Source organism: Sitophilus oryzae, unplaced genomic scaffold, assembly GCF_002938485.1.
Source record: "Sitophilus oryzae breed Bouriz unplaced genomic scaffold, Soryzae_2.0 scaffold_1931_pilon_pilon, whole genome shotgun sequence".
Classification (NCBI taxonomy): Eukaryota; Metazoa; Arthropoda; class Insecta; order Coleoptera; family Curculionidae; genus Sitophilus; species Sitophilus oryzae.
This window is the reverse complement of record NW_022146648.1, coordinates 726513-794297: the sequence shown is the minus strand read 5'-3', so window position 1 is coordinate 794297 and position 67785 is coordinate 726513. Positions and strand designations below refer to the sequence as shown.

The 67785-nt window shown below is 33.4% G+C and overlaps 3 protein-coding genes and 1 long non-coding RNA gene across 5 annotated transcripts; 1 reads left to right on the top strand and 3 right to left on the bottom strand.

Annotated features, from left to right (window-relative positions):
• The first annotated feature begins 3227 nt into the window (after nucleotides 1–3227).
• Nucleotides 3228–6421, top strand: LOC115883514. Its single transcript, XR_004050392.1, has 4 exons — nucleotides 3228–3875; nucleotides 3932–4172; nucleotides 4236–4450; nucleotides 6284–6421. It is a non-coding gene; the product is annotated as an uncharacterized LOC115883514 (long non-coding RNA).
• A 5410-nt stretch (nucleotides 6422–11831) lies between these two features.
• Nucleotides 11832–12782, bottom strand: LOC115883525. The gene has a single exon (XM_030901895.1). It carries the CDS (start codon nucleotides 12780–12782, stop codon nucleotides 11832–11834), a length of 951 nt encoding a protein of 316 aa, XP_030757755.1.
• Nucleotides 12783–13315: 533 nt separating this feature from the next.
• On the bottom strand, nucleotides 13316–16621 carry LOC115883524. Its single transcript, XM_030901894.1, has 2 exons — nucleotides 16348–16621; nucleotides 13316–15546 (listed from the first exon to the last, which is right to left on the bottom strand). The coding sequence occupies exons 1-2, from the start codon at nucleotides 16619–16621 to the stop codon at nucleotides 13316–13318; spliced, it is 2505 nt and encodes an 834-aa protein (XP_030757754.1).
• Nucleotides 16622–26095: 9474 nt separating this feature from the next.
• LOC115883495 lies at nucleotides 26096–32373 on the bottom strand. Of its 2 annotated transcripts, none has more exons than XM_030901864.1 (8): nucleotides 31502–32373; nucleotides 27853–28076; nucleotides 27544–27776; nucleotides 27323–27470; nucleotides 27047–27264; nucleotides 26798–26957; nucleotides 26473–26593; nucleotides 26096–26416 (listed from the first exon to the last, which is right to left on the bottom strand). In XM_030901864.1, exons 2-8 carry the CDS (start codon nucleotides 28052–28054, stop codon nucleotides 26380–26382), a joined length of 1119 nt encoding a protein of 372 aa, XP_030757724.1. In that variant the 5' UTR covers nucleotides 28055–28076; nucleotides 31502–32373; the 3' UTR covers nucleotides 26096–26379. The 2 variants fall into 2 exon arrangements, with proteins under 2 accessions (XP_030757724.1, XP_030757722.1); XM_030901862.1 differs by having other exon boundaries at nucleotides 31655–32373.
• Nucleotides 32374–67785: the final 35412 nt, after the last annotated feature.

Below are 67785 nucleotides of genomic sequence, written 5' to 3'. Positions count from 1 at the left end.
GGGGTTACGTATTGCTAAATGGTGGATGAACATCAAAGAGATTGGGATCAGCATATACCACTATTCCTAATGGCATATAGAAGTGCAGTTCACAACACCACTGGACTTTCACCATCGAAGATTTTATTTGATCGAGAATTACGGTTGCCTTGTGACTTGGTGTTCGGATCACCAGACGACAGCACCACGAACGTAGAGGACTACGCGGATGAACTGAAGGAAAGGTTATTGGGAATTCATAAGGCCGTGAGAATGTAAGATTGCGCTAGCCAGTGACCGGATGAAAGCTCGTTACGACCTCAGAGCTAATTCTACGGGATTTCGACAGGACGATATGGTATGATTATATAACCCACAGCGCAAGAAAGGAAGGTCCCCAAAGTTAACTCCAGCATGGGAAGGTCCTTATACAGTCATCAAGAGGATAAATGATGTTGTGTACCGGATTCAACGCAGCCCTAGAAGTAAGATGAAAGTAGTGAATGAAACAACCTGAAGGTCAAATAGCACGATGGCTCGAAAAGCTCCAGCAGTATCACTTTACCATCCAACATCGTGCTGGAAAGATGCATGGTAACGCAGACGGTTTATCCAGAAGACCCTGTCAAATCGATTGTAAGCACTGCTGTAAAACGGAACAACGCGAAGGCACTGTCATGATAAGGAGTTTTTAAATTTGGAACCGATGAACAGTGGACGACGACACAATTGAGGAAAGATCAAATGGAAGATTCAGACATCGGAGCAATACTACGGCTCAAGGAAGGTACGGCGAGAGACCACCGTGGCAGGATATTGCGGACAGAAGGCTCGTTTTCAAAGCTCTCTGGGCTCAGTGGAATTTACTGGTTATTGAGAATGGTTTGTTAAAGCGCACGTGGGAGAGTGCGGATGGCAGGACATTAACAACTCAGTTACTGGTACCAAGGAAGAAAGTTACCCAGGTATTGGAAGAAATTCATGTTGGTAAAACTGGAGCCCATCTTTGGGTAAACAAGACCCTGAGCAAGCTGAGAGACGGTTTTTACTGGGTGGATTATTGTGAAGATGTTAGGAAATGGTGTCAACGTTGTAGGATTTGCGCAGCTAGACAAGGACCAAGTACTCGATCTGGAGGAAAAATGGAACAAGATAACGTTGGACTGTCGTTCGAAAGACTCGTTAGGAAGGAAAGATTATTGGGAATTCATAAGGCCGTGAGAAGTAAGATTACGCTAGCCAGTGGCCGGATGAAAGCTCGTTACGACTTCAGAGCTAATTCTACGGGATTTCAACAGGACGATGGGGTATGGTTGTATAACCCATAGCGCAAGAAAGGAAGGTCCACAAAGTTAACTCCAGCATAGAAAGGTCCTTATACAGTCAACAAGAGGATAAATGATGTAATGTACCGGATTCAACGCAGCCTTAGAAGTAAGATGAAAGTATTTCATCTGGATCGATTGAGGAGATACCAGACTGGAAATCTTGATCGGAACGATCAAATTTGAGAAGGGGGCAATGTCAAGGTGTATTAACTGGTTGCATAACTGCCATACTGCTAAAAAACTGAACGATAGCCTTGTAGGAAACCTGGCGCATTTCGCAGAAATAAAGAAAAATACAGAATTCTTTAGAAAATCTAGAAACAACCGCCAGGGGGTATATAAAGTGCCTACAATAAGAATACTTATATATTGTTTTTATTTTTATATTGTTATATTATATATTAATAGTTGAAGAGAACATGCACGAGTGCAGTCCCTGTCATTCAAGGTAGACTGTATGGTCGCATCTCGCGCCAAGTGTCGGCTGTTATATATACAGTCGTTGAATTGCGAAAGTCTAAGCTGAATAGTAGTTGCATTAACGTTGTTTGTAAAATAGGTATTATAGTGTGTGTATAAAGTGAGAAAGTAAATTCGTTAAGTATTTTATCAGTGAGTTTTAAATTTAAGTGCGAGCCCACGGAATCGTAACAGTAATAAATATATTAATGATATTAAATTGGGTTATAGAAGATCAATTTTTAGGTATGGGTTTTTCTCCACCATTCCCTTTTTAGTAAACAATAATAGAGTATGATTTTGCAAAAACACTAATTACGATGTAATAAACTTACGAATGTGTCTTGAAAATTTTGGAAATTATTATATTTCATACTGTTTGTTTCATGTTAAATTGTTAAAATTGTTTATACAATAGTTCGTTTATTGATTAGTTGTCAAAATTATTATATTTGGTATTAGTTAATGTATTTTATTTTTGATGGAATAATTAGATCGCTTGTTTTTATTCCTTAGTATATCTACAGAGTGTAATAATCATGAAGGACAGCAGCGAAGAATAATTAAGGGATTGATCGACTTACCTGTAAGGATGATCGATCCTAATTATTCGAGCTGCTGTCCGAAATGATTATTACACATCCCGCCCAGTAAGCCCTAAGCCCTGCGATCTAATTATTATGATTAAATAATGCAATGAGGCAGGTATTCGGGTACATAACACGGCCGGGCGGATATCGGTTGTTTATGAAGTTTTTTATCTTGGTATATTTTTTGTACTGGTCAGCGTAAATATTGCATACTACAGAGTGTAATAATCATTTCGGACAGCAGCTCGAATAATTAGGATCGATCATCCTTACAGGCAAGTCGATCAATCCCTTAATTATATTATAGTGATATATTTTCGTTCTTATATTTATTACTTGTTCTAGTATTAAAAATATTTGTGAGTGTAATATTATAATATAATATATATATATATACTATAATAATATTATATAGAGTATATATATATATATATATATATTATATATATAACTATATATATATTATATATATATATATATATATATATATATATATTTTTTTTTTTTTATCCTTTATTCCTTTAATAAACCGTAGGTGTTTTGATATGGGACAGATTGTAGGTTAAATATTTAAAAGCGTATTATATAAAATTGAGTGAATTTGAGTGAGCCTTTTCGAATCCAGGTTCTGGGACAACCATGATGGAACAAATTATCAAAAAATAACAATTTAAAACTTAAAATTTTATCGCAAGCTTTCACAAACGGAGTAAACAAAAAAATTAACCTCAAATTTATTATTCAACATGCACGTCAAATCAAATCGCAATGTTGCCAGTTATTCGCTGGCGCACGAGCACGGTTCTGCAATGTGATTGGGCGTATTTTTCATACGTCATCAATTGGCGCTTTAAAGTTATTCCCACTCAAAGCAATTTTGTGGGCCGATAAAAAAATTTTTCAATGTCATGGAACTATTTTATTTGACTGAAAATAGTCTTCTATTTCAGATTTTGCCCTTGAATTGGGTATTTAATTTTTTTGTGAAAGAGCCCATTACAATTCAAGTCATTACAGCCATATCGAAAACCCTTCGGGTCTTGCTAATTTTCTTGATATACTTCTTCTTTTGTCATTTTATTCAGTAACTAGAAACAACAAGGTGTGTCCTCTCTGAGAGTAAGGCCTGCAAAAGGCAAGTCGTGTTCAGAGTAGATCCAGTGATTTTAAGAAGTCTCAGTAAAGAACATGTTTGTTGTTGAACATGATACAAAAATACGTACGTGCGTGTAATCAAACACAGTAATGACAATATGCTTTATCACTGCAGTGAAATAATTCTTTCGTAATATAATGTGTAATTTTTGTTTCAGCTTTTACCAAGATTCATTCCGGTAATTTCATCGGAGATTATGTGCAATATGCCATTTGTGGTATTATGGCGACTTTGGTTCTCACAGTCCTTTTATGCCTCACTTAAATCTAGTTCAACAAAGGTTATAGTGGAAACAAAGCGTTTGGAATATTGGGCACTATATTCTACACTGTTGTGGCCCTGACTATTTTCTTTTCAAGTTCTGTAAGTATTAATATTCCAATTTTAAACGGAATCGTTTTTAACTGACGATTTTATAGGTTCCTCTCGCATCTATCCATCCTAAAACAAACTCTACCGTTCACCCAACGTTAAAAACAACATACAACAGATTACACAAGACAAGAATCGTGAATCAGTATGGATTGTTCCCAAAAATAGTCGGCACTGAAGGCAGGCCAGAGATTATTTTGGAAGGGTCAAACAGTTTGGAAGGGCCCTGGAAAGAGTACAATTTCCTTTATAAGCCAGGCAATGTCAATCATTCTTTGCCCTTTGGTGGTAATGTTATTCTTTGGTATATGTGTTACTTCTATACTAATTTACGATTTTTTTTAATTTCAGTTCCATATTCACCAAAACTGGATTGGCAGTTCTATTGGACAGCACAGAGTACTTATGACAAACAACCCTGGTTACTGTCTTTGACCCATAGGTTGCTGACTGGTAGGCCAGAAGCCCTTTCTTATTGATAAAAGTCATTCGGCCTTTGGAGATAAGCCTCCCAAGTACATTAGGGGCGTTTTGTATAAATATAAATTTACTACAATGAGTCAACAGTAAGTATTAGTTGTATATGTTACTGTAAATGTCCGAAATGCGGTAAAACCTAGGATAAACGCGCTAAACCTAGGATTTACCATTGAATAACACCCTCCAAATAACCACGCTAACCAACTTGAAATGCGGTAAAACCTAGGATTTACCGCATTTCGGACATTTACAGTAACATATATAAGTATTAGTTATATTGATAAAGCAAAGTTGTGAAATTATTTTATTTATACAGGGTGGCGCACCTCATTCGCCTCGGTTGATTATAGGAAAACGGAAAGATGTAAAAACAAAATATTTTATAGGTATATGTGGAAAGACAATGTGCATAATTTAAAATTATTTTGAAATATACAGGGTGTATCAGAACTAAGATCCATACCAAAGTTATATTTTTTCTTATGGAACACCCGGTACCTATTTTATTTCATTTTTGGATTCTTGGACATAAAATAAGACATTTGTTATAAGGGTTTAATATGTATAAAAGCTTTGGTTTTTGAGATATTTAAAGATATTTAAATATGCATGCTATAATAAAAAAGTTTGTCAACATCTTGTACAGGGTGTCCCACTAAGAATAGCTCTCGGCTGTATCTCGGAAAGTATTAGCCGTAGAGGCAGCGGAAAAAAATATTTATAACTAAAGCGGCTATGGGAAATTGCTCGAAATTATTTTCAATTTCTTTTTTCATTTTCATTTTCTTTCAAAAGTTTGTAGAGCGACCCCTAGGGGGCGCAACTGCAACAAAAATAAGAAAATGTAGTTTTTACATAATTTTGCCTAGATAAGGTGTACTATAAGTAACAGCTTCATAATCTTCAGTAAATTTTGAATATTTTTTGTTAGAGCCATTCCCCTATCTACCTAAATAAAGTGGTGGGGGAGGTTAGATCTGTTTTTATTTGAATATTAATAACTCTGGACTGGATGATCGGAATCCAACAAGCGATGGCTCGTTTAAAAGAGCGTTTCTTACTCTATATTGTACCATATAAACAATAATAATAAGCTTTTGAACGTAGACGCTAGGGGGCGTTGTCTTACAATTTAACAAACATTGCGCGTTTTTTCAAAAAAATTAAATGCAATAGTATATGTAATTTTAGCTGATAGTAAAGAGTAGTAAAAGCTTAAAAAGTCAGCGAAAACCGCATCTTGATATCTTCTTTCAAACCGAAGATATTAGCAAAATTATAATAAATACCAAAATAAGCCCTTAATTACCTTACTTTTACAACACGGTATCAGTAGCCCTCTTGATTATGCCCATTCTAACCTAAAAATAAGATAGAAATAGTTAGTTCATTTTAAAATCGACGATATACCAGAATATCATAATATCAGATGTATTATTATGTATATCAAATTATTAAGATATTAATAATAGTGAACAAGAAACGATGATTCAGTGATGTCATGGTAGGCTTTGGAAAAAAGTTGCTTTTGACGTAATAGTATAAACGTCAAATTGTTATTAGATCAACATTTTTATAGTCGTAGCAGCGTTTTTTATCTTTTGATTGCTTTTTCAAAATGCCAACAACTTCAACTACTTCAAATAATAAAGGCATTTTGAAAAAGCATTTAAAAGATAAAAAAAAACGCTGCTAAGACTATGAAAATGTTGATCTAATAACAATTTGACGTTTATTTGTAGTAGAGTGTTGACAAACTTTTTTAACTTTAAAAAACTTTAAACTTTTTCCTAAACATCTCCAAAAATAACACTTTCTTTTTCAAAAATCAACTTTGCTTTGTCGTTGATTGTCGTTGATCACTCAGTACATTTTTTTAGTAAGAAAAGAGATAAAATTTTAATTTTTTTTTCTACTAGTTCTGGTACAGCTTGGTGGGTGCGTGAACGAGTGGCTGGAATATTTTTCACCCTATTCTAAAGACTCGCCCGCCCTGGAAGATTTCTTGAAAGCCAGAAATCTATTGCCTACCAGCAAACCCTCCGAACTGAACCCTCTGTGGAAACAGGTGTTGGATAGCGTTAGATTCTTAGCCAATCAGGTCGAGGCGACGTTTTTGTTCTGGTCAGTGTTTACAGCCGGGTTGGCCATCATCGCAACCACGTCATCATCGAATTCTTAATTCGATGTAATTTAAAAAAAAATCATTGGTAAACTCGGGAAAGGCACTCGCCTCAGTTGACGGTGTATCAATTGATGTGGCGAGTATAAAGTGTTTCTGTTATCAATTTTTATTTTGTGAATGTGAATAGTCTGAGAGATTTTATTTATACATTTTTTTTTGTTAACACACCGTTCATAAAGCCCTTTATACACTCTCATATTAATTTTTAGAAATTACACTAAACGACAACTCTTAACATTGATATAACTTTTTGAGATAATTATGGGTTTTGGTTTGTTTGCATCAAATATTTAGAGAGTTAAGGAGCAACAGCAATTATTTATATATATATTTTATGTTATAGAGTATCATTTTTATTTTCTACATAATTTGCGTATAACTTTATGATCTTTTTAATCTTTTGAATGTTAGTTGTCTCCATTTATGCTTATCTAATAATTTCAAACGTTTAATTTTGACTACGGCAAAAGAAGATTTTTAAATTATTTATGTTAACAAATTTACTAGAATTTTTTGTGCACTTAAGACTTTTTTAAATAATAGTAAACTTCAATCTTCATATTTTTTATATATTATTTTATATCATTTAAGGGCATAATACGTAATATTGAAAAAAAGGACCTTTTGAATAGAATTGAGAATAGAAGTTCATTTCAACTACTATTTCTCTTAAAATTATTAAGTATTTTCTAGCGGCTGTTTAATTATTCTATTTTTTATTTCTTCCTTGTGAATCTACTAAATTTTGAAATATCAAACTTAGGGTACCATAGGGTATCATACTATAGGTTTGGTTTATATATTTATTAATTTTTTTAGGCATCAATATTTTTTATGATATTGATTTAAATATCACAAGGTTTATTACTTTTTTTTTTTAAATATTACTATACTAAAGTCTTTGTACAGGGTGGCTCGAATTCGACGCTCCTCATTGGGATTGCGGAAACTGTAAGAGATACAGGATCAGTTAAATGGAGGCAAAGTTGCGCAATTTGATGCTCAATAAAATGCCGTATTGCATTTTGAAAAATTTTGAATACTTCCGAATATATTCGAAAAAAAACGAAATTTTCAATTTTGTTTTCTATTGTTTCCTGGCTTTATTTGTTAAGATAACTTAAAATGAAAAAGACATTTTCATGGCCACTTTTTCTGCTTTATAACTCGTTATAAATTACTCGTTATAAAATATCGCTATATTGACGTTTCGGCTTCTGGCGACTATCATCAACTTAATTTTTTTAAATACGGACCTGATTTTTTTCTCAATTTAATTAAATCCTTTCATCACTCCTAAAACACTACACACAGGGTGGCGCACCTCATTCGCCTCGGTTGATTATACGAAAACGGAAAGATGCAGAAACAAAATATTTTATGGGTACATGTAGGAAGGCAATGTGCATAATTTAAAATTATTTTGAAATGTACAGGGTGTGTCAGAACTAAGATCCATACCAAAGTTATATTTTTTCTTATTTAACACCCTGTATTTTATTTTATTTTTGGATTCTTGGGCATAATATAAGTTATTTATTATAAGGCTTTAATATGTTTAAATGCTTTGATTTTTGAGTTATTTATAGATATTTAAATATGTATGCTATATTAAAAAAGTTTGTCAACACCCTGTAAATTACTGTTCGGAGTTAATTCTTTTGCTGACTTTGAAGCCAGTGAAATAAACTTTACTAAAAAAATGTATTGCTTTCTTAAATGTATACAGGGGTATCAAAAATTGCTGATCTATTTTAAATATTTATTTTACATAAAAACTTCGTTATTTTAATTACAAACATGTATTTTTTTGAAGAAGTCGAAGCAGATTTCAATGCTCTTTCAAACTATATTAGGGTTTCCTATACCTATCTGGCTCAGATTTTAACTAAAAAGCGATTTTTCAATAAAATGGCAAACAGGATGGCTGGTGTCGCCATGGCAATTTGCTAGTGACAGTTAGTAGCTATTATCAAAATCGTCATTAGTTTATGGACTTTATTTAACGGTTTACTTTTATTTAATTTACCTACAATAGTTTAATAAGTAAGTATTTATTATTTTATCAAGAAAAATAAAGAAGTACCGTGAAGTGGGGTGACTTTGTCCAATTCTTAATTTTAAATCGTGTTTATTTCAAAAATTGTTGTATTTTCTCAAATGCGCATGGTCTATGCTATAAGTGGTAATAAGGACAACGCAACAATAATACGCTTTTTTTTTATTAAACAAATATATACAGGGTCCGGCATTAGTGCGTCGGGCATCTGTAGCTCCTAGAATAAAAAACTTGAGAATTTTGTTTAAGTGCAAACCTAAAGTATGTACCAGGATGTATTTCAGGAAAATATTTTAACTTCTATAGGGTGGCTCAAAAAAGTGTGAGTGGACTTGGATGATTTTTTTTAAATAGAACACCCTGTATCTTATTGCATTTTTGGCTTCCTTTCAGATCACGTTACATAACCCTAAGATATGAATAAATATATTTCGATAGTTTCAGAGATATTAAAACATAAATCACAAATATATATTTTTCAGCCATTCTTAAAAAAATTATTAAAAATACAAGAACTTTTTGAAATCAAAACTACATAGGTATTTACATTAGATGGTCTGTTCTTACTTTGCTATAAATATGAAAATCTTAAATTATACAGGATGTTCAAAATTCTACGTCAAACTTACTAAAATATAAAATAATTTTTCTTCGTTTTTTTAAATGGAATACCCTGTATATTATTTTTTCAATAGACGGAGAATTAAAAATTGAACATTTTTTTGTATTTAGAGTATTTCAAAATTTTGAACGGTTTCGCAGATATTTGAGGTTTTATATTTCATATGGCATTTTCCACAGTAATTTTTTATCAGAGAGACCAATGATTTTTCTCTCATATTTTACCATTGAAAGCGCCATATGAAATAATAACTGCGTGTATTTGCGAAATCGTTAAGAATTTTGAAATACTCTAAATACAAAAAATGTTCATTTTTTTACTCCCCATCTAATAAAAAAATAATATACAGGGTGTTCCATTTAAAAAAAACAAAGAAAAAATATTTTATATTTTAGAAAGTTTGGCGTAGAATATTGAACATCCTGTATGATTTACGATTATCATATTTATAGCAAAGTGAGAACAGACCATCTAATGTAAATACCTAATATAGTTTTGATTTCAGGACATTTTTTGTATTCTTAATAATTTTTTTAAGAAAGACTGAAAAATATATATTTTTGATTTATTTTTTAATATCTCTGAAACTATCGAAATATATTTATTCATATCTTAGGGTTATGTAAAGTGATCTGAAAGGAAGCCAAAAATGCAATAATATACAGGGTGTTCCATTTAAAAAAAATCATCCAGGTCCACTCACACTTTTTTGAGCCACCCTATAGAAGTTAAAATATTTTCCTGAAATACATCCTGGTACATACTTTAGGTTTGCACTTAAACAAATTTCTCAAGTTTTTTATTCTAGGAGCTACAGATGCCCGACGCACTATTGCCGGACCCTGTATATAAAAAAAGTAAAAAAATGGATGGGCAAAGTTAGTTGCTTATATGGGGTGTCTTTGCCCTCTTCCTTATTCTTATTGATAGACCAAAGCCACCCCATTTAAAAGCATAATTACGTAAAATATGCGTCATCACCCTCAATATTATAACGAACTTCTGCATAATACTTACCTCAATATAGCGTGGTTAACTATTGCAGCCACGTAGAAGTTTGAAACGCACAAAATAGGCTTTAAAAACAGATTTGGCTTCACAGCACTGTAAATGCTACATCGCAACTGACGGCAACCGTTTAGCGACGTTCCGAGACGTGGGGCGCCTCCACCCATAATTTACCGATAACACATAACGCGTTCTTTTCAAGTAGTGGCTACGGCTACGTCTAACATATTTTCGGACGGAATTTGGAAAAGTCACCCCAAGAGGTAAAGTCACCCCATTTCACGGTAGCTCTTTGGTTTATATTACTTGTAGTTTGTTGTTATTTTCTTCACTTCCAATGACAGGTTTCTGCCTAGTAGGTTTTTCGTACACCACACTGTCAGCTCTGCGAAATAGGAAAAGTAGTTTTTCAAAGGAGGAAAATTCCTATTTGGATATTGGCCTATTTGGATATCTTTGAGCATAAACCCTTCAGGCCAACAAGCAATTGTCCTCACAAAATAAAATCACTAGTAACATATCCATTCCTTCCGCCAGCAGATACTGCTTCATTTTTCTTGATAAAATGATGAATACTTACTTATTAACTTTATATTGTAGGTAAATTAAATAAAAATAAGCTGTTATAAATTTAAATAAAGTCCATAAACTAATGTTGATTTTGAAAATAGCTACTAAGTGTCATTAGAAAATTGCCATGCCAACACCAGCCATCTTGATTACAATTTTATTGAAAAATCGCTTTTTATTTAAAATCTGAGCCAGATAGGTATCGGAAACCCAAATATAGTTTCAAAGACCATTTAAATCTGCTTCGACTTATTCAGAAAAATACATAGTGTTGTATTTAAAATAACGAAGTTTTTATGTAAAATAAATATTTAAAATAGACCAGCAATTTTTGATACCCCTGTATACATTTAAGGAAGCAATAATTTTTTTTAGTAAAGTTTATTTCACTGGCTTCAAAGTCAGCACAAGAATTAACTCTGAAAAGTAATGTACAGGGTGTTACGGGCGAGAATTAAGGGGCTCAGTTCATTAGGGTGAGTTAATGTATCAGGACTGTGGGCACTCACCTTTTTTCCCGTTCTGGACTCGTACCTGTTGATTTTTTGCTTGAACAAAACACTTGAGGATAGCGCGCGCTTGGAGGTGTACACTGTGTACTCGGCCGATCTTGTCACTCTCTCGTCACGCTGCGTATTCGACTACGGCTACGTACCCACTAAGGTTTTTCGGGTAAAGGATGGGAGGAAGGGATAGAATCCAACATACCGCCCACCAAAATGAAATATTTTCCATTTTCGTTTGAGAATAGTAAAGTAAAATAAAAAAAAAGTGAAAAATGCGTTATGTTTAAAAGAAACTAAGAGTGAAATTTATGAAGTTAAATTTAGAGGAAATTTAGAAAAATGCATTATTGGGGTTAATGCATGAGTGTAATTTAATTAAATATTAAGAGAGTTTACATTTGTTATAGAGTAGAGAAAAGTAATTAAATAAGAGATGTTAATTATGTTTATAATGAGATTATGTTTTTTTGCGATTATGTTTTTTTTGCGATTATGTTTTTTTTTTAGAGAGTAAATTTTAATTATGAGATTTGCAGTAAGGCAGTGGGCATATCTTTGTCACTGGTCTTTTAAGAATGCCTTTTGCTGTTTTTAAAGTAACCACGCGTGTAACACGATCATGGCCCGGGTGAATCTCTAAGACTCTTCCAATGCTCCATTTGAGCGGAATAAGATTATCATCTTTTATTAAAACAACCGAGTTTATTTCTATTGGAATAGTAGAGTCATTCCATTTAGCTCTTTGTAAAAGTGTTTGAAGGTATTCTTTAGACCATCGGCTCCAAAAGCTTTGGTGCAAGCGTGATATCAACTGCCAGCGAGAGAGATGATTTAATTTTATCCCGGAAAGATCATCTTCCGGAGGGGCGTTTAACGGCTCTAGGGTTAAAAAATGTCCTGGAGTAAGAACTGACAAATCATTAGGATCAGAGCTTTGTGGACACAATGGACGAGAATTAAGCACTGCTTCTATTTGAACCAGTAGCGTATAAAATTCCTCATACGTGAGCAATTGATCACCAATGACCCTTTTAATGTGAGTTTTTACAGACTTTATTCCTGCTTCCCACAGGCCACCAAAATGAGGCGCGCTTGGAGGATTGAAGTGCCAGGAAATTTGTTCTTGCTCAGCGGCGGATTTTAGCATATTAATCAGTTCTCTAGAAGCTCCGACAAAGTTCGTTCCACAATCGGAATAAATATGATTGCAGCGACCTCTACGAGAAATGAATCGACGCAGTGCACCCAGAAAAGTCTCGGAGGAAAAGTCGGAAACCAGTTCTAAGTGCAAAGCTTTCGTGGCCATGCACACAAATAAGCAAATATAGGCTTTACAGGACTTAGCACCTCGTGCACGATATCTTAATAAAGAGAATGGACCACCATAGTCGCATCCAACTTCAGAGAAAGGTTTTACTTGAGAAAGTCTTACAGCAGGAATATCTCCCATAATAGGAGGCTGAGGCATTACTGGATTAGCGCGAAAGCATTGAGGACATTTAAAGAGAACACTACGAATTGTTTTTCTAGCAGAAACAATCCAGTATTGTTGAGCGAGAATATAGTGAAGAGTTTGGGGACCGGGATGCAAATAGAGTTTATGAGTATATTCTATGAGTAGAGTAGTAAATTTATGATTATTGGGTAAGAGTGCGGGATGTTTTTGAGAGAAATTTAGAGAAGCATTGCGCAAGCGACCACCAACTCTAAGAATTCCATTGGTGTCGAGAAAGGGGGTCAATTTTCTTAAGTATTTAGGTAGAGATTTGCAATTATTTATTAAGAGAATTTCCCTAGCATAATATTGTGATTGAACACATTTAATAATACATTCTAGAGTTTCATTTATTTCAAATTTCGAGAGAGGAGAGGTTTTACGAGATTTAGAATGTCGAGTATTATAGAGAAAGCGTCTGCAAAACGTGACAATATTTATAATTTTAGAGAAAGAAGAGAACTTTTCAAAGAGAGTATCAAACAATGAGGGCTGTGAAGTACATGTCAATATAACTTTTCGTTGTTCTTCTTCAATTTCAGGGAAAGTAAAATTGATTGCGGCCAATAAGATTCCGGTTGGCTTAGCCATGGAGGTCCCGCCCACCATAAGGCATTGTCGAGTAACTCGCTAGGTTGAAGACCACGAGAACCTGGATCAGCGGGGTTGTCTTTGGAGACTACATGACGCCAACAAGAAGGAGGTAATTTCTCTTGAATTTGGGAAACTCGATTGCTTACAAAGGTGTTCCACTTATATGGTTCACTTTTAAGCCAATGCAAAACAACCATCGAGTCGGACCATGCAATCGTACTAACATTAGTAAGTTTATTAGAAAGAGAAGTTCTAACGAAATCAATTAACCTGGTCAGAAGTAAGGCTGCACAGAGTTCCAGTCTTGGAATTGAGATTTTTTTGAGTGGAGCTACTTTGCCTTTAGCGCAGACAAAATTTGTTTTTACAGAGTTATCTGGAAGAATTATCCTAAAATAAATTACTGCACAATAGCCTTTTTCACTAGCATCACAAAAACCATGTACTTCCAGGGATAAATATTTGAGAGTGAGAAAATATCGAGGAACTTTGAGAGAGAAAATACAAGGTAATTCTTGAACGAGTTGATGCCAAGATGTAGCAATGTTATTGGGAGCAGGATCATCCCAATTTATACCTAACTTCCACAAATCTTGTATAATCAGTTTTAGGTGAAGAGTGAGAGGAACTAACATGCCACAAGGATCGAATATGCTTGCGAGTTGTGAAAGAATATTGCGTTTGTTACAGATTTTGTTTGTCAAGGACAACGCTGGTGAATCAAAGAAAAATTCATCTGTAGAGGGATTCCAGTTTAGTCCTAGAACTTTAGAGGAAGAAAGAGAATTTATATTTAAAGAGAGAGAAGAATCCATTTTGCATTCATTTGGAGATAACTGAGAAAGAAAATCTGAGCTATTCGAAGTCCATTTTCTAAGTTCAAAACCGCTGTGTTCCAGTATAGAAATGAGATCGCGTTGAATTTTTATAGCAAGAGAAAGAGAATCGCAACCAGATATAATATCATCGACATACGTATCCATATCTAAAATCTTTGATGCTTCGGGATATTTTACTAAATTTTCTAAAGCAATTTGTTTTATAACTCGAATGGCTAAAAATGGGCTACAGCTTAAACCAAAAGTAACGCGAGTAAGTTTGTATTCTTGAATGGGCTCATTAGCGTTAAATCGCCATAAAATTTTGAGGTATTCAGTATGATTTTCATTAACAAGAATTTGACAAAACATTTGTTTAATATCGCTAGCAAATACAATCAAATGCGATCTAAATCGAAGTAAAATAGATAAAATATCTGACTGTAATTTTGGCCCAGTTAAGAGAGTGTCATTCAAAGATTTATTTGTGTAATCTCGGGCGGAAGCATCAAAAACAACTCTAAGTTTGGTCGTGAGACTATCTGGTCGGATTACGCAATGATGCGGCAGATAATAAGAATGAGCGTTGGGAGAAGGATTTTGCACGGCAATCATATATTGAGAATCTAAATATTCACGCATGTAATTAGAATATTGAGAATACAATTGGGGGTTTCGAAGCAATCGTTTTTCGAGCGAGAAAAATCTACGAAGGGCGACATCTCTAGAACCTTCAAAGATCGGTTCCAAAGTTTTAAATGGTAAAGATACTTTATAACGTCCAGAAAGAGTGCGTGAAAATGTTTTACAAAAGTGTTCTTCGGCAAGCTTTTCATCTGAAGAAAGCGTCGAGGATTGTGGAACGTCCTCTAACTCCCAGAATCTTTGAAGTGATTGATCCAAGGAAGCATAAGAGGTAAGAAAGTATGAGTTTACAGAGAGTGAAACACTAGATGTTTTAACTCTTCCTGTAATTATCCATCCAAATATAGTTTCTAAAGCGACGGGTTGATCTGGATCTGAGAGGAGTTTGTTTCCTGTTATCAAGAAACCATAAATATCTGCACCCAAAAGTATATCTACGGGTTTAGAGAGGTGAAAGTTGGGATCAGCTAAGGGCAATTGAGAAAACTTTGAGAACTGTTCAACGGGAAGAGAATTAATCGGTAAATTATCACTAATTTCGTTTAATATAATAAACTCCAAGGAGTAGATCGGATCAGACTTTCCAATAGGTTTAATGTTGCATCTAACACCGTGAGAACCTTTGGAAATATTTTTCCCGATGCCACACAATTGGATGGGGAGGAAAAATTTAGATAAACCTAATTTATTAAAACAAGATTTTGAAATAAAGTGACTTTCACTTCCACTGTCAATTACAGCGCGTATTACATGAAAATTACCCCACGCATCTTGAACATTGATTAATGCTGTAGAAAGAAGAGCTTTATTCTTATGTTTTGCAAATAAATTTGTAGATACAACTTCTGAGATAGAGCTGCTTGCTTGCAGAACTGGAAGAGTTTGCGATGAAGTGGATGGAGGAACGTTTACAGGAGTTGTTATTTGACCTTCGAAATGTAAAAGCGAATGATGTTTTTTGCCACAAGTTCGGCATGAGGAACGAGAATTACAACTCTTAGAAGAATGTCTAGTGCCGAGACAGTTTGAGCACCAACTTCGGGATTTAATTAAATCATATCTCTGTTTTGGAGTAAAAGCAATAAAATCTGGACAGTTATAAATAAAATGATCCTTGTTACAAACTTGACAAGTTAAATTTTGTTTCAACTGAGTGTTGACAACAAAGGAAGAGGTAGGTTTATTTTTATAACTTTTTTGTGAATACTTCGTTTTAGTTTTGTCATAATTACTATTTTTATTAAAATGAGAAAACGATTTAGTTAGAGAGATTGTATCTTTAGCTGAACATTGTTTTTCTAAAAATTCAATGAGTGTATCGTATGATTTGAGGTATAGCATATCTTGTGATAAAACAGAGCCACATTCCAGTTCAAAATTAGTTTGCAAAATTTCTGGAAGTCTATCATAAATCATATTAAATAGCACAAAACTCCAGCTCTCTGTGGGAAAACCCAAGTTATTTAAAATTGTAATATTACGAGTATAAATATCAATCATATTTCTTAGAGCTTCATGATTATTTTCGTTAGAGATGGGCTTAATATTTTCTAGAGCCTGCCAGTGAGCTTTTGCAATCAAACGTTTCTTATCGTACTTATTTTTTAAGGCTTGATATGCTATATTATAATTTTGATTGGCAAGTGGAGTACTAGATACCAAAGCTAAAGGAGGACCTCGTAAGAAACTCACTAGATAGTTGTATTTCGATATATCACTAAGAGACGAGTTACAGTGTATAAGAGAATCAAACATATCGATAAATGTTTGCCAATGTTTAAATTCACCATCAAAATGGGGTACCTCAATTTTAGGAAGTTTTACGAACATTGAGCAGTAGTGTTTTGTAATTGTGTAGTATCCAGCTCCGATTTCGTTTGCGGAAATAAATTTGTGAATAATGCTTCAATGTGAAAATAATAATCATTAAATTCAGTTTGAATTTTGACATGAGGATCAATATCGCCATTATCCTGTGCGGAAACTAATAAAATTATATTATTATGAATCTTATCAAAAGTTTTATAAATATCTTCTAAGTGTTTTGCTCTACATCTAAAGTTAGGGTGAAAATTTGGATCTTCAAGAGCTTGATCAGCGGATTTTTTAAGTTCTTTAATTTTAGTAAGTTCTACAGAGCGTTGAGCTATAAGAGTTTTTAATTTGCGAGCGTCTGCAGACATAGCGAAAATGAGTATAATAATTAATTAGAGCGTAAGAGAGAAATGGAATGCTATAAAGTGAGAAAATAAAATATTATAGAATATAATAATTAACTGAGAGAGAGAGAGAGAGAGAATGATATATTCTACAATAAAATATTATATGAGAAAATAATTATTATATTTTTACCTTATAAGGTGAGAAAATAAAATATTATAGAATATAATAATTAACTGAGAGAGAGAGAGAGAGAGAGAGAGAGAGAGAGAGAGAGAATGATATATTCTACAATAGAATATTATATGAGAAAATAATTATTATATTTTTACCTTATAAGGTGAGAAAATAAAATATTATAGAATATAATAATTAACTGAGAGAGAGAGAGAGAGAGAGAGAGAGAGAATGATATATTCTACAATAGAATATTATATGAGAAAATAATTATTATATTTTTACCTTATAAGGTGAGAAAATAAAATATTATAGAATATAATAATTAACTGAGAAAGAGAGAGAGAGAGTAATTAACTAAGAGAGTAAGAGAGAAATAGAATAATTCACTGAGAGAGTGTGTATGTGTGTGTGTGTGAGAGAGAGAAAATAATTATTATTTTTTAATTAAAATTAATTATATATTATAATAATAATTATTATTTATTAATTAAAAATTAAATTATTAAGAGAGAGAACAGAGTAGAGTTGAGACTAAATGCGTATCGATAAATTTGAGCGTGAAAAAGAAATATCCGGACCAGTATCGCGAAACAGCGCTAGATATCGCTTTTAACACCGGTACGGCAATTTAAAAATCGATCGGTCGGTGGCAAATTCCTGGCCAGTGGAACCAGTGACAAAAATGTACTACCTTTTACTGCGTTAAAGAGAAGATAAATATAGATTTTGTTCGAGAATTTATTTTATTGAATATATTTAAAATAATATATTACAAAAATATTAATGATATTTAGATAATTTTGAGAAATTAATTATGATAATCAATTTAATTGAGTATAAGTAAAATATGTATGTAGTTCAGAAAGGGATCTGCGGCGGAAGGACCAATGCTACGGGCGAGAATTAAGGGGCTCAGTTCATTAAGGTGAGTTAATGTATCAGGACTGTGGGCACTCACCTTTATTCCCGTTCTGGACTCGTACCTGTTGATTTTTTGCTTGAACAAAACACTTGAGGATAGCGCGCGCTTGGAGGTGTACACTGTGTACTCGGCCGATCTTGTCTCTCTCTCGTATTCGACTACGGCTACGTACCCACTAAGGTTTTTCGGGTAAAGGATGGGAGGAAGGGATAGAATCCAACACAGGGTGTTGACAAACATTTTTATTATAGCATGCATATTTAAATATCTTTAAATATCTCAAAAACTAAAGCTTTTAAACATATAATATAATAAATTCCTTGTTTTATGTCCAAGAATCCAAAAATGAAATAAAATACCGGGTGTGTGTTCCATAAGAAAAAATATAACACTTTGGTATGGATCTTAGTTCTGACACACTCTGTATATTTAAAAATAATTTTAAATTATGTACATTACCTCTCTACATATACCCATAAAATATTTTGTTTCTACATCTTTCCGTTTTCGTATAATCAACCGAGGCGAATGAGGTGCGTCACCCTGTATAGTCACATTGATATTTGCCGACGTTTCGTACAGAAAATTATGCAAAAAATAATAAAAAAAAATAAAAATGCAATACGGCATTTTATTGAGCATCTAATTGGGCAACTTTGCCTCCATTTAACCGATCCTGTATCTCTTACGGTTTCCGAAATCCCAATGATGAGCGTCGAATTCGAGCCACCCTGTACTGTTTTATATATTATCTATATCATATTAGTGCAGAATAATGTAACATTTAGTTCAACATTTCGTTTCAAATAGAATCGAGATAATAGTTCATTTGAGCCTACCATTTCTCTTAAAAATATAAAATATCTTCTAGGTGAGGTTTAAGTGTTCTATTTCTAATTTTTCACTTTGAATCCTTTAAATCAAAATTTAGAAAAAGATATATTTTTAAGTACATTCGGGTGTGTTTTCTGTAACTCAATAATATCTTTTTCAATTTGTTTCAAACTATTTGGCACACCCTGTATTTTCCAAGCATAAATGTTATATTTTTATCGTTACTTAAATGAACAAATAACAAATTTGCACGGATTAATCATTTAAATACCATCATCATTTATTGAGATTATTTGAAGAGTATGATCTGTCTGCACTAATAATGTTTTAAAAACTGTAGAAATGAGCATTAGCTATGATTTCTGTTTATAATACACTTAGAAATATTTAATATTTGTATTTTTAAATTTCGTACAATATAAAGTATGCGTTTTTTTTAATTTGTATCATGATAATGAATGTGGGTAAATACAAAAGTTTTAAGGTCAGCCGAATCTCATAATAAATGTCTATCGAATCTCATTTAAAAGTCTATATTGTTTTAGTTAAGTTCATAATAGATATTTTCTTATTAGTAATTACCTTTACATTATTATTTTTCATTTATATAAGACATACATATTAGATTACTTCTAAATAAAATAAGGAACATCAGATGATGATCTTTATAAAATATATATCTAGTTTTAGAGTTGGTGAGTAAAAATGTGTCTAGATCATAAGGTAAAACTGTTTTTTTTCTTAACTATGTATGTCGTACACGATAAAGGTCTAAATAAAAGGTAATCGCAGCCGTTTTTTAATGACAAATATATCCTATAATGAACTATAGCACGCAGCTTATAACTACCAGCTGGTATTACTTGTAATCTTATGGCAGGTTGCTTTGAAGTGAAATAGTTCATGTTATGCCTTTTAACTGTACAGGGTGGGTCAAATTGGACGCCCCCTTGTGAAACACCCTTTTCTAGATAGATAGACGAAAACTAATATCGGTGTCTGGAGTTTAACTTTTATCAAAAACATGATGGTGAAAACCGCACATCGATATCTCTCACCGTTTCGGAGTTACGGTGTGTTTTCCAAAAATTTCCATTTTACACAAATCGCTGTAACTTTTTTGCTATGGAGAATTCTGTATTTTTACGAATTTACGAAAACATTTCCAAAGCAACTTTTTACGTAGAATTTAATGGTTTAAGTTTTTTTTTAAATTAATAATTTAGGATTATCAACAGAAAATGTGATTTTTTATATGGGACACCCTGTATATTTTTAATTCATTAGAAATAATTTAAAATTACCTTTTCAAAAATATAGCATACTTGATGTTTTGTTTGATTCCTCTTCGAGATATAGAGTTTTTAAAAATTCACCCATTTTGAATAAGTAGGTTTTAAACGGCGCTGTGGGCAGAATTTAGAACTAAAATAATATTTGCAATGAGAGATGCTGAATTTTATTTTTTTTATGTCTTCTGTTATGGACAGACGGGACCGTTTTGAACATTTCTCAGTGGGGAATTCATTAACTCAGTGGGGGTGAATGATACCCTGGCAACCGCTAAGCACTTATAATTATTGTTTACATTATACGGGTAATTTAAAAATAAGAACCTTTATTCTTCCGCAAAGATAAAAATCCATAGGCGCTAAGCGCTAAGTCCGGTGGCCTCGACGGCCAACGGCTGGGATTTTGGTTACCTATTCAATTATTCTCGAAATTAGCTACAAAAATTTGCTGATAACTTCAGCGTTCTGAGACGATGCCTCGTCTTGCTGGAAAAATATGTTTGCGAGTTCCATTAGGGACAGATCATCAATAAGGGTCCAAAGCCTACTAGCTGTGCTACTAGTTAAAAGTAGCGAACTTTTAAAAATTCTGTATTTCGAAGGCGACTTTCAAAATATTAAGTATGCTATATTTTTGGAAAGATAATTCTAAGTTCTTTTGAGTTAAATAAAAACATACAGGGTGTCCCAAATAAAAAAAAAATATTTTTTTCTATTGATAACTATTAATTTCAAATTAACAATATAAATTATTAATTTACAAAAAAATATACTTAAACCATTAAATTCTCCTTAAAAAGGTGATTTGGAAATAATGTTTACATATAAATACAAAATGTTCCTTAAAAAAAGGCAAAAACAGCGATTTGTTAAAAATGCACATTTTTGAAAAATACTCCGAGAAGGTAACAGATATCGATGTGCGGTTTTTACGATCACGTTTTTGATAAAAATTGAGCTCCAGACACCGATTTTAGTTTTCGTCTGTGTCCTATAGAAAAAGGCGTTTCCCTTTAAAAGCGTCCAATTTGACCCACCCTGTACTATAATGCAAGAACCACCTGGGGAGGTTTCACTTGCAACATATTTCGTATGTATGGGGATAGGCGTGGGTAGTTGACGTCTGTATTTTGCAGTATAAAGGAGAGGCGACATCTGTAGGTTTGGTGGAAACTTATGGACAATAAATAAAAATGGTATGTTTTATGATTTCGAATAATATAGGATTTGGAAAATACTTCATATTTGGAGTAATGTTAATGATTTCTGTTTAACAAATAATTATAAATATTTAGAATTGTCTTCTGTTCTTCTTTACTCGTACCGCTACTGTTTTTATCTCTTATTTCCGAAAATTGATCAGGTGCTCAGAACAGATCAATATAAAAGTGTGTGACCTCTGTTTTCTTTTAGGTATTGAGTCAAATCTTCTAGTTTGGCTTCTTTTCCCGAAGTATGTGGATCAAAATGAGCTACATATAAGGCTATATAGCTAATATAGCCTTATATAGAGCTACTATAAGAACTATACAAATTCTTTTGGTATATAACGCTTATTTCTTTATAAGTGTGATTTTTCCCAGTTGTCTCTATAAGTCTACCTCGGCAAAACAACTGCAGACTCTGTCAACACCAGACTCTGTTCATTAAGCAGACTTTATTTCTAGTATGACATAAATCAGTTGTTGTTTTCTGTTATTTTAATTCCTTAGTAGACTGTTTTTCTGCCAGGGTTTTGATGTCGACCCTCGGAATTGTTTTTCATGCAGGGGCGGTCACAGAAGTAGGTTGACCGTTTGGGAAGTGACGACCCCACGTACCCGAGTTATTGCTAGTTATACAGACTGGAAGACCAGTTTGTACCATCGATCTTTTTTATATATACCACGATCTTGGGGGTGTCGATGTAATATTGTCACAAACGTTACAAAAATATCTGTGAGCTATACATGTAATTGTTATACCGACTTTTAGCCATTTTCCCTTCTCGTCTTGACTGTTATTGGCCATTTATATACCAGGTAACTGCTAATTAGTAACCTGTACCTAAAATATTTTGTTTTGGAGTCCCATTCTAATCTATTTTTTCGGTAGTCTCTTTCGAATTTGTTTCGGTACCGCACATTCTGCATTTGTATATTTACTTGTTATATGATTTATGTATACTATGTTTGTTTTTAAAGTAACTTAAGTTTTTACTGGTGATTTTCAGGCCATTCCTGATTGTAACTATATTCCATTTCTTTTGTATCTAGAGGAGTATTAACCCATAGTATGCTTTAATTAAAAAAAATACATATTTTTGCTATTCATACTAATTTTAAGTGTTAACCTTTAGTTATACAGACCTGAAGACCTGCGACTATACAATTGATGTAATTCTTAATCTAGGTTCATTGTGCTAGTATGACGTAAATCAATTGTTGTTTTCTGTCAGTTTAATTCATAAGGATACTGATTTTCTGCCAGTGTTTTGATATCGATTCTCAGAATAGTACATCCTGCAGAGGCGGTTACAGAACCAGATTGACCGTTTGCGCATTGGCGATCCGACGTACTAGAGTTATTGCTAGCTGTACAAACTGGAAGGGCAGCTGGTACAATGTGGATGGGTGTAATTCTGGGTCTATCTCTTTTATATATACCACCATACATAATCCACCATCTTTATGGTATCAATGGGTATCAAGAGTAAACTTACTGGTCGGATACTGTCGATAGATGTCGATAGTTTCCAACAATAATAACAAACTATTTTCAATATTATGTTACGCATGATACAAAAATGTAATATTGTCACAAACATTATTATAAATGTAAAAAAAAATATTTGCGGGCTATATAATTGTTATACTGATTTTCTGCCAGTGTTTTGATATCGATTCTCAGAATTGTACATCCTGCAGATCCGGCGGTAACAGAACCAGATTGACCGTTTGCGCATTGACGATCCGACATACCAGAATTATTGCTAGCTGTACAAACTGGAAGGCCAGCTGGTACAATGTGGATGGGTCTAATTCTGGGTCTATCTCTTTTATATATACCAGCATCCATAATCCACCATCTTTATGGTATCAATGGGTATCAAGAGTAAACGTTACTGGTCGTATACTGTCGATAGTTTCCAACGATAATAAACAATTTTCAATATTATGTTATGTATGATACAAAAATGTAATATTGTCACAAACATTATTATAAATGTAAAAAAAAATATTTTATGTGCGGGCTATATAATTGTTATACTGATTTTTCCTACCTTTCCTCTTCCTCTTGACTGTCATTGGTCATTTTTGTACCAGGTAATTGCTAATTAGTAATCTGTACATAAAGCATTTTGCTCATTCTATGTATTTTTGTAGGTAGTCTTTTCTTTTTCTAATTCGTTTAGGTACAGCACATTCTGCATTTGCTCAAATACTGATAGTTAATACTATATTCAACAGTCGTTGATGGTTTTTCGTTGATGTTGGTGCTTCAACTATGGTTGATGGCATCGTTTTGTTCCAGTTTTAGCCATCGTCGGCATTTCTTTTATTGTTAAAAAATGGTATCATTTTTGGCTCTTCATTTTCCAAGAACTATTTTAGACTTACTTTAAACTTTTGTTTCGCCATTTTTTAAGTTTTTAGGAATATATATTTTTAATTATCTTGCATTCAACGAAAAGTTCTCGCTAAGTGAGTTGTATTTTGATTTAACTCATGAGCAAAGTCAAGACATCGGATTGTCCACAGGTCACCTTTCTGGCAAAAGCGTACATTTAAAGCGGTTTTATATCAAGCAATAATATATTTAGCAATCCAAGTATGGGAATTTCTACAATTTGGCAACAACTTATAAAACGTACCAATGCAGTTATTGTTTTCAACAAACAACCTCACGTTGATTGCACTCAACCCCGTCACGGGTGATTGTCTTGCTCTAATCTATAAGCTCAGTAGTTTTATTTAGGATTAGGTTGATTGGTTCGTACTTGAAAACGGCCAGTGATACAACATTGCGTAAGATGTCAGAATTGAAGATGTAGCACTCCAAGAAGATATTTTATTTCATAACTCATCATTGTCTACAAGTCAAAGAATTGTCTTCAAACAAGCACTGGTATAAACCTTGTGAGTGTAAAGGAAATAAATAGAATGTGTCATATATACAGGGTGAGTCTTAAATAAGTGCAAATATTCTCAGGGCTGGTAGATCTCGATAAAAGAAACATATTTTCTCTTTACCATTTTTCAGATAAGTCCAAAATAACCGAGTTATTTAAGTTTGAAAAATTTTTTTTTTTGAAAACATTTTGAGAGCCACTGGATTTTTTCTATAATTGCATCCCTTTTAGTGCCGTAACCATAGAGTAAAGTCGTAACTATGGTAATATCAGAGATTAAAGCCCCGTTCTCAGAACAGCGACTGTCGCCAGCGACACATCAAAAGAACCAATGAGATTTGTACAAAATTCAAACAGCTGTCAATTTTAAATTTAGTACAGCTCCGCTTGAAGTGTCAATCAGTGTGGCTGGCAACACGACGTCGTTCTGAGAACGGGGCTTAAGAAATTATACCGGGGGAAAATTTGCGGTTTGCAGTTCTAAAAAGTTTTCGAAAAATATATAGGGAAATTTAAAAGAAAATGCACGATTTTCAACATCTTTTTTTTTGCGAAAAAAACCTCATAGACATGTTCCTGGGGTCGAAATATACCACCCGTGAAAATATTTGCACTTATTTAAGGCTCACCCTGTATAATATTCTGATGTATTGGGAATTCTATTGGGAAGATATTTTGAAGGATATATATTATTTAAAATAAAAATTATTAAGATATTGCTTCTACCAATATTAAGAAGTGGTTGCATAAGTTCTAATACTACCTTGGATGCTATAGATTTACAGATTGGCAGCTTCTTTGTACCATAAATTTTAATTGAGTAGTGTAGCCTTGTATAGCACAAAGCTTGAAAAGTTTTATGTCGCGCCGTATTTGTGGCATTTCCCTCCTCCTCTTGACTGTTATTGGTAATTTTTGTACCCAGTAACTGCTAATCACTAACCCGTGCATAAAGTATTCTGCTTTGAAGTGCCCCATACAGCCACGGTACGTACTATGTACGTACCTGGTACGTAATGTTGGGACGAACGTCAGGTCCCTGGTACGGACAGGTACGTACTATGTACGTACTAGGGACGTACATTTTCCAACGCTTTGTACGTCCCCGGTACGTCCCTGGGATGCGGTAAAGTACGTACTATGTACGTCGCATGTACGTACATTCCAGGTACGTACATTTTATGTTTTGTTCCGGACCAAAACTGGATGTAAAATGATCGAAAATACGTACTATGGACGTACATTTTTCAACGCTTTGTACGTCCCCGGTTCGTCCCTGGGATGTGGTAAAGTACGTACTATGTACGTCGCATGTACGTACATTCCAGGTACATACATTTTATGTTTTGTTCCGGATCAAAACTGGATGTAAAATGATTGAAAGTACGTACAATGTACGTACTATGGACGTACATTTTTCAACGACGTATACCTAGTAATTTAATTGTTGTTAAAGCGTGTGATTAACAAAAATAAGTACAAATCCAATCAATAAAGTACAATCCCACATAGCAAAATAATATACCTAGCAGGTGCTTAGAATACACTTTTTTGGTATAAGAATATTGGAAATATGTTCTGAGCATGTGCTAAGAATTACACTTATATATTCTGGGGATGTGCTCAGCATAACCTTTTGGCCGCAAAAAGCATGTGCTATGCACTTGGCTTAAGAATGTTCTAGGAATATTTTAATATATAATATGTGCATATGAATATGCTGAGAATATCCTTGTTTTTATACGTATAGCATATTCTGTGAACATACTTTAAAAAATTAGGGAGGTAAATTTTGTTCAGCACAGGTAGACAGTTATGTCACATCATGACATCTTTCTCTAAAATATCCAAATAGATGTGTAAAGAAACTGTCTACCTGTGCTGAACGAAATATACTACATTTTTCTAGGTATCCAATGGAAATTTTAAATAATAGGAAATCATATACTTACAAAAACATTTATTTGAAAAATTAACAAGAATTTAAATATTATAACGTTTAGTTGCTCCTCCGTTAACGTCCGAGTTGCTCCTCCTGATTCTCAGCCAATCTAAAAAAGTATACCTATATCGTCTCGTAAAAGGAAAATAAAAATAATACACTTACCTTTCCCTTCTTTTATTTTTGTTTGAAATCCTTTCCTTGGCTTTAACAAGCCATCTTTTTATTTCTAATATTACTTCGTCCTCGCACGCATTTGCTGTTCGTTTATTGCATCTCACTGCATCTAAAAAGTTAGAATAAACATGCGTTTTTGAAACCGTCGTTGCTTTCAAATAATTAAACTAAAGGAATATGTCAACAATTTTTTGTGGGCAAAGTTCTTAAATTTAGAACTATAATGTGAAAAGCTATAAGAGTTGGGCACTTTAGACATTTACATACGTATTACATTACATACACATTATTACATATTTATCATTATACTCACCAATTACAACTTTAGACAGGGTGAGGTTAACAAACTTTCTTTTGCCCTTTCCGCCCTCCCAACTGTACAGTTGAGCAAATTCATTTGTCATTATCCGGTACATTATTTTTCTGGTAATTTCAGGAACCATGTTTCCCCCTAATCGACTAAGCTCTTTAGCCTTAAAAAAATGTGCTGTTAAAATTCCAAAAATAATAAAAACAACAGATAACAATGACATGCAGATGATAATAAAGACATATTTCTTACCAGTGCCTTGAAGTTTAATGGTTCAGTAATAAATTGTTCCAGAAGAGCCAACTCATCTTCGTTACTAACAGGGATCTTTTCTATTCCTGTATTGGAATAAAGATCCATGTCATTTGGTCTAATTGCTAATAAAGCCTCTATATTGTCCAGCTGCTCGTCCTGCCTTCCCAGTTTGGCCATTATAATACTAAGTTTGGTTAATACTTGTTTTCGAAATTCTATAAACCAAAAGTCACTATATTATTTTAATATTAATGTAAAGATACACAAAACAACCTTTTTCAGATGGTGCATTATCCCTTTCAAGTGGCTTTGGGAACTGGCATTGCGGTTGGGGCGAGGGGCTTAAGAAGGATGTAGTTGGTGAATTTTTTGGAGTTGCTACCTGAAGACTTCTACACTTACTGCCCATTTGTGATAATATCTAAACAATTTTAAGATTAATATTAAGCATTAATAAAAGAAAAATTTTAGTTAGTCATTTTATAAGTACCTACATTTTCACTTTCCCTCGCCTCCCTTCTTTTACTCATTTCGGTGTGTCTAATCTTAGGGGTTTTTGGGTATTCGGTTTCCGAATCTGCTTCTTCTTTTTCAGATTCACTGGAAGAAGTACACGGTACATATTTTAAATTTTTTGTCCTCTTCCTTTTTATTGTATCATTATTTGAAGAAAGCTCAGATGTTTCTTCTGCCTTCTGAGCTTTTCTTAGGGCAATATCATAGGAGGCTAAAAATATTTAACTAAGTATGATCCAAGACGTAAAAATTGATTTAAAATAAAAGAACAATATCAGAACACTTACCATAATCTCCCAATATTGTAATTGGGTAGTGTTGCCAATCCGGTCCAGGTTTGTCTCTTCTTTTGACGTATCCTGTTGCATTTCTGCTGTTTGGAGGCCATTTACACATGTCCTTGCTGTTTTCAGCTTGGAACAACCACGTGTTTGGGACAACGGCAACTGAGTCTTCCTCATCAAACGCAATAACAACCCAAGGTTGCATTTTTATATGGGGTCAACTAAGTCTATTAAAATTAAAATAAGCAAGGTCACAAGTGAGGTCACAATTATTGCACCAAAAATAAAAATAAATTTAAGTACAATTTTAAACACATCTAATATACACTCGAATTTGCGGACAACAAATACCATTTAAAACAAACTTATTTGTCATGATCTCCTAGATATATAGCTAGACTACCTATGTAATACAGTACAGTACGAGTATGATTGGACGGTAAGGTTGAGGGTATAATGTACAGTACCTACTTTTAAAGTTAAATTAAACCGATGCCAATAAAGGCGGTATCAAAAAAAGACACATCAGGAGTACCTTAATATTCCTGTTGTTTTATTTTTGTCAAAATAAAAATAAACATTCAGCATTTAGGTATACGTGATTAGAAAAAATCTTAAAATTTTACCCATCTGTAATGAAGTCATTCAGATGAGAAAAAACGTTTGGCTTAAATTTTAAAAAATCAATGTTTCTGATTGATAGTGTGTGATAGTGACTGATACTTCACATAAGAACTGGACACCCATTTTTATTTAAAGTTTGTTGTCACCCCTGTTTGAAATGTATTAAACAAAGATAAGCAAAAATGACGTAACTACAGATGGATAAAATTTTGTCTATACAAGTAGGTACAGGTACAGGGTACATGTTTACAGTTAAATGGACCCACCCATTCACTTTTTAATTTTGCCCTGTATCTTAAAAACGAAGGAGGCTATGAAAATTTTGTTTGCGCTAACTTTGGTTTTACAAAAAAATAGCACGGTGTCGCGAAAACCGCATCTCTATTTCAACTCATAAGCAAGACACCCCGTAAAACATACGAAAATGGGTGTTTCAGAAAGTCTGGGATTGCTTCAACTTTCTTTTTCAAATACCTACCCCATTTGTTTATTAGATTTTTGGATTCTCCTTACAATTCTGTACGTTTTATATATAACACACCCTATGCCTAAAGCCTAAATAGATATATGTAAAAAAGTGGAAAAAATTTAAACCTTAATAAATAAATAAAAAAATGTATAAAAAAAGTATAGAATTCTTAGGAGAATCCAAACATTTAATAAAAAATGGAGTACGTATTTGAAATAAAAAGGAATCATGCTCAGACCTCCTGAAATACCCTGTACAAATAAAAACAAGAAGTTAATGGGGGAGCAATTAAACTGTGAACACCCTGTATATGTATATTAGGCTTTAATACAATGAATTATAGGGAATGTTACAAAGTTGTCATCTACTTCATTAAATGGTAAAATTAACAATTTTGAATTAATATCTGACGCAGAAACAAACATTAATAAAGGGGATTCCTGTTTTTTAATTACCCAAATATTTAATAAAGAAGAATGACATGGCTTATTAAACAAATCACCAACTTTTTTATAAGGTTGTCCTACAATACTGAGCTTATTACTATTATCATAACATATGTTTTTTACCTCAAAAATGCTTCCATCCTTAAGCATAACGAACCTATTACCAAATGTATTACATGAAATGGTGAAAGAGTCACAAACCATTTTTTTATATTGTGGACCTTTGCAACCGGGTGCTAAAGGTCCTTCTGAGTGAACCTGAACACAATTTAAACTACTGGGCTTTACACATTTTTTGGTGTTTATTGTAAGACTATTTAATAAATTATTCTCTTCAGAAACCCTACGAATAACTTGTTGTAAAGGTTGATGAGCTTTTCTGACATATCTTAGTAGTTTTTGCATATAATTTTCATAGGGGAATGCACTAAAACTGTCCAGCGGACCAAATTTTTTACAACAATCTACCAAGTGAGACAAAGAATGAACGTTTAAAGAAAAAAAACCAATATCATAAATAGATTTTGATTTATCAATAAAACAAGTAATTAGTTCTTCAGCATATTTAAGCCAGGATACATCAAAAGCATGCTCACTAAGTAAAATTGAAATTGCAACCGAGAGTACTACAAAATTATTATAATTTTTTTTTTGCAAAACATTTTTTAAAACAACTGGTCCTGTATAAATTAAAAAGGTTCTTAACTCACTTGCCTTGTATCTTCTACTTTCAGTTATAGGTCTGGTTTTTCTACCAAATTCAATAGGTATAAAACGACGCATTTTTTTAAGTCTTTCATTTATTCTAATGACACTAGAAGCACGTAACTTATAGGGTGGTTTTCCGAACACAAAGCCATACTTTTTATGAGTTAAGAGCCTCTTTACTACACCTAAACATACTAGATGCATGTAATCGAGTGGCACATTTACAATTAAATTAAAATTTGGAATATTTTCAACTAATGATGTTCCGATATGATGCTCTTTATTTATTTTTTGCCGAAATGACCCATCTGTCCTTTTCGGACAATCGACCTGGGGAAAACAAACATATCTTTCGGCTTCTCCTTCAATTAGGCAATGGGTACATGAAAAATATCCTGTGGGGCCTTTTATTTGCAATAAGAATGATTTTGCAGGCATGTCACAGATAATCATTGATATCGTGAAATCTATTTCAATGTTTTGTATTGTAATTTTGCCATTAAGTCGCTGACACTCTTTGACAAAATCAGACATAAGTATATCTGGATGTTTAGGTTTAGCTTTTCCATAATACAAAGCGATAAGAAACACAATATTTTTTAATATTTTCAATGACTTAATGGAACCTAAAACTGGCCAAAAAGAACTGTCTGTACTTTTCGTTAAAGGCAAACCATCAACATTTATACCAAGTTCAATTGCATCCCCCTCCGCAATTTCAACATTATAAGCTCGAAATAAATAGTTTATTGATTTTTCGATACCAAAATAACAATAATTTTGGGATAAATTTATATTGAATAGCTTTTTAGAAGTCTCTAATAAAGTTCTAGCATCTGACGGAAACCTAGCCTGGGGAAAATTTTTGCAGAGCACGCCTTTTAGCAAACCATTTAGAACACAATGTGGAATTTTATTGCAAACAGCCCATTTTCTCAAATCAAAATGAGCTTGCTTGTAACTCAGCTCCGGGTGGCCAGGAGCTTTATTAATAACCTCATTTATATCCAGTGCAAGATCGGTATTTAATGTGGTTAACTGGGACTGCATTGGACGTTTAGGTTCAGGTTCACTTCTTGCACAATAAATAGTTGGACTTACTTCGAACAGACTTAAATCCTCGCCTAAATTAATATTATTACTACTCGATGGTTGAGAAGATGACAGATATGGAGAATTAGAAGCTGATTCTTCAAAACTGCTATTAAAAGTAAGCAAAAGTTCTGCTTCACGAGTTTTTTTAGCAACCATGCGTCTCAGCGAGCGTTTACTTTTTGGGTGGTTTTTGGTAAACATTTTCGATAGTTAAGCCGGTAAGCCTTCACCCTTAACCTAACTAAATAATAATATGAAGCTAACTTTAACACATTTTTTTTACTTACAAATCTCATTGATGAATACTTACGAAAATTACAAGTACAACAAGGCTTAATAGCCTAACGCTACGGATCAAACACTACTTTAAACCCAAAATATCTTTGTTTAAACCTGTTCGAAATTCAAAACATGCAAGCAAGACTAATGTAACAGTACAAACAACACCCCTGTTTATACTTAACTTTTAAATCACACAGAACACTATTATCGATATAACGTAAATTTATAAGCAACAATAAGCAACAAAATTGAACAAAATGCAATTAAAGTTCGGCCGGTTCGACGATTTTTTCTTTGGCGGCGACCGGCGGCGGCGTGTCGGTGGACAGCGTTGCCAGAATTATTTTATCTAACGTACTAAATAAGATCATTACCTATGAAAAGTACTTTATTTCATAAAAACGTTCTAGATAATATTTAAAAAAAATAAAAACCCATGTTCCATTAACAAAAATATACAAAAATTAACGTAAACATATCCAAAACGTAGTAAATCTAGAATAATTATACTAAACTGGCAACACTGTTTCGTATTAATCGTGTTGCAGCTTCGAAGAGTCGCGGCCAGAAGGCGCTGAAGCTAAAGTCGCGCGCGATTTGAAACCATGGTTGAATTTCACAATATCGCCCATTTTTCGGATAAAATAGCCAAAATATGCGAAATTTTGAGGAGGAAAAAAAAGGACCGAGCTGTTGTATATATCCAGCAAAGTATATAGCTAAATATAATAGCATATATAATATAAATATTCTTAGCATATGATAAGAATATATGCACAAGAATATACTTTAAAGAATATAGGTGGCACATGTCCATTTATTCCTGGAACATTCTCAGAATATAAGTATAAGGATATAGACGCAGAGTTGACGCACATACTAGGTATATGCTATAGATATGAATATGCTCTTCATTGCTATGTGGGATTTTGAAATAAAAATTGGTTTAGACAAAATTTTGAATTTGATGTACTTATACCCTTTTTGCACAGACTGAAATAGTAATTTGGTTGAAGTCGATCAAATAAAACTAATTTTATTTTAAAGTAAACATTTTTATTAAAGGGAAACAATTTATTATTCATAATCTGAATCAAGGTCATGATCATTAAGGTATTTTTCTCGATTAAGGCAAAGTTTCTGTCACATTCCATGTACGTATGGCCAGGTTCTAAAAATTTATGATGGATTTCTTCTAGATGAGTAGCTTTTGTTAGAAACATAAATAATTTGCAAATGTGTTTATTTTTATTTTGTCCGCCACATGAGTCACTATATGCTATCAGTTTGGTAACATTGGGGAGCAATAACTTAATAAAGTGTATTAAACAGGAACCAATTTCTTCTGATCCTCGACCTGCTACAGTTTCATCCCAAGTGTACATGTAAGCTTCACCAGTAATCAAATTATGGATGCAAAAATTGTATGTCCAAAGTTGGCGTAGATAAAATACCTTTGATGTTGTTAATAACGGAGTAGGTAATGTTTGTTGTAAATCAAAACATATTACAGTAGTATCTGTCATGTTCTTGTGCATTGTAATGTCTAAATCTTTTGCTTCAGTTGCTTTATTGGCTTTTCTTTGGTGGATTTCTAAAGCTATCTTAGCTGAATTAACACTCGCTTCATTGGCTGAATGTTTAATAATATTTTGCAAGCTATCGCACCTTGAGCAAGTATCAGTGTGAGGTTTGTGAAAACGTGGATTAAACTCTGTATTAAAAATTCTGCGATAGTAAGACAACTTAGCAGGGACTTTATTATTTTCGACACAGTGTTCTTTATATAAAGAGTAAAGTTTTGTTATATTAGCTCAGGGCATAAGTATCTAGTATTGCTATTATCTTTTCGCGAATAGTGGCTTCTGTATCTTGGAAACAGCTTTATATGTTGAATAACAAAATCTCTAGTGTCTTGGTCAATTTTATTAACACTTGGCTGTTTTCCTCGCTGATCAACCTCACAAATACCTAGAGCATCAGTTTTTTTACACATCACGGTAAAACGCATATTGCTTATGTCAAAAGTTTAAAAAAAAATGATTTACAAACACGCTTGTTTAGCAGCATAATTTTTGTAGAGAAATTTCGTGGTCTATTAGATTTTTGCCTTTTTGGTTTGTTTTTTATTATACAGGATGATAAATAGGCTATTTGTAAGTCGTAACTAGGTAATTTATAAAAATTTTCAAATAGTGCCTGCCTATTGGCTTGAGAAATATTTTCGTTGCATTTATACCTGCATGTATGATTAAATACTTGTAACTGCTTTTCTGGGTGTTCTACCCCCCTGTATTCTATGTAACATTTTCCCTCGGTTCTAAGCTTCTTCTTATTATTTCTATTCCATTCAGGCATGCATATTTTTCTTTTTCTTGTTTTTTTCGGAGTAACATGAATATTATGAACATGTTGAGTATAACATTTTGTAATGCGTTGTCAAAAATTTTCAAGATACGTACCTAGTACGTACTCGCATGTACGTCCGTAGTGAAGTCCTACAATGTACGTAAATAGTACGTACATAGTACGTCCCTAATTGGTCCCGGGACGTACCGACGTAAAATGGACATAAAATGTACGTCCCTGGGACGAAGGGTGCTGTATGGGATGCTATGTATTTTTGTGGGTAGTCTATTCTCTTTCTAATTTCTTTAGGTACAGCAGATTCTGAGTTTTTATATTTACTTATTACAATTGATTTATATATTATATATACAACTATGTATTTTTTTAAAGCAACTCATGTTTTCACTGGAGTTTTTCAGGCTATTCCTGATTGTAATTCCATTACCTTTATCCATATTAGAAAATACATCATGCTTTAATTAATACTAATTGTGTTAAGCTTTAGTTATACAGACTAGAAGACCAGTTTGTACAATTGATGTGATTCTATCAAGATCTCTGGTCACAAGAGTAAACGGTAGTGGTCGGATACTGTCGAAACTCTGTCGATAGTTTTCAATAATATCACTCTTTATTTGAATATTATGCAATACATGATACACAAAATGAAGTATTGTTACAAACAATTCAAATGTAAAAAAAAAATTCCTACTCTATAAAATAACATAAAACATAAAAATTACTCTGGATAAAAGTATGGAAAGAAAATTTTATAAAGAAACAAATCCTAAAATCTAATATCTAGTCGCGTAACCTGTGGCCTGAAGGACTGCTCGACATCATCCTTTACAAATTTCCAAAGGAATGTTCTGCCATTCATCTTGGGGTATCTCCCACAAATCTGTCGCATTGTGAATAGCTCTTAATCGAATTTTTCTTTCTAAATGCTCCCAAAGGTGTTCAATTGGGTTTAAGTCTGGCGACTGTGAAGGCCATTCCAAAGCATCCACGTTTGCCTCCAAAAACCAATTTTTTACCAACCGTGAGGCATGTTTAGGATCATTGTCCTTGTAGCGACTGACGCCGGAGGGTCCAGGCTGCGGGGGATTAATTTCTGGTGCGGGACGCCCAGGTCCGATGGGCATGGACGGACGTGCGACCTCGGGTGGCGGTGGTCGGAGGAATAATTCACTTGGGGCTGGCGTAGATTTGGAGACGGCTGAGGCTGAGGGGACGACGACGGGGGTATGGTGTGGAGGCTCTATCGGCAGAGTACGTAGATCGCCGAATAGCGACAGAAACCGTCGGCTCTTTTGATGTGGTGGGACCAAATTTTCTTTCTCTCTCTTTTGACGTGTTTGACAGATAGACTACGTATTTAACTGCTCAACTTATGAAGTGGTCCTATAAACATGGTATACACTGCTCACAATTTGAAGTGGAATTAATTATAAAGTTTTATACATATCTTTTTTGTTTTGTTTTATCCTTATTTCTATATTTGAATGTATAAAATATCTTTCTGCTAATAAATAATTTAAAAAACGATTCGTTGCCTGAGGTATACTTGAAATAAAGTATATAGAGATATTTGATAAATGGCAACAGTGGCAACTTCGCTTCTTCGTAGCCGATAGCAGAGTATCTAAACCGCCGAGTAGCCACAGTCCCGTTTTCAATTTTCTTTGCGGCTGCGCGAAATAAGTAGGTAAGATAAATATCTCTATATACCCTATTTCAAGTATGCCTCAAGGAAAGAATCATTTTTTAAATTATTTATTAACTGTAAGATATTTTATACATTCAAATTTAGAAATAGGGATTAAACAGAAGAAAAGAAAAATATGTATAAAACTTTATAATTAATTCCACTTCAAATTATGAGCAGTGTATACCATGTTTCTAGGACCACTTCATAAGTTGAGCAGTTAAATAAGTAGTCTATCTGTCAAAAGAGAGAGAAAGAAAATTTGGTCCCAGCACATCAAAAGAGCAGACGGTTCCTGTCGCTACTTGTCGATCCACTTACTCTGGTATCGATGTTTTATTCTACACAGAGCGCACGTACAACTAGGCACCAAATGATTTTAACAGGTTCCAGAAGTAGAGTTGGTACAGCAAGGTGCAGCAAGGCCTGTTGCGCAATGTTCTAAATGGGCACTCTAGGTGGACAAAATTATGTTATTGTCTAATTTAACTTAGTTTAGCGTATTAAGCTTAGTTATATATACCGGGTGCGTCTCAAAAGTGGCTCACCCCTATAGCTTCTTTATTATTTTAGTTAAAAAAACGAGATTTGGTATGTTAGTATATGACATAAATTAGGATTGATTGACGTATTCATTTGTTTTCGGTCACTTCCTGTTTCACCGGAAATGACTACAACTTTTGATTTTTAAATTACGCCCCCGGTATTTTTTTACTTTATTCGATAGAAAATGTCACTCTGAATAGAAATAGCGGTTCGTAACGAAAATTTGACTCGAAATACTAAGTGTTATGGTAATTATTCGTAAAAAAATGCTTTTTTCAAATATGCTATTGAGCCACCCTCGTTCCATTTGAAAAAATTGAGGTATGATTAAAAATACGATTTGAGCATTTTATAACTGGCCAGGACAAGACACTAAAAACATTAGACGATCAAATCTATTTTTCCAAGACTCCTTGTAGTTCAGTATTGGTTTGGCAGTCTAGCGAGACAGTAGTGTTTCTCGTTCGCTGGCGCTACCGGTATTGAGTGTTTGTTTTGTTTTGTTTTGTTTGATTTGAACTTTATTTGAATTTGCGTTGTTTTCTGTTTTGATGTACTCTGGTAACCTGACAACGTGACGACGTGCTAGTTTATGTGTTTTTTTGTTTGTTTAAAATCTCGACTTGGTATTGATACCATTAACCTTTGTTTATAATTATTGAACTTGAACCTTACGGCGTGCTAAGTTTTTTGTTGTGCGCGTTTACTATTTTCGGGTTACTATTCTAATCTCTTTTCCGTTCCGCTGTCATCAACTTTATTTAAAATCGTTCATTGCTTCTATCTAAATGGCTGAGTTTAAGTGTGATTCCTGCCAGAAGGTCGTCTCGGAAAAGGACAAATATAAACTTCGTTGTAATGGGGAATGTCGCCGGAATTTTTGTATGTCTTGTACTGGGTTAGATAAAACAACAACAAAAATACTCTGCCAACAAAACTGTAAAATTTTATCCCGAAAGAAAAGAAAGTCGTGCCGAAGGATACTACGGTCTGTATAGATTTAGCGAAAAAAATGTTGAGTGGATAGCTAACCATTTTTTGGAGCCAAAAGTGGAAACTAGAGGTGGTGCATTGAGTCCAAAAAAAAAACAAATGCAAATATTTTTGCGATTTTTAAGTGATTCTGGATTTCAAATAGGGATCGGAAAAGAAGAAGGAGTTTATAGAACAACAATATGTAAAACGATATCTCACGTTTTACCAAAAATAGCTGAAAAGGCAGGAATTTGGATTAAATTTCCTGCAGAAAACTCGACTGACCAGGCAATTAATGAATGGCCAGAGTTGTATAGATTTCTCTGTGTTTTTTTTGCAGTTGATTGCATTCATGTACCAATAATAAGGCCATCGCTACATGGTGACGAGTATATCAATAGGAAAGGCTGGTGTAGTATAAATGTGCAAGCAACTTGTAACGGAAAAGAAATTTTTACATCCGTAGATTCTAAATGCCGAACATGAGGTGGAGGTGGAATAAATTCTTCAGTTTTGGACGTTGATTGTTGTTCCATGACAGATCCTATTGACATTGCACCTGAAATATTTTTTTTGTATCAAATAGCAGCAAAACAGTAATTTATATCTTATTCGGCGAAAAAATACTTAATTTTCCTTTTACATCTCCATACCACAGATTATACAGATTATAATCTTTGTTTTTTCTTTATTGTTTTTCGTGGTTCCATTTTTTTTTGTTCATAAAGTTACAATGTATCTGCAATTCTAGCTAAATGCTCATCCATTGTCCCTTCTCTCGGCTCTCTGATTCTTCTTCCAATATCTTTAATAAACTTTCTAACTGCACTAGGCATTTGCGAGTCAGTGGCCTTGAGCATTTTGACCCACTCATTTGGATCTTTTGATTTTAATGTTTCTGCTACAAGTTCATCTGGTTCAATATCATCATCAGGTTCTGATTCATCATCTGGTTCATTTAATTTACTTTGTTTTACATAAACTTTATTAATTCTGAAAGTATGTGCATTGACATAAGCTATACATCCTGCATTTAATAGAATATTCATTGGTTGCCCTGAAAAAATATGTCTAGCATTCATTGATCTTTGTGATCTCAATAATGCTCCTGTTAAATGTACTAATTCAAAAAAGTGGGGATTTGCAACTGATGAATAAGAAGATTTTGTAACCAAACCTAAATCAGCTTGATATGGAAAATATGAATATGGAGCATCTAATTCTTCACTCTCAACCATCATTTTATCTAATTCATTTCCGACTTGATCAATAAAAATCCAATCATAAAAATCTGTTAAATTTGGCATACCTAATGTACTGATTATATATCCGAATGAAATTAGTCCTGCACAATCTTTAAATCTGGATCCTGTAGTACCAATTCTGATGTTAGCAAGTTTGTGATTAGGGAATTGGTTAAAAAACATCACAATCAATTATTCCAACTAAGCAATTATAACTTCTATCATTGATCCATCCTGTGTATAAATCGACGACTTCCGAAATGTCTTGCCCTGTTGTTTTTAATGCTTTAATTTGTTGAGAGATTCTAGTTGCAATTTGACCTTTATATGTATTTTGTTTTGCTTTAATTAATCTGTAAATACTTACCACATATAATGCCATCCATGAATCATCACTCTCTTCAACTCTATCTGTACCTTGTAATTTTTTCAAATTATGTTGCACTTGTACCTCTACTAAAGTTAAAGGGGTAATCTCTTCATTCTTTTTACCAATTGTAACATCATAAGAAGTCCAATCTTCTTCTAAATTTGATTTAACTGTTTTTAGAAAATGATATAAAAATGTTTTAACTACATCAATATTTAAATTATTGTCTGTTATTAATTTTCTTATAATTTTACGTGATGAAGCCAAATCTTGAGATACTAAACTTATATTTAAAATGGGTTTTGATCCAGGATGTTCATTAAACCAATCTCTCGGGAATTGAGTAGCAATTTTGGTTGAAGGAGCAAATGGAGTTGCTTTCGCATGTGTAGATTTTCTGTAAAGAGTCATCATGAAATTAATATTAATTTCTGTTTTCGGAATCGGGCACTAGTTAGGTGACTAGTTTGCGCACATAGCACGCCCACTTATGGCCTCTAAAATTGTGCACAGCGCCTGACCGGCGCAGTTATTAGAGAGATATCGGAAAACCGAATAGCGTCATCCAGTATTTACGCGTACCTTATCATGGTTACGATATGCGCGAGTCAACGCAACACCCGCTAATAACGTTACCGCCTGACGTAATTTGCGGATCAATTACACCGAGCGCTCTTTCTAAATAACCTCTGATAACGTTTAAAAATTGCTTAAATGGGCATGTGCGGGTATTTGACAACCGGAGCCGGCCGCGCCGGCGAGATCTTTTATTTTAGGTTATGTTTGAATTGTTTTGAATTATTGCTTTAGTTTTATTAGGTAATTTGATATTTAAGTAGCTGGGATTATTTTTAATTAAATAAATATGGCCCAAAATATGGATTCGACCTCTTCCATTACTAAAGAACCTATAAAGAGTCTTAGGTTTACAGCAGATGACGACTTAGCCCTTCTAAGAGAATTTGTTGCTTGTCCTAAACCCATTGGCAGACGTTAAACAATAAAGCACTGGAAATAAGCATTTTAGCCCTTTAGTTTTAAAATACCTAGTAAACAAAACAATTTCAAAGTTAGGTTAAGTTTAAATAGCGGACGCGACGCGAACAGAATTCTTTCCGATCCGATAACTATAAATGAAGAGAGTTAATACCACCTCACGTAAAGGAAATAACACCTGGCCTTATTAACGTTCATGCACGCTATTCGGTTTAGCGATATCTCTCTATTACGCTGTTTATTGTTATTTTACGCGAGTTTATTTTTGCGCACAGGAAATTTGACTCGTTTGCACATCGTCATAAAAAACAATTTTCGTACCACGAATTAGGGACAAGATTTTTATCTGTATACTTATAGGATACCTAATCTGTGTCCATACCAATGTTTTTTCTAACCATACTCTAGTACCTACCTGGTAATTTTTGAAAAACAGGGGTTTCTTGTCCTTCCATTAGTGCCAAAAGTTGTTTTTCCCACGCGTTTAAAACAATTTTCTTATTTCCAGTTGCAGTTTTGTCCGTCTTTTTCTTCAACTCTAATTAACCTCAGTTGTTCCAGTAACACGAGTTTTTGCAGCTCCGTAGTACTAAGTTCCTTTGTCTCCTCTGTTTCCGAAAATCTACGTTTTCTCTTATTTATAGGCTTTGTGGGCAGTCGTACTTTTAATGCTTCAGCATTCTCTCTCTCACGAGTGTCACTTAGAGTAATACCAATCCGTGCAGCTCCTACAAGAACGAGGTGGCAATTGGGTATATATAAAATAAAATGAACTAGCTTGCCACTTTTTTATATTTACTTTATAGCTAATATCGTCGTTGCTCTGACAAAGTGGCGTAAGCGCCAAATATGTAATTTTTCAGTAGACCACTTTAAAGAAAATTACCTCTGCTTAAACAGTTGTACCAAATAAACGCCATTATTTATTTATTTGCTCTTGTTGAAATAATTTACTTCAAGAATCATTATTTGTGTTGAACATTTTAAAGTTGAACAATTTTGTAGTAATAGCCAAAAATTGGACCTTAAATGGATATACGCCATTTTGTCGGATACTTTTTGAATAATCATGGTACATACGCCGCTAAATCTATGTTTTAAGTTCTTATTAAAATAAAATATTGTAGTAATTATTGAATTATTTTTAATCAAAATAATGAAACGTCTATTCAAAACAAAACTAAAATGATTAATAAACAAAATAATACTGATAATTAATAAAGGCATATTCTTAACAATTCTTAAAAAAGAATGAAAACTTAATAAGAACTCATAATATTGTCGCGACCCCGTTTTAGAGGGTTGCGGCTAGGGACGTTTTAGGTATCGAATATCATTAAAACAATCAATATATATAAAAACAAAATATAAATTTATTAAAGAATTAAATACATTAATTTAGGTAGGAGAAATGTCAAGCAGAATACCTTTTGACCAATAAAATATACTTAGAGAAAATATATAAAAAATATAAACTTACTTTACTGTCATTATGATACTTGGAGAACTCAACTCAACTGAACAGCATGACTTCTTCATTCGTTCTCCCCCGAGAGAGCCCTCGACTCTCCTCTGATTTACTTTTTAATTATTCTCCCATATTGATATTTACAACAATAAGAATTAAACAAAGTTCACCTTTAGACCTTAGTCTGACGTCAACTTGTTCTAGTTTAATTTTTATTGTGCAAACATTATGTTTAGAGTAATATATTCTATTTAATATATTGGGTGATTTATTTTAATGATAAATACATAATTCTTGCTCTTGACATATCCCCCGGTCCTGAAAAAGCTGGTCCCCAGCGTTAAATATAAAGAAAATATAGATATTAAAATAAATTACCTTTGAATATAATAATAATGCAGTAAATAAATGAAAATTGTGTTCTGTTATTTTATACATATAAAATAATAAAACTTAATACTCGTAAAATAGACTAATATAGAATCATATTTCTTAGAGGCAATGTAATATTGTGATATAAAACAATGAAAATGATATTTAGTGGGATTGTAACTTGAAACATTAATTCAATTAATTTTCTTGTACTCTTTAACCCTTTACATTAATAAAAAGAACCTTGATATACCACTTGCACTCTTGGGAGCAAATCTTCTGATAAACCATCCAATGAACCTTCATGGGGGTGATTCTATCAGCTAAGCAATGCACACACCAGCTTCTACCCTTGCCTATAATCCATGTGTTCCTAGTTGTCAGGGTTTTTCTGTTGTTTTTCATTTCCATGCATTATTTAAATATCATATGCGCTGAAGGTCAATGGCGCGAGAACGACGACTTTTAAACTTGCAGAATCAGCATACTGTCCATTTGTTTCTTGTTTACCATGACGTTTCTTTGTTTATCATTCGTTTAATTCTGACAATAAACGTTCTAGCCAAAATTTACTTATTTTTTTACTGACTTTTTTAATTTCCAACCATTTCTGACATGTGGATGCTGAATAGTAGTCGGGAGTTACGTGCACCCTGTCTTTCTTCTGTCTATAAGTGCATCCTGGTTACTTATATAGAAACTTCAACAAATTGCAACCAATCGCTGTTTTAAATTTCCATTCCATTCCACGAGGCAAATAGGGCAGGCGGCTTGTTTAACATTAACTTTGCTGGATAGAGCAAACGTGTGTAGCTGGAATGTACGGCATCATCGTGTTCTTTGTCTTGGTGTGGTATCGGTAGATATACAATTTTGGATAAAATTATAATGAGGTGTTAAAGAGCAAATCTATTTTTTTTAACAAAGCTTTCCCTAAAAAATAAAAACATAAATTATTTGAATTAGTTAATTTAGTTATTTATCAAATGTTTTGTACTTCTTAGCTTTTTTAACGCAAGAGATTAAGAATATCAAATGTCTTATATATTTGTTTTATCTGTAATGAAAAGTTTTCATAATTAGCTATTATAACATATACTGACTAATCTAAAATTAAAAATTAATTATTTATTATAAATTGTTTTTAAAGACTTGTCTTGGGATTATTGTTCCGTCCACTACAATACATGTCTGCTATCTCCTTCCCAATGGTGAAAAATTCTTTACGAAAAGTCTCATGGCTTTTAATTGCATTTGCAATTTCTTGTAAACATTCGGTCATTTAAATACCTTACTACCTTCACACATATTATATTATAATACTAAATAAAAATATTTTTTAACAGGCTCGGGAAAATAATAGCTATATAAGCTAAACTAGTACCTTCAAAACAATCACGTTGATTAAACAAAATAATGAGCACACTGGGCCAAGAACAATTACGTGACGTTGATACTAGTAAAATAAATATACAAAAAAAATCATCAGAAAAATCATCCGTGCTAAAATCTGGACCAACAGGTCTAACTAGACAGATAAAATTGAACCTCACAAAAAAGTCACATTTTGACATGTTAAAATGTGCTTTAAGGTGTCATTTTATCGCAAATTGCCATTCAATCTTTCACCAGGAGATGCTTGTAGTTGGGTCTAAAATAGTGTACCTCTGAACTTACTTTCCATAAGAATTATTTTTTTTATTATTACTCAAGTACGTTTTGTGATTCCTCAATTTTCCATTATCAATAAGTCCATGTGTGTTGGAAAGTGTCATCTTGATCACCCTAAAAATGTTTACAAGAATATTATATTAGTATTAGTTATTTGCGGATTATTAGTCTTTATTTTTATTAAAAATATATAGCTTAAACTTATGTTAAAATTACTACTACTAATGTTTCATCTTAAATTCTACTTAATCACTCTTCTTTTTCAAGTGCCTTAAATTCTTGCAATTTTTAAATTCCCTTAATACAAAATTTGACTCAACTGATGAGCCCAAGGAGGGTGACTAGGATGGATAATAATATCCTTCGACTGTTTGGCATTACGCCTTCTGGATGTCAAATCCATTGTCCTATCCTGTCCTTTTCTGTCTGTATATTTTTTCCAAGGTATTCCATTATCTCTATCAAACTTACGCTTAAAATTATAAATGTTCTTTTTGATAGAACGTTTTCCATAGACATTTTGTACACTCTCTATTTGGCTAGGGAGGGCACTCCAGGCATCCTCTACCTGCAAATGTGCTTCAACAATACAAAAGACGTTTTCATTACATTTTATTTCTTTCAGGGAAGATTCCAATTCATCCTCCACGTGTACAGTGGCATAATTGTCTATATTAGCAATGTAGTCCTCTTCTGACATGGTTAATATATTTTCCACCTGATCCATATGAGTTTCACATGGGAGAGCGTCTTGTTGACCATATTTTATTGTATGATTGTGCTTGATTTTGCTATTATTATTCTCTTCGTTATTGTTTGGTGATTTTGTTGATTTAGTATACTTTAAATGACCTGCATGATTTTTATATGAGCCATAACTATTATTAGTTTTTCTAAAACTTGTTCTGCCTTTTGAGTTATAAAATGTATTATTAGATTTGCTGACTGACCACCTATTCCTGAAGTCTGAATTGATTCGCTTTGGTTGTTTTTCATTTCGGATATAATTGTGACAATAATAATCATTCCGGAAATATGCTGACATTTGAGACTCTAAAAATGTCTCTTTTAAATCATTTAATTTGTGAACTATGCTTTTTAAACTTTCAAAATTCATATTTTCTGTAACTAAAAGATAATAATATTTATTATATGATTCATGTAGACCGTTTTCAAATTGTTCTCTAAAAAAATCAAAATTTACTTCACTATCAATTTCGTATGCAATCGACAATAAATCATAATAGTAATATTTTATATCTTCATTTTTACCTTGTATACGGGTACTAAATTTAGATTTTAGTTTACGGAATGGATTTTCACCACCAAACTGCTTAATAAAATTGGTTTTTAAATCCGGCCAATTTTTATTAAAATTATCCTTGTTGTTAACATATTTCTTAAACCAAACTAATGCAGCATCTTCCAGGTATCAATTTAAATATTTTATTTTAAAAGCGTGGCTCCAACCATTCTTATCGGTTATTCTGTCATATTTTTGAATGAAAGACACCGGTCGACTGTCCGGTGTCTATCTAGGGTCAAAATTAGGTGGCTGTATAAACTCAGGCAGAACAGGTGTTTTATTAAAAAACATCATGAATATAGGTTTACTTATCTTCAATTTATATTAAAACTAAATATATAATTTTTAAGTAGAGTAAAAATAATTATCGCCCACTACATATAACATGAAATAGAATACAAATTATATTTCAAATCCAAACAAATAGGAATTTTGTCTATGTAAGCACTGTTTAGATATTTTTATAACACACTTGCAGTAAATAAAATAATAACTAAAACTTATGAATATAGAAGAATATAGAAGTGAATATAGAAGACAATTATGTATGAATAATAGTGAATATAGAAGACAATTATGTATTTGTGCTTATGATATTTAACGAAAAACTATTTAAATTTTAGTAATTATTCCAATAAACTAAAATAAATAAAAATGTTTGAATTAACAGATTTTTCATTTTACTGTTAAAAATAGAAAGATAAGTTTTTGATCTTAATATAATAATTGTCCATAATAATTGTTTATAAAAGCAGTAAATACTTGGCAAAATATTTAAAATATTTTAGGTTTTGTGTTGGAAATTTATTAAGACTCGTTCGACGATTAAAAATATCCAATCGTTATTAGAGGTGAAAAAAATAGAAATAATTGTAATAGGACATATTGCTTAAGCCGAAAATTTTGTAAATAAATTAAAATATATGTAAATAAGTATATAAATCATCATCAAGGTAAGCGTTCAATTTACTGGTCAAAAGATAATATAAAAATTTAAAAAATACATTGATTGTTGCTAAAAAAATTAAAGACTTTATTAATTTAACATTTTCATAAAAAAATAAACGCGTCTCGTTGGTATGCGAAATTGTAAAAAAAAACCAACGGCGCCTCCACCACATGAGTGGTGGTGTAGAAAAATATTTAAAATAACCGACGGCGCCTCCACCACATGTCGTGATGTTGAAAAAAAACTAGAGAAATTAGTTAAAATTTGCATACAAAAAAAAGGCTGTTTTAATTAAATGAGAGACCGGCGCCTCCACCACATGAGTGGTGGTGTAGAAAAATATTTAAAATAACCGACGGCGCCTCAACCACATGTCGTGGTGGTGAAAAAAATAAAAATAATTAATTGAAAAAAAAATTACAACCCTGCCCGGCGCCTCCACCACATGTCGCGACCCCATTTTAGAGGGTTGCGGCTAGGGACGTTTTAGGTATCGAAGATCATTAAAACAATCAATATATATAAAAACAAAATATAAATTTATTAAAGAATTAAATACATTAATTTAGGTAGGAGAAATGTCAAGCAGAATACCTTTTGACCAATAAAATATACTTAGAGAAAATATATAAAAAATATAAACTTACTTTACTGTCATTATGATACTTGGAGAACTCAACTCAACTGAACAGCATGACCTCTTCATTCGTTCTCCCCGAGAGAGTCCTCGACTCTCCTCTGATTTACTTTTTAATTATTCTCCATATTGATATTTACAACAATAAGAACTAAACAAAGTTCACCTTCAGACCTTAGTCTGACGTCAACTTGTTCTAGTTTAATTTTTATTGTGCAAACATTATGTTTAGAGTAATATATTCTATTTAATATATTGGGTGATTTATTTTAATGATAAATACATAAATTCTTGCTCTTGACAATATTCCTTATTTTAGTAACACACCAACATAACAATAATGAAAATAATAAATCCGTAACATCTCATAAAAAAGAATCAAAACTTAATAAGCTACTGGGGAATGAAAATCAAAATTCTCCCGGTAAATCACCTAATTCTAATAACTCCAAAAATGAATTCATAATTATTTTTAGAACCGAAAAACAGTAATAACAACTAATAGCTTTTGCCTAAATATCAATCCTCATGTGGCAGATCTTTATAAAATTTTTGAAAAATAGGATCTTTAACAACAGGCTTGTTCCCTGTGCATAGGCTTAAAAGATTTAAATATTTGTCCTTCAAAAGTTTTATTGGGCCTTTTAGTCGCTGAAGTGGTTCAGCTATTGCTCTAAGTGAATTTCTTTTTAGGGGTAGAATAAAATAACTATCACTTAGATGACTGTTTTTTATTAAAAATTGGGTTGGGTTGCGTTTTTCAACCTTTACTTCTTTAACTTTGGTCCAGTCCACATTCTCACCTGTTTGAAACTTTCTTGTAGAGTTTAATCTAATTTTTTCTGACAGTAATTTATAGTCAAAAAAATTATGGGAACTCATTACCATTACCTTGTAAGGCTGAGCTCGTCGAGCAAGTTTAAAAATGGGTGGTAGTTCGCTTGGAATAGTAATATCTCCGACCAACGACATAGCTCTGGCAATAGAGCTATGGGCCGAATCGCCTTCATTCTGGCCGTGGTTGGTTTCAAAAAAGGACAGCGATATATATTTTAAGTTTTTGGCATTGGTAATGGTGTGAAGTAGCATGGTAAAACTATAGTATTGCGGTTCTGACCACCAAACCGTCTGCAAATAAATTTACTTCGAGCATTTCACGATTATCCAAATCTCTAAGATAACTAGCGACACATGTGGATACCTCGTTGGCTCCCCGTTTGCTGATAGTCTCGTCCCATTGAAAACATATACATTCTTTATTTCCAATATCGTATAAAGTAAAATTAAATACCGAAAGACGTTTTCGGTACAAAATAGCAGCTTCATTACTAATCGGCAGAGTAATAACCTGTTGCAGATCGAATACCGCTGACGCAACGATGTTAGGGTATGTTTTAGATAGTTCCTTGGCCTTTTCTTTTTTTTTCTTGCTGCGTTTTTTTGATCTGTATGCTCAATGAATGCTTTCTCAATTTCTTTTTTCTGTTCATCAGTACCCTTTAGGAAGGTCATGCATAAGGAGCATTGGTCCTTTTTCGGGTGATGAAATGACAGATTTAGAGACCTAAACACTCTCCTATAAGTATGGTAACTACACATTGTGCTCTTTCCTGCATTTTCTTCTTGATACAATGAAAACATTTTTCTCACAGTAAGGTCTGCATATAAATATTCTCTTGTTGTAGATTTCCTACAGTAATGCGATTCCATTCTGGGAAATCTTTGAATATGTTGAAGAACAGAAGCTCTTACTTTCTCGTCATTTTTTTTAGGTTTCTGTATCTTCCTCCTCTTCTTTCTTTCTCTATCATTCCTTCGGCTGTTATTTTACTCATAGCTGTTCGTAAAATCTTCTCTGAAATTCCCAAGGTATTTATAAACATGCTTCTACAAACACTTATCTTCTCATTTCCTGTTGGTAAATTATAATTGTATGTTAATCTTCTTCTAGAATTCTCAGCTTTAGTTCTTTTTCTTTTTACATTTTGAGACTCAACATATCGTACAATAAATTCTCTCTGCAGTTGTAAGCTGTTGGTTTCATAGAAAGCTTCAAATATTTTTTTTCTTTGTTCGTCATCAATACTAATACAATTCTTACTACATTTACTTTGATCGCAACGGGGCTTCATAAATTTCGCCGGTGTATGCTTTTTTGTCGCAGGACTTAAGTAAGCTTTTCCTTTTGCTTTTAATTCATGTGCGATATTTTTTTGATTCGTTCTAATTTTCTTTTTTAGACGTGTTTCTCGTTTCTCCCCATCTACTGCATATTTGGAAGATATGATATCAGCGACTGTGGAGTTATTTGTGACTGACAAAACTTTTTGACTGTTAGGTTCTGTATTTAATATTTTACTTGCGTTATTTTCGAATTCATCTTCAATATACGCACTGATATCTCCATGTCTTCTACAGTTCTCATTTATTTCAAAATGATCCCAGCACAGAAGTACCATACAGCGTTCACAAGCAGCAAATACATCTCCTTTGCAATTATGAAATTCACAGTTTTGAACATTATGGGGATCATTCCTACCACCAGAATCATCAGCACAGTCATTGTAACTTAGGGTTAAATGTTCGTTCGAATCTGCGTTATTACAGATGACCATCTCTTCTTCCACATGCTCACTTGTGTTAGCTAAATCAACTTCAGTAGGGGTTTGAATTGGAGTTTTATTTATTTGTGCTGCACAGGGTTCTTCTAGGCTTGGAATGGAAACTGCAGTTTTAAGAGATTCTTTCAGGATACTTAGCGGTATGTCCTCATCCTCGCTCTCGTTGTTGTTTTTGCATTTAGAAATAGTAGTTTGACTAGTAGAACTTTGTTTTTCACATTCTAATAAGACACTAAGTGGAAAATTGTCGTTGGAGGTATCGCTTTCGATTTCAGTATGAAGAACTGTTTCAAAATAGTATTTCTTCTTAGGGGGCCAGTACATTTTAACTCTCACACCTTTACGTAAAACACTGTTTTTAATAACTGGTTGTATGTCTTTTGAGGAAACCACATTTTTCCTACCACTTTTCCACTTTACTAGCACGTCCATTATTCTAATTAATTATCTGAAACTAAAAAAAAAAAATGCTGTAATAATTGGTTAATAAACATCTGAATATGTTGGCGTATCCTCCATAATGAATATTTTCGGATCTTACATAGTGGCGTAAATCCATTGTTGTGATATTCGCCTTTTTGTCTGATGCTTAAATCGGCTTTAATGTCGTATACGCCTATAGCCCATTCGTTATATTATGGAAATAAGCATATGCTTTGTCAGATCAACGACGATATGCAAGAGACATTCAAATATTCGAATCCAGGCATGTAATGTGGATAAACCGAATTCAAAGTTGTCTTGATTGCTAATATACTGCCCAGGTTCATAATTCATTACTTTAGGGGTAGCACCGCTAATATAGCATTTTTGAGAAGACTGAGTTTCATTCAACGCACAGCATATTTTTCCGTCTGCCTTTGTTAAATGTAAGGTATGATAAATGCTTATCTCAGTGCTATTAACTCTGCAAGTTGTAGGCTTTAGATTTTTTATTTCAGCTTTATTTTTTTTTCTGTTTCGCTAATTGTAAACTCAGTCGTCTCTTTAGAAAATATAAATTTTATCGGCCTACAAAACATTGTTGAGGATGTTCTGAGGTTCTGCCAAGCAACATCGTCACTTTGATTTTTAAGTTGTATTGGAACAAAATTATATACAAATAAATACTCATCAGAATAATCAGGATTAGAAAATGTTTGTTTATAATTACTATGACCAGAACTCCCATCGCATCCCCATTTGCTAATCAAAGTAAAGTAATTTGAATGGGGCAGCATGTTAACAATAAATTCTTCTTGGCTTGCACAAATCTTTTAGCGGTTAAATCTAAAATAACTTGTAAAAAAATTTCTTCCGAAGAAGGAAAGCATGCTATTTTAGATTTAACTCCTTCTTGGTATGATGGAAATACCATATGGTTTGCTTTAAGACGTTGTTTACACTGTGGATTTTGATTCGATATAAAAGCTAAGGGTTCATCATTTGATAACTAACTACATTAACATAACTACTAACTTGATTATTAAATAAACTAATTGACAGTTTCAATTAAAAGCTTTAATTTTAGTTGGTATTTAATAATGCAGTTAAGAATTTTGAATTATCGGCTAAAGGCCGCTGGTAGAATTTTGCAAATGTTTTTGAGCGTGCTGACCAACCAGCTGATGACCTAATTAAGTCGATATTCACCCCCTTTCGCGCTGCTGCCGATATGGCAGCGTGTCTTGTGCTGTGGGCGGTGAATATGGACGTATCCAACCCGCTTTTTTCCAGGACCGTCTTGATCCACCTGCTAATTGTTTGTGACGTTGCAGTACGATACGGGTTTTTAAAAGTAATGAATAAAACATTTTCTGCAGGTGTCGATCTTAAACTTTTAGTTTTTTCCAAGCACAACTCTAAAGTTCTGGCTACACAAATGTTATTTTCTTTGTAAAAAGGTAAATAAAGAGACGGTTGACACCTATTGGGTGCAGAGGTTTTCAATCTGTTGGGTATTTTAATCGTTATTAGTTCACTTGATTTTTCAGTGTTGGCGATTTCTATGTTAGCTAGAGTTTGAACTCGTCCGGTGGTCAATGCCAACAGAGAAGCCAGCTTTAAGGTCAAGATTTCTAAAGTACATTGTCAACTGGCTGTTTTCTCCAATAGTCCAATACAATAGAGGGATCCCAAGTGGAATTATACTTTGGCAGGGAAGGCCGTAGGTTGTAAATTCCTTTAAAAAACCTTTGACTCTATAGTCATTAGCTATATCAGATCGTGAAATTTGTGCAATAGCTGACCTGTATGAATTAAGAGTACCATATGAGCACCCTCTATCGTATTGACTTGTAAAAAATTCTAACAATACAGGGATAGATACTACATAGGGATTTATACTTTTGTGTATACAAAAATTCCACCACAATTTTAGGCCAGTGTTGAATTGGGTAACCGTTGAGTCAGTTATTTGATGAGATACAAATATGGATTGAACACTCTGGTACATTGCCTAACAGGAGTGCTTCCCTGATAAAACTCCTGCAACCAGGGTAGTTCTTGACCAGAGGGGGTGAGGTTCCCTATTAATAGATAAAAGAAGTGTTTTACTAGGCAATGAACAAATAAATTGGTGTTGTGATTAACAGAGATTTAAATAAGGGATACCACGGCTGAGAGTCCCAAAGTGGTACTATAACTATTCCTTCGGTTTTGTCTTTGATTATTTTTATAATACTTTCAATATCATAGAGAAAGGGGGAAAAGCGTAAAATTTGACATTACTCCAGTTCAAGGTAAATGCATCTTACGCATAACATTCTGGGTCTTTCCTCCAAGAAACAAACCGTTCACATTGATTATTAGTTCTGGCGAATAAATGTATCTCTGGTCTTCCGAAATTAACGATAATTTGAATAAATGCTGACTGATTAAGTTCCCATTCTGTATTTGTACTTAAATTTCTAGACTCAGCATCAGCTTCTTTGTTGTCTTTCGACTTGATGTAAGATGCAAAGATAAATAAATTTCTTTGTTCACACCATTGCCATGTATTCCGAGTAAGAGAATTCCGGAAATTGAACGCTACCCATTCTATTTATATATGATATGGCTGTTGTATTATCTATACGGCAAAGAACGTTACAATTATTTAAATTTTTCGCAAAACATTTTAAACCAAAGAAAGCTGCGGATTTTCTACTGATTTATGGGAATTAAAAAATAGGCATCTTTTAGATCAAGAGTGGCCATGAAGTAGTTAGGTTTTATAAGTTTAGAAACTATTTTATGATATTCTATTGTAAAGTACACAGTATACACCAACAACAAACAACGCTTTATTGTGCAAAAAGCCAAAACAGCTTCATCGACAAAGCAATCATAAAACAAACAAAAGCATAAATAAAAATATATACAAACAACAAAAAATACACAATACAAATCATACAATTCAAAAAAAATTAATAAAGATCGTGCTTCGCATTCCTAAGTGGATAGTTATGAGATGGTCTTTCGGGAATAGCAGATATGTGCTTGCGGATTAAGCAAACGGATTCAAAAATGAATAAAGAAGGAAGAGTCAGTATTTTGAAATTTTTAAAGGACTACACATCTATACACCATCTAATATTGCAGAATAACATAACCAATATCTACAACACCAAAAAAAAAACTATTATTTTCTTTACCGGATATTAAAGTAGATACACTTTATTACCTTCTTAGCCTTTGACCAGTCTTGGTAGTTACCGTAGTAAGGACGACCAAACCAAACCATATAGTTATATGGTTTGGTTTGGTCGTCCTTTGGGGACTGACCTTCAGGCTGACATGGGCCAAGTTTCAATATTTTATGTTTCATAAATTGTTTCATATAGCAGTCTACCTCCGATATAAAATAAATACAATGAAAGTTTTTTAACAATATCATTGTATTGGTAACAACTACTAGAATTGCCTGAATTTTGGATTGAAATATCAATTAACATTTTTAACAACTGACTTTTATGGCTTAAAGGGTTTCCGTCGATTTGTGGTAGTGATTTTAACGTTTCATTAAACTTAATACCAAGCGCAGAATGCACTGAATGGGTCTCGTCATTATGCATGATATTTTCCACTTCATTTTCCACCTTGCTAAGAAAGGGAAAAAAGGAACTTGTAAACATTTGACTGGTAGCTTTGTTTTCTCTAATATTTTCACGTTTTCTTCTTGCTGTCTTATTTCTTTGATATTTTTCTGATGTCCATTTGCTCTTCATTTTGCTCGTGTCATTCTAAGTTAATTCCGAGGTTAATTCCTTTTGTAGATGTTGATCAATATTGTCTCGATTATTGTTATCATCCGACTTATCATCTAAAATTTCAAGTGAACTTTCTTCCTGAGTCCTGGAATGAACCATTGCCCGAACAATTATTTGATTACTCAAAATATTTATTTTTGATGTTCCCACGCCTTCTGCAAAAGGTGTATCCTCAGGTGTATCTGATTTATCTTTTAAGGATAAATTGATGTTTTGGACCTCACCAGAAGCTTCACACTGAACTTCAATTTCATTTGGTATAACCGGCTGTACCTGAATTTCATTTTCGGACATGTATTTGGTATCTTGTTCAGAATAGTCTTGAGAATAGGTTACGTCACGGATAGATTGAGTCGACGATTGAGTACTACTGTTTGGTGCTGAAACTCTGAAATCTTTACTCCCGCCTGCTTCTTTACTGCATTCTTGATTGCACCTTTCCGCTGATAAACCAACAGACGGTTCAGCATCTAATACATATTGTTTAGTGTCTTTGCCTTGTATTCTTCTTTCTGAGGCTTCAAATACATTTTTGGACTGCTGATACAAGTTTAAATGCTTTGTCAAATGTCTGTGAATGTTGCCATAAACCCACATCTCAGAGTAACTTGCTTTTTGAGCCTATTTCAAAATTTGATATTTGCTCTTTCAGTAACATATCATAGTACAGGCTATTTCGCCCCGAATATTTAGTTTAGTTTCAAAGAAGATTTGAGAAAATTGCTCTTTAAAGTACTGCCACTGCTCATCGTTGGTACATTTACTCTTAATCCAATTTCTCACAGTTTCTGAAACTTGTCTTCCTTGCTTAGTTAAATTCGGAGCCTGATTTAGATAAAGATTCGAATCAGATGATTTACTTGAGGTACTGTGACCTGGTGATCGATGGTCTGATCTACGTGCTATACTTTGTCCTGATGCGTCGCTTGCCGCTTTATTTGCCTGCTCTCTTTTCTGAAACTTATCTTTGAAGAAAAAACTAAACTAGTAAACTAAACTAGTCGGGCACGTAGCGGGCTCGGTGCGGGGATGATGGTGCGGTGACGTTGGCGGTAAGGTGGGGACTACGCGGTTCTTTTACATTGTGCAATTCTCTTTCCGTGCGACGTCCAACACACGGCCGTCACACGGTGCCGACGCGGTGTGGTAATGTGTGTCTCGGTCTTTATGAGGATTTTTTCGCGAAAGATTTTTTTGAAAATTTGATTTTTTTTTTAATTTTTTTGTTAAAAAGCATAATATGGTAACATAGATAGATTAAATTTACAAGAAAGAAAACCCAGAAAAGATCCATCAGTGGTTCTCAAAATTTAAGCGATTTTTTTTTAATTTTCAAAGTAAAATATCTCGATTATTTCAGACTTATTTGTAATATGGTAAAATATGTTTCTTTTATCAAGATCTACCAGCCCTGAAAATATTTTCACTTATTTAAAACTCGCCCTGTATATTTATATGTATATGTTGGAGGCAGATGCCAAATTCGGCCTATGTCCGAAATAATTAGACATATGGCGATTTGTCCACATTAAACTTGCCAGCTGCGTGCAACTTCCTGGTTATAAATAGTCTTTATATAACTTCTTTGCAGAGGGGGTTAATCTTTTTTTAGTATAATATAACAACAAAAGATTAACACCCTCCGCATAGAAGTTGAAACCAATTCAATCAAAACTCTTCCACGTTACTTTGTGGATATAGGTAGGTATATTTAATGATAATCGCTATATATGTCTAATTATTTCGGACGTAGGGCGAATTCGGCATCTGTTTCCAATATATATATATATATAAAAAATAATGCTCGAATTCAAACTTTGAATTTAAAGCATAAGTCTCTTTTTGTTTTTTATATTAATCCCATAAAACATCCATAATAACAAAACGATCACTAATTTAACTATTCGTTTTCGTTAGCTTAACTTGTATTAGACTGTTACTGCTTTTAACAGTTGACAGTAGACCCGTAGTAGGTATCCAACATAACATTACTATTTACTCACAAAAATACAGGATTATTTTGAAAACATATTTATTTTAATTGAAACAAAAAATATACGAAAATCCTAAAAATAACAAAACAGTTGTATAAAAATTAAAACATTCATTATTAAAATATCTAGAGACAACAAAGGAACTATTAAGAATATGACAGTATGTACTAGGTATATAACTAGTACACTCCGCAAAATCTGATTAAAAACTAACTTCAAAAAGAATACAACAAAAATAAAAATACATCATATCAATATCAGGGAACAACCTATTTTCTAAACAGCTATATACTTTACCTATACAGTCTAAACAAACCGTAAAAATAGGTATGAACGATATTGATTCATTCATATATTTTCTTTTCATTAGATTTGGACTGGGTTTCCATGAATAACATGTATTCATAATAAATATTTCTTTGACATGTAAAATATTTGTACAAGTTTCAATGCTTAGCCGGTTGCGAACTTTAGTTTTTAAAAGAGATAACTGGGAAAATACTCTCTCCGCAGCAGCGGACGAATGTGGCAAACAAAGAATACCTTTAACAAAATTTGTTAAATTTAGGAAATTAGTTCATCCATACCATTTTTCATACCAAATACATTATTCCAAAATATTTCCAAGTCTGAATCTCTTAAATTAGTTATATCTGGAAGCATTCGCCATTCCGAATTTAATAATTGTTCTAGGTTAGATATTAAATTTCGGAAAAGTTTACTGCTTTCTGTTGCATTACTTGTAATATTACCAGAGATAGCTTCGTTAGGTTCAAATATTGAAACAAATTTTAAAACTGGATCGGCAAAATTAAAACGGGATTTCAATCGGATCTCAATTCAATATAAAATTCTAGGCATTTTAGTTTAAAATCATGAACTTTTTTTAGGGGTATGAAAACATCTAAAAACCCTTTTTGTTTAGTTAATATGGAAAATTATCCTCTTTCTTTTGATCAGAAATTTTAGAAATTAAAGCAACTTTAGATTCAATTTCCTTGTCAATTTCTGAATTTGAGGGTGGAGTAAATGATTCAATGTTTAAAGTTATAAGATCTCTTCTTATGCATTTGGCTGGTAGAATTAGAAGAATAATTTTAGATGAAAATCGTGCTGATGCAGAAACTATTCAAACTGATGTTTATACTAGTTGTTATCAACTTGAAGCTGACTTGTTTTCAAAAACTTCTGACACTAATGAAATTTTAAATGTTAGTTCTATCCGTTTAGGACCAGTTATTAATGTACCGCCCCCTATTGTTACTTATGTTGCTAAACCTTGTCCAGTGTCAGACTGGCCTATTAAATTTAATGGTAATCCTCAAGATTTATTTTCGTTTTTAGAAACTGTTACTGAACTTTCTGAATCACGTAAAGTTAGTGAACAAGATGTATATTCTTCCGTAGTAGAACTTTTTACCGGTAATGCTTTTATTTCGTACAGAAGTATTAAACAACATATTACAGATTGGGAATCTCTTGTAGAAAGATTGAAGAAAGACTTTTTACCACCAGATAATGATGACAATATTCGGTCGCAAATTAAATCTTATAAACAACGAAAAAATGAAAGTATTTTAATTTTTATAGCAACTTTAGAGAATCTTTTTAGTAGATTAAGTAAATTCCCTAGTGAGGTTACTAAAACTAAAATCATTAGAAAAAATTTACTTCCTGAATACGTTACTCAGCTAGCTTTTGTTGATGTTTTGTCTGTGTCTGAAGTTCTAATTTGTGTAGAAAATTAGAAAAAGCTAAACATCAGAATCAAAAAGAATCTAGAAGTTTAAATGTTTCTCAATTAAATACCACTGCTGATTCTATCTCGTCTGATTCTCATCGCGTACAATTTAGTAAAAAATCTAAGAATGTCAATGCTCTAAACAAAAATAAAAATACTACCGTTCGGTCTACTTATTTTGCTGTAGCGTCGTCGTCTTCTGACCCTGATATGGTAAATACTTTTTCGAGTATGCCCAGAGCTGAAGAAAATTGAGGTAAGAAAGCTTCGCGTTTTGTTCTGGTTCAAATCATACGTTTCATGATTGACGACAGAAACGTAGGGTTTTTTTGTTTTAAATGTGGTAATTTAGGGGTTAAGTCACCGGCGTGTCCGAAATGTTCAAAAAACTAATTGGACGAACTCGTGTTTCTGGTCTTGGTCATTCAGTTCTCAAGAATCTGAAATGAAAGAGATTCTTGTATTTTCAGAACACAATTTCGTGAAAAAACGAAAAGTTGTTATGATTTTGATTGCAACCTAGTTGTGATACGTAGCTAACCTCATAACTTCGTAAGTTTACTGTGTATTGGGTATGATGGTGATTTTCTTTCCATATTTGCAATAGCGTTTCATAGGGCTGGAATTCTATGTTACGGATATTTTGGGTCATTAGTGACAATCTTTTCTCTTTTTCTTTATGTGTTTTTCTATTGTAATTTCCGTCTTTTTTCTCATACAGGTGATTTACGGCGGACCGCATTTCGAAAGGCTGTCTCGTTATTCCTACGTATTTTTGCCTATCTGGAAGATATGCGGCTGATGGAGGGTAAACTGTCCATTTTAGAATATTAGTATTCCATTTTCCTTGTTTGCTATTGCGAAGCATATAGTAATTATCAGAAGATCCACACCAATAACTCTGTATAAAAGAAACAGTTTGGGGGTTTAATGTTCCATCCGTTGGTTGATTATATATAGATTGAAATTCGCTTAAACCCTCCATCAATGATTCTAGGTTCTGGGCGTCTGCTCATTCGTTATTATTATGGAAATACTCGTGAAACCGTAAGAAAGTCTAGATTTCTTCTTGAGTTAGCTCACCACTTGCAGGGTGCGTAAGCACCACTGCCACTATCGCTAAAATAACGAACATGTTGTTCAGACCAGACTAGACTGTCAACTGAATGTAGGTAGTTTGTTAACCACTATATATAGGTTTAGGGTCTATATACCACTTTAAACTTGGGTCACAACTAATATATATATATATATATATATATATATATATATATATATATATATATATATATATATATATATATATATATATATATATATATATATATATATATATATATATATATATATATATATATATATATATATATATATATATATATATATATATATATATATATATATATATATAGTCTATCAACCAGTTCATTTATGTCATCCTATTCCAGAGGAGAGCTTTCATCACCATTGCTTAAGAGTTGTTCGTTTATGTAATCGTATTCAGGAGAAGAGTTTTCATCGCTACCGCTTACTTTTTGTTGTTCGTTTATGTCATCGTATTCCAGAGGAGAGTTTTCTACATCATCGCCACCCCCTTTCGTAATAAGTTTTTGTTTTGCATAAGTTTATGCTCTTCCTTGCCGGTGGAAATAGTTTAGAAATAATATTTACATATTTCCAGCTTTTGCTTGAACTAATGTGTCTCAATTAAACTGATGCCTATGTGCGTTTGTTAATAACAGTATAAACTTATAACTCTCTAAATCTACTTCAGAGTACTTCAGAGAGAGGTTCAGATTGAGTAAGAAGATTCAATAACCCTCTAGTTAGGTCAAATTTTTCGTCTTTAATCGCTAGATACCCATCATTTTGAACTTTAACTGGTTCGTTACCGATAAGCAGACGTTTGTTCACTCTTCTAATACCAAATACATTTTGGTTTGGTATATCCAATAGTTTTAACCTACGCCATTGTTGCTCCATGACTGGTTTATGTACTAATGATACTTTTCATAATAATATATAGTATTTATAGCTAACGCAACGCTAACGCAACACTAACTCAACGCCAAGACAACGCTAACCCAACACTAACGCAACGCGAACGCAACGCCAACACAACGCTGATGCAGCACTAACGCAACGCTAACCCGATCGAACAGACCTGATTGAACCGCTTCAACAGTATAAAGCGAAGTGGTTTGTTTAAAGGTATTAAATGGTATTAACCTATTATATCGTTATCTTTATTCAAAATTTATATTTTTAGCGGTACAAATACACAAGTTCTCGAGTACACTGTCTGGAAACGATATAAATCTATTGTCAGATATGTTTAAAGATGGTCAATGTGTCACGACAGTAGTTCGAGGGGGCGAAACGAAAGTAGCGGTCTGCTAAGAAGACCAGGCCTTCGATACAAAAGATTTAGATGGTTTAGATTGGAAAACTTTACCCAAAGATGATCCGGAAGATACTCTTGCTTCTGGATCTGGAGTATATGACTGACTGTACATGACGGTACAGCCAGTCTAAAATGGTCGTCTTTGTACTCAACCACCTGGATACGTGCGGATAGAATGACTCTGGAAAATGGAACGCCATTACATATAAATTTTCCACTTAGACTGTTTGCTTTCTTCATGTCGAGTAAGTTTTTAATAAAATAGAATCCGATGTGGTATTGCAGCCTATTGAAGACGACTTCTTTAAATGATTCTTTATATACTCCAGATCCAGAAGCAGGAGTATCTTCCGGATCATCTTTGGGTAAGCACTCAGAAAAAAAATGCATTGTAAAATGCACAATAAATCACGTTAAAATAATTAACTCGTTCTATGGAATTCGATTTACCTAATTATTTGTTTCATAAACGATTGTCGATAATATAATATTGTTTTATATACATAATATAAATTAAAGCATTCGAAATAAAGTGAATACTAATATCTAATATTTAGTCCTTTTAAAGTAATTATTACCCTATATGTTTTAAAAGAACCACGTTCAAAATAAACTGGCATTTCCTTATTGTTTTATATGTACAATGTTTTATATGTACAAGTAAACGCATAAAATCAATAGATGTGTTATTAATTCAATTATGACCATTAATGAGGCCAAAATATGTTTGATTTTATTTGATTCGTTTTGTTTAGGATTGGTTTTTTTGCTGCATTTTTTTTTATTTTACAATGTTTTTTCTCTCAGTGAAGTTTTCCGCAGACCGCTATTTTCGTTTCGCCCCCTCGAACTACTGTCATGATACATTGACCATCTTTAAACATATCTGACAATGGATCTGTATCGTTTCCAGACATTGTACTACATTGTATACTCCTGCTTCTGGATCTGGAGTATATAAAGAATCATTTAAAGAAGTCGTCTTCAATAGGCTGCAATACCACATGGGTTTCTATTTTATTAAAGACTTACTCGACATGAAGAAAGCAAACAGTCTAAGTGAAAAATTTATATGCAATGGCATTCCATTTTCCAGAGTCATTCTATCCGCACGCATCCAGGTGGTTGAGAACAAAGACGACCATTTTAGACTGGCTGTACCGTCATGTACAGCCAGTCATATACTCCAGATCCAGAAGCAAGAGTATCTTCCGGATCATCTTTGAGTAAAGTTTTCCAATCTACACCATCTAAATCTTTGGTATCGAAGGCCTGGTCTTCTTCGCAGACCGCTACTTTTGTTTCGCCCCCTCGAACTACTGTTATAACACATTGAACATCTTTAAACATATCTGACAATGGATTTGTATCGTTTCCAGACATTGTACTCGAGAACATGTGTATTTATACCGTTAAAAATATAACTTTTGAATAAAGATAACGATATAATAGGTTAATACCATTTAATACCTTTAAACAAACCACTTCACTTTATACTCTTGAAGCGGTTCAATCAGGTCTGTTCGATCGGGTTAGCGTTGCGTTAGTGTTGCGTCAGCGTTGTGTTGGCGTTGCGTTAGCGTTGCGGTAGTGTTGGGTTAGCGTTGTCTTGGCGTCGCGTTAGTGTTGCGTTAGCGTTGCGTTAGCTATAAATACTAGATATTCTTATGAAAAGTATCATTAGTACGTAAACAGTCATGTAGCAACAATGGCGTAGGTTAAAACTCTTGGATATACCAAACCAAAATGTATTTGGTATTTGAAAAGCGAACAAACGTCTGCTTATCGGTAACGAACCAGTTAAAGTTCAAGATGATGGGTATCTGGCGATTAAAGACGAAAAATTTGAACTGACTAGAGGGTTATTGAATCTTCTTACTCAATCTCAACCTACTAAGTACTCTGAAGTAGATTTAGTGAGTTATAAATTTATACTGCTATTAACAAACGCACATAGACATCAGTTTCCCCTCCTATGGTATCTTCACCTTGGCGTGGTGGAGGGGCTTGTGCGCGTCAGTGATCCCGAGAGCCATGTCAGCGGTAGCATAGCTACTGGTAGGGCCACCCATGCTGAAAGGGTCAAAGGTGAGAAGCCAGACAAAGAAAGATACCAAAGAAACAAAATGGGAGACTAAACAAACAAATACATACCCCAGGTAGGTACCGGCACTGTCGGAGAATCCTACTCCTTTTCGAAGGGCTGTCCCGCGGATTCTGGGGGGGGGGATCTACCATTTACGCAGCAAGTAGAGTTAGTAGACTTAGTAGACATAAGACAGAGAGACGTAGACATCGAGACAGATCCATTCACCGGAAGGGACTCTATACAGAGAACATCACCACGAATTCGTACATTTTCCCTGCCTGAGAATAAATTCGCTTAAAGTAATAGTTAACAAAATTTCACGGCTGGAAAACATAATAAAGGACATGTACAGCTGGTTCAAAAAAAAATGAATACGACTCTTTACACATTTTTTTCAAATATTTGGGCAGTGTATATTTATGTCTCAAGTATTTTGACATGTTAAGGTTATTGTGACATTGTATAAAACAACTTTGCTTTTGACAAAGTGGCAAATAAATTTTTCGGAACGTCAGTATGACATGAGAAGAGAAATGGGGGACTGGTATCATAGAATATACTGCCCGAAATAATAAAAATATGTTTTAAATCGTATTCAATTTTATTGGAACCAGCTGTACAATAATTAAAGAAATTGCAAGCGAGCTCAGTCTACAATCAGAGAGGCTCCAGAGCACACATTGGACTGAATGGGTAAACGGTTTACCCGATAAAAAAGCCACTAGTCCGGTTTGAATTTGTATTCCGTTTGCAGATTTGTGATACAATATTGGGCGATACCTTAAAATTTTCATAATACCACACAGATTCCGAGAATCGATGGGTCCTCGCTCGCAAATGCGTCTGAGGGAAGAAGCAACCCCCTATATTCACCCGCTTATAAAATAATGTAAATTCGCTTAATAAAATTTATTGAATATATTTTAATTTTAACAACGAGTGTTTTTTAATACAAAACTGTTTTTTGGAACTTATAAATACTTCCAATTGTTCCACCCCTAGGTCATTGGGTGTTGAAAATATACGATTACGCCATATAATCAATGCCTAACCTATAAATGTTAGTTTTGTTTTAAATAATAATAAAATAAGTATAAAAAACCCTCTTGGCTATATAAGTGTTGACGTTTATAGAAACACTGATGAATGTTTATATAGATGTTCATTAATATTTATATATCAAATACAATAGAGATAGAGAAACGGTATATAAATGTTTGTTAAATAAGGCATTTTTGTAGCAAGAGCGAGAGGGCAAAGAGGGGCGCAGTCCCTAAATGTTACAATTTTATCCAACAGTATAACACTCGTCATCCGATGAGTCCTCCGAATCCAAGTTGGTTTCCTCTACAAAACCGACATTTGCTCAAGAATCAACGTTTCCTTCACATGTACACCCCCCATCTCTGTGCCTACCATACTTAAAGTGGCACATTCGCAGCGTTGCGTTGAGAGCAATTAGTTTTGGAACATGAGCATCTCACTAAATTTAACACTTCATCAGGGGCTTCTCAGGTCGGATAACTTGCTAAAGCTTTTCTTTGTTGGTGAATACACACTGTAAATAAAAGATTCGATTTCTTCAATAATAGATTCAGCTAATATTTCATTTTTCCCAAGAGCAGCTAAGGTCTGAAGTGTAGATGGAGAAGCTGTTAGAAACTTCTTCCAAAAGCTAATTTTTTATTTACCTTTGAAGGCATCTGTAACATCAGCTCCTGACAATGCGTGAAGTCCTGGAAGAGCTTCTACCTTTAACTCTCCCAACGAATCATAAATTGGTCAAAACGTGGTCAAAATCTCCTGATTACTTGATCCGATGCTTACAAAGTTTGTGTCTTATGGAAACAAAGGAAAACGTCTCAAAGCAAGTAACAAAACGTCAGTATCTGGTGAAAATATTCTTAGCTCTTAGATGCATGTACAGAATGAAGTATTAATTTTGGATCAGCTTCTTCGTGTGAGCCCTGCAAGTCCATCATATTGTCACAAGCAGTTGTAGCCAATATAAAATTTTCCAAGGAACATAACACTTTGGGATTAGTTTCATTTCCCAGTGATATTAGATGTTTTGAGAAATATTGTTTAATTTCCCCTTTCGTCGATGCATGAGAGAGCAGCTTTTTTAGATTTGTGTTTTAAGACTAGTTTTATCACTAACTATATATTGTATAGTGTCTGCTCCTTTTTGCCTTCTGACCCTTTCCATTGGTTTCAAAGAGTCGTGTTTATACGAGTCAAAAACAACGTGAATTCAGAATATGTAGAATATTTTTTTAAAATCTTGGTTGAAAACTGATTTGACAAATCAGAAAAGTATTCCACTTTTTAAACGATAATTTTGCTCTTCTGTCATACCATCGACAACACTATAAGGCTGTTTTAAGATATTGTGTTTGTGATAAGGTGCTGCACTATAAGGCTGTTTTAAGATATTGTCAAGGATGGAATTATTCGATATATAAAATAACTTAAATATATTTCGTAAATTAAAATTTCGATTGAAAGGAAATATAAAATATTTAAAGTTCATTCGCATTTACGCAACAAAAGTAAAATTTTTAAAATCGAAATTATAAACATAATTGGCAATTGCGAAAAATAGTTCCTTTCAATATTACGAATTTATAAAATCATCAAATCAGCACTAACGCGGTCATCGCACCGATAGACCAATAATGCTGATTTGATGATTCGACGTATCGAACCAATAAATACAATAATGTCACCTATTGGGGGCACAGTCGATAGACGAGAATTGATGTTCGATAAGGTCGCGGTCGAGATTCCGGCATTGACGTTCGAAGCCCTGACACTACCCCCGAGTCAGTGATAATGTTCATCCATAAATTAATGTAAGTATCTCTTTCATTCCGCTATGCCCCTAGTCATAACCCACAAAATGGGGTGTGGCAATATCTACATCCACATCACTAACTTTGGAATCATTGTGAACAAGCTCTTCCAGAAGATGTCTAATTTTACTTTTTCCCTAGCCATGAAGCCATGAATCATTAAGCCATCGGGATAAAATAAAGACCGTGGCAAGGCAGTTAATTCATATTTTCCAATAATCTCCTTTAAGTTTAAATCAGCACTCTACACATACAGACTTCTACATATAAGAACGCATCGTGAAAACATGATTAAATCTTGTTTAAGCTATACTATTCCTGACTTGGTTTTAACAACAATCTTTTTAGTCATGGACTTATGCAAATTAATTTTACTTGACTTTAGTGTGGGTCCCAAAAATTTACACATTTATTTTGAATCCTGTCTTTAAAGGACTCCTCCTCGATTGCCACGCCTAGTTCTGACATCGCACATATGTTAGTGTACACTTCATTGGAAGCCACTCTGTTTGTTACCAGGTTTATTTGTCGGCATAACGAAATGGGTCTGTAAATTCTTCGACGGTTTTTTTAACGTTCTTGTATTGAAAAGGATTCTGGATGATTTTTTTTACATTAAAAACTCATGGTGGTGCTCCGAAATGTTTGTGTTGCTCATATTTTCCAATACAGTATCTGATATTTTATTGAGGTAGGGCATGTTTAAGAAAAACTTGAAAAAACTTGAAAAACTTAACACTCTAGGTGCCATTATTTCTTTTAGTTTCTCAAAATGTAGGTGATTCGCGTTGAGCGTCAAGATGGGCATTAATTGCTCCTGTTGAGAGTCCCATTCTTTATACTTGATTAAAATGGCTGCAAGGTTCTTGTAGGTAGACTCCGAAGGGGTTTTTTACCAATTTTCTTGTGGTTTTCAGTGAGCACAAACAGCACCTGTCACTGTTAAAAGTCTTTTTTACATTTAGATGCTTTAAGCCGTACGCACACTAGTGCGATCACGATATCCACGCGGCCGCGGCCAAAAGTTGCTGAAGAATACATATGAGCCGTTTCACATTGACGCGATTGAGTTTTGGAGACGAAGCGGCCTGGCGGTGTTCTATTCTGCGGTGGCGATCACACCCAGCTGATAGAAAATTTCCGTTATTTTTTGTGTTTTTTCTTGTTGCAATTTAGAAATGGAGTTAACAGAGCTGCTAATTAGGGCTGTAGAAATACACCAAGTTACAAAAATAATAGAATTAAAAATAAAAAGTTTGAGACAAAATTGGAGTTGTAATTGGATTGGATAGTACATATGTATATATTTTTATTGTTTAAGTTTAAATATTGTTGGTAAATATTTAAGAATGTTTTTTTTGGTATACGTAATTCATATTTTTAACTTTGTACCATGTATACCTACGGGGTGGCGAATTACATATATCGGTACGGCGAACTACATATAACTACATAAAAGAGTACGGCGGTGTACGTGAACGCGTTGGTGTGTGCTACAATGATCGCTCATGTTATCGCTGCCCTGATCGTGACCGTGATCGCCGCCGTGATCGCGCCAGTGTGCGTGTAGCTTTATAGTTTTCATATTTAAAACACTCAAATTTTAGTCACTTTTTCCAATTATAGGTCCAACGTTTTCAATGCACTTCACCTGAAAAGAAAGAAACGAAAATTAGGTAGTAATATTGGATAATCTAAGAGCTTTCTAAATTTATATTTTACCGTAGAAATAAGAAGTTCTACATCTTACATAAATATGTAACAAGTCGAACTACTTTGTATTTACAAACTATAACGTTCATTACATTTAATTTTTTTGAGCTCCTAGCCCATTATAAAAATTATAAAAAATTAAAAAAATGCTAAAATTTGAAAAATATAAAACCAGAATATAACTTTATAACAACTTAATAAGAAACTGTGGTTGGGGTAAGAAAACTACATTCGCATGTTCTTACACTTTATTTAAACAATGAAGTTGTGCTTACTTTAGTTATTTATTAAAATTATTTATTTATTAAAACATCAAAAGAAAACTTTTTTATTTTAGGGGTGCCATATTATAAGGGGTGAATACCACCCTCTGATACTCCAGTGCAAATTTTAATTTAGATTTATTTTAAAATTTGAAACATGAAAAGAATATAGTATTTTTAAGTAACACGTATACATTAAAAGTTACCTCTTTACGTCGCAAGGGGTAAAACTCACCCCTTGTCACTTTTTAAACCATATTTTCTTTTATCTTATATCAAAAAAAAAGAGTTTTTAAAATTATGCAACAATTTGTTTCTGAGGGAAGAAACAACCCCCTATATTCATCCCCTTATAAAATAATGTAAATTCGCTTAATAAAATTTATTGAATATATTTGTGAAAATTTTAATTTAGGTTTGTAGTCATTGGGGATCAAAAAAGGGGCCTGCTCGGAAAAAAGTCCGGAAGTTTTGAAACTTTGCAGGTTTATAGGTTTTGGGGTCCCTAACTAAAATCCATAAAATGCACATCTCCAGACTTGCCGCCGGCGCCGCCATCTTGCTAAGATGGCGCCCAAAATCGGTATTTTGTGAATATCTCGAAAACTATGCATTTTTCGCTAAAATTTGAGCAGAGCAAAATTAAACAGAATAAAATCTCCTATAAAAAAGGTTTTATGAAAATTTTCGCTAAAGTCAACCGTTTAGGCAAAAAATCCCTGGAAATTTTACAGTTTAGCGTAAAATATGATATATTATGTATAGTCGATTTTCCGAAATCAAATGTCGATTAGGGTTCACTAAAACTAGTTTTAGTTTAGTTTCTTCAATTTTGTCATATTGAGCGAATTAATGATACGCCACTGTTTTATGACAAAATTGAAGAAACTAAACTATTCAACTCAAATTTTAGCGAAAAACGCATAGTTTTCGAGATATTCACAAAATACCGATTTTGGGCGCCATCTTGACAAGATGGCGGCGCTGGCGGCAAGTCTGGAGATGTGCATTTTATGGATTTTAGTTAGGGACCCCAAAACCTATAAACCTACAAAGTTGCAAAACTTCCGGACTTTTTTCCAAGCAAAAATCCCCAATGACTGAACTATTATTTTAAAATTTGAAACATGAAAAGAATATAGTAATTCTAAGTATCACGCATACATTAAAAGTTACCCCTCTACGTCGCAAGGGGTAAAACTCACCCCTTGTCAGTTTTTAAACCATATTTTCTATTATCTTAAATCAAAAAAAGAGTTTTTAAAATTATGCAACAATTTGTTTCCATAATTTCATTTAATTTAATTTTTGTTCCTTTAGGGGTGTTAAAGGGGTAAAAAATACCACTCTGCCATATTTGCTAGAGAGGGCCCGTCAATATTCATACTCTACAAGGTTTTCTGAAAATTTTAAGGTATGGCACAATATTGTATCACAAATCTGCACACGGGATCCCATATATTTGACAAATTGAAACCGGACTACACCGAAGAAAACACGATACTACAAAAATTACTTTAGGAAAGAGAAAATTAATTGCATGATTTAAAAAAGAATGCTTCAAATCCCAAATGTGATCGCTGTCAGAAACTACTGGAAAAAACAAACAAGAGGAAAGCACTGTGCAATAACGAGTCTTATGAAGAATTTCTAAATATTTGCGAAGAAGATTGGGAGAACGAAGTATTTTCCAAAATATGTTCAGAACAGAAACATATTCTTCCGTGCAACACAGCGCTGGAAACGAGAAATAAAGAAATCAGCTTGGCTATTTTTAGACTTGGAGGAAAAGATGGGTTAAGAAAACAAAAC

Bases quoted from the DNA above. Each gene is read 5' to 3' on its own strand.
- LOC115883525 (XM_030901895.1), bottom strand. From the start codon at position 12,782: ATGCCTCAGCCTCCTATTATGGGAGATATTCCTGCTGTAAGACTTTCT.
- LOC115883524 (XM_030901894.1), bottom strand. From the start codon at position 16,621: ATGTTTGATTCTCTTATACACTGTAACTCGTCTCTTAGTGATATATCG. The intron at 15,547-16,347 runs GTAATATTACAA...TTAATAAATTAG, and splicing joins TATGATTGATATTTATACTC to GTTTATCTAAATTTTTCCTC.
- LOC115883495 (XM_030901864.1), bottom strand. From the start codon at position 28,054: ATGCAACCTTGGGTTGTTATTGCGTTTGATGAGGAAGACTCAGTTGCC. The intron at 27,777-27,852 runs GTAAGTGTTCTG...AAATATTTTTAG, and splicing joins TACAATATTGGGAGATTATG to CCTCCTATGATATTGCCCTA. The intron at 27,471-27,543 runs GTAGGTACTTAT...AAAATTGTTTAG, and splicing joins AGGCGAGGGAAAGTGAAAAT to ATATTATCACAAATGGGCAG.